Here is a 72,089-nt window from a genome sequence, read left to right as displayed (position 1 = left end):
TTATTCTATTTTAGGTGATAGCTTAAGAACCAACCTTGATAATGTATGACAATTGTTTTACTAAGTTAATGGTTTATCTCTGGGTCTTGGTCTTATAATTGAGGTTTAGCTGAGTCTGAAATGTTTGATTATGCAGCAATTATACCAGAAAGCACTTGCAATCAAATCTGCCATACCTCATCCACGGATCATGGGAATAATTCGTGAATGTGGTGGCAAGATGCATATGGCTGAGCGCCAATGGGCTGAGGCAGCAACAGATTTCTTTGAAGCTTTCAAGAACTATGATGAAGCTGGGAATCAGAGACGTATTCAATGTCTTAAGTATGATGTCTGTTCCTACTTTTTATTTTTTATGCATTTTTCTTATTTTCAATTTGAAGTGTACTCCTCTTCCCTCTCGTGTCATCAGTATTATAATAGTAACGCTTTGACATGAGAGCTGAAGCTCTTTATCCATTCCCTGATTCCTTGGGAGCACCTGATCTAACCCTACTATGGCACTACGGTGGTCCAAGCATATGAATAACATTTCTCTATACATGTCTGAAGTGGCCACTTCAAGGAAAAATGTTCACTTACAAAAACTAATGTAGAAAATAATTAATTGCCACAGTAGGCGTAGAAGGTTAAGGATGGATTTTGGAGAATGATCAACATGTAGAAGAGATATGTAGAGAATCACAGTCAGTGAGGACTAGGAGAGCAAAAATGAAAGAAAAAAGTAGGGTAGACAAAGCAAGAATCATATGAGCAAAATATCGGAAAGAGCACAAATGAAACTGATGGGCAAAGGTTGTGAACAGGAAGAGAGAAAATTAGGTCGTGGATGCCTTCTATAAATGCCTAGTTTCCATTCCTTTTGCCCAATTAGATAAATTTTCAAATTGATCTTTTTTAACTTGTGTCACTTATGGATACCTTTTTAATCTTTTATCTTGATCTTGTGTTGCTTCCAGATACCTTGTTCTGGCTAATATGCTTATGGAATCCGAAGTTAATCCTTTTGATGGTCAGGAAGCAAAGCCGTAAGTTCTTTTATATCCCTACCATCTCTCTTTGTCTCTCTCTATAATATATATTTGCACGGGCGTGTGTGCGTGCGTTGACTGATCGCTATTCCTACAGGTACAAAAATGATCCTGATATTTTGGCAATGACCAATCTTATAGCAGCCTATCAACGAAATGAAATAATAGAATTCGAAAAGATCCTTAAGGTTTGTGCAAGGTTGTTGTGATATATATTATCATTTGCATCTCTTTGCTTTCCTTATTGCTAAGCTTGGAACCTTTTTATCCCCTTTAGACTTTTTAACTCTTGATATCCACAGAGTAACCGAAGGACAATCATGGATGATCCATTCATCAGAAATTATATCGAAGATCTATTGAAGAATGTGAGAACTCAAGTGCTACTTAAGCTTATAAAACCATATACAAGAATCCGGATCCCTTTCATATCAAAGGTGAAAGCTAAAGTTCTCCTTCCTAGTCAGTCGCGTCAAATGTTTGTTCTTTTTAGTTACTGATACAATAATCGTTTTTAGCTTGACCTTTCTTTTATATGATAAACCAAGGGTTTAGTTATTTATAATATATCATTAACTCCTTGAGCTATCAATAATCAGGAACTCAATGTGCCAGAAAAAGATTTGAGCAATTGTTAGTTTCCTTGATCTTGGATAATCGTACTGAGGGGCATATTGATCAAGTGAACCGGCTGTTGGAGCGTGGTGACATGTCAGTTCTGTTCCTTATCACTTACTACATATATTAGTTGCGTTGAAATTGAACCAATGTCGGCGTGATTTGATTCATACCTTTATGTTGTGCCAGATCAAAGGGCATGAAGAAGTATACTGCTATAGATAAATGGAACACAGCTTAGATCCCTTTATCAAGCCATCAGCAACAGGGTTTCCTGAGATTTCAAGTATGGTTATATGATATCGGGTACTCTCGTGTTCTTTTCATCGTTTTTTGAGGCCACAGTAATATGCTTTCTCAGTTCTCATCTTAGGTGATCTAGAAAAGCAATTCTGGAAAATAGATTCGCTTACCTATGGTTTGTCAGCAAAGTTCTACTTTTGTTCAATGATAAAAAAAACATAAGAACGTATCAAAAAGGGGTTTCTTAAGATGGTTGAGGAAAAAAATTAAAAAATGAGTGCAGAGGTGGATGAACAGCTAAACAAAAGCTGAAAACAGTTTTTTTTCTCTTTATGGTTGGAATTATTGATTTCAATCCTAACATAAATTTTAGATCTAAAAATGTGTATGATTATATTGGATTTATGTCATACTTTATAAGATTGGATCGTTAGAAATGACCATCCAGCTCAGTTGGTAGAGCACAAAGTTCTTAACCTTGAGGTCGTGGAATCGAGTCCCACGGAGGGCATTTTATAATTCAGAGGTCTCTTACGGAAGCTGCTCTCAACCTGGTGTTGGGGGTAACCTACTATCTTACCTCTCCCTTACCCCATACATATGGGAAAAAGGGACAACCATTTTTATAAGATTGGATCATTGTTATGGGCTTTATTTTCTCTTACATCTTTACATTCTGCTAGACTGCAACTATTTTCTTTTGTGGGATGAAATTTGTTTGATAAAATAGTTGTTCAAAAATACTCTCTTATGGGTTAGGATCCACTCATAATGATTTATACAACTTTAGGAATGTTGGAAGAGTAAAATTAAAAAGATTTACATGGTGTAAACGGATTTGTCTCCTGCTGTATTTGGTGTTTTTTTAACTATTGGTATTTGACTTGTTGATTTACTATTCCGGATTGGATTTTGTAGAGGCCTACTATGAGGGCGACCCTTCTAACATAGTTTGCTTTATTTACAAGCGTTAAGATTCGAATTTCTGATCTTGTTTAAGGGATTTAGTGTCTCATTCCACTTGACATTGATTGTTGAGTGTTCTTCTTGAACCATCTTGGTCGTTCATCATTTATAAGCTTTGGTGGTCCACTCTTCCAATTTTCTTCTAAAAGTTAAGTTGTCATACAATGTTTCTTGCTTCATTTTCTTGGAAGTTCATATGGATTTGTTTTCCTACCATGATTGAGGATGGTTACATGAAAAAGATGAAGGTTGGGTAGCTGTTGTGGGGGACCTTGGGATATAATTGCAAAGCAAGAATGGGTATGTTCAAAGAGAGAGTAGACAGCCTGTATTGTTGGGATGGCCAACGTGTGGACAATAATAACTCCCCCGTCTTACCATCATTTATGTTCTTGTTGACCCACTCCCAAAATTTCCACTTTTTCATACTCTAGTAATTTTTTCATTAAATTAAAATATTATAAAATAATATTTGTTCTAAAATTTTTAAATCATTTAATAATGAATACGCTTAAATACCTCTGTCTGCAAACATTGATGCTTGAATCTAGAATTTCTAGGGACAATAATCATCTTTTTAACCACTCAAATAGTTAGATTCATACTCTGTTATATAAATATTATAAGGCGAATAATTTGAATTTTAACGTTATCAATGATGATGTTATCAATTTTTTAAATATTTAAATTATAGAATTCATCAAGTAGTTTGAGTGATTAAGAGGAATGTTATCTTTATAGAGAGTAGGTTTAAATAGCTGCGTCTATAGGATATATGCGTGTTGTTAATGACTGAGAAATATTTAAATAGATATTATTTTATAATTATTTTAAACTATTTTAAAAAATAAATTATAGAAATAGAACATTCAAAATAAAAATAAATATTAAGGAAATAATTGATTAATTTAGCTTTACTCGTTTGTTTACTTTTATATTAACATTTAATATCTTCTTTATTTGCCAATTAGGGTTGGGACAAGTTGATAGGATTTAGAAATTTGAGTTTGTAAGGTTAAATTTGAATTCTGTCACCGTTTCTCTTGGTGGGTAATCTATAAATTCTTATGTAAATCTTAATTGAGTCTTAGGTATGTCCTGGTCCTGGATTGAGGGAGTCACCCTAACCTAAACTTTTTTTAGCAAAAAATATATTCTTAATTTTATCACGAGATAAAATTTTGTTTGTTCTTTTTAATATAAAGTTATGATTTTTCACTCTTATTTCCCTGTTTTCATTTAATTTTCCTTATTTTTATCTAATTTGAGAGATTATTTTTGGAAAAAAAAATTGCTCAAGTAAATGTATGTATTTATCATTGAAGCATTTTTTTAATTGATATGACATCGTTGATTACTTTGATTTATTACAACAATTTATATAGTGAAACTTCAACTTTAAATTATACTCATATTTAAAATTTTAAGATTCATACGAATAACATAATTTTAATTTTATTAGATAATAAATTTATGGGATTAAATTATTTTAAATTATATATATTAAAAAATATTTATTTTGATTTTTTTAATATTCTTTTATAAAATTTTAAAGTTTTTGTTATATAAATAGCACATGATGATATCATCAATTACAAAAATGATATAATGTTGTGCTATTACATCATTAAAAGTTAATATCATTAATAAAATTTTCTATGATAAAAAATAAAATATAAAAAAACTGAAATACAAAATAAATTACAGACGGAACACATGATAATATTACAATATATATGTAACACCTTAAAATTTTTCTACGATAAAAAAATATTATGGGCGACAAAAATTGATTATTGGTGAGTCATAGACATTAGTTTACAACCCTTAAATTTCACGTTAGTATTATAATTCTATGAAGAATGCAATGAATCAGTGGTCCAATTGTACTAAATTGAAGAATGGTGGATTAAATTGTGAAGAGGAACAACTTCCAACGTAAAAGATTTAATTTAAGAGATAGTACCAAACCAAGCTATGAGTATCCATATTTAAAAAGAGGTATTGATACCTTTCAAATAGAAGGTATATCAACTATTGATTTTTATAAGAAAATGAGGTAAGGTTGATGTAACACCCCCAATCCGTACTCGATCCGGATACGAATCCGATGAGTCACATTGACATTTTAAAACATTTACTTGTACAAAATAGTGAATAATTTTAAAACTTTTACTAAATACAACTGAATAATTACATAAAATACAATCTTATGATTTTACAAAACCGATTAGAGCATATCAGATTCAAATCTTTATTTACATTCCAACCACAATCAGTATTACAAAATACATACTATTCAATTCTTTTCTGATATGATCTTTGGAAAAGAGAAACTTACCTGTCTTGTTTAACTTTTATCAATCTTCCTCTTCTCGGAACCTACGTGTGAAACAATCACACGCTAAATCGTTGACTTAGTGAGGCATATAAAACATATAATAAAACCATAGAACATTTCATATAACATAATGCATACATGCACATATATTATCATTATCAACATCATTATCATAATCTCTATCATTATCATTAACCCATTTATCATATGATCTTATACTTATCATTTATGTATATCATATAACACATATATCATTTCATAAAGAAACACACATAACATCATATAATTCCTATAACACATTTCATATCACAAAAAGCATATACATCACATATATTGTATTTTTCATTATCTCTTTATTAGCCCATGTACACATGTAATTCAGTGTAAACAATAATAACATGATATCATATAATAATGCAAACACTTTTGATATCTTTTATAAGCCCATGTACATTACTGAGAACTCAAGGTATGCGAGTACATTGAGGTTGTACACATATGCTGTCACCACAGCTCGTATAAATGCACCGAAGTGTCACGTAAAATTGCACCGAAGTGCCACGTAGAGTTGCACCGAAGTGCCACGTAGAGTTGCACCGTAGTGCCATATAAAATTGTCCATAAGGACCACATAGAAATTCCTTAAGAATCATACACATATACCAAGGATCAAGTAGGTGCCTCAAAAGACCTCATACATGTTCCAAAGAATACATATATGTCCCGAAGGACCATGTAGAATTATCTCGAAGGACCGCGTAGACCCTCTACTCTTGGCATGCCAACTATACCCCTAGCTCTCATATCACATAACATGGGCATTATTATTTATAACATTTCACATCACTTGTATCATATAAACATGTAATCTCATAACTCGTTCTCATGTAGCTTGTATATCATTCTTGTATGATCTCATAGATCCTTGTATAATATTCTTGTCATATAATCCATATCACATAGATTCATATCATATAACATATATCACATGTGCATGTAATCACATAGATTATATCATATAACTTATATCATTTCTCATGTGTTCATGTAAACACGCATGTCATATCTTGATCACATATGTTCATATATACATCATATAACATATAGAATAACATATAAACTTATACATGTATTCATGTACATACTTTTATATAGTTCGTGTATCAATGCCCTATAACTTATCTCACAGTTTTACATAATCACTTATCTCACATTATTTATATTTTAGTTTCATATATTTAGTTAATTCAATTTCACATATCTTGTTACCTATATATATATATATATATTCTCATAACTTATCATCAAATATCTCCCATAACATTTTCCTATAGCTTCATAGATCTTTACCGTATGACTTAAATATTTTATGTTCATTTAAGCCCATAACTCTTCCCCATATAGCTTATCTTACATGTTCGTATAATCGCTTCTGTCAATGTCTCCTAATTTCTATACTATTCTCATATTGTCCTATAGGTCAATGTTATTTAACTTATCTCATTTTTCATTTAATCTCATAAGTTGGTTATACCAGTTCCTATATATCTAACTCATATAATTTATATCATGTTATTATATCTTCAACTAGACCTATATCCACATGTTCATAATTATATAGCTTATATTCTTTCTCATATAATCACATATGTCCATGTTGTTTAACTTATCATTTATATCTATACCACCTAGTTTATATCACTTTCTATTGTTATCACATAAGTCCTTGCTATTTTACCTAGTTCATGATCCTATAATCACTTATGTCAATACCATATATCGCGTATACATGTAATCATGTAAATTATGTCACATATAACATATGACACATATACCCATTTTCATGTATTCATGCACACATAAGAATTCCATCAATCACAAATCAAAATAATATTTTATGAGTCGCTTCTTATCATAGTAACTTCGTCACTGGCTCATCGCAAGCCAATGTTGGTTCAATAACATAAGTACAAATTAAATTGCACTCACCTTAGCCTTGCTTACTTTGGTCGATCCTAATTCTTCGATGGTTCCAGAACATGATTACGTTCTATATCTACACAATAATACATGGGTCCATATCAGTATTTTAATTGATATACTCTAATTGTTCACTCCTTAGACTAAAAGAAAGGCTGATTACATCTTTTATTTAAGGTAGGCATCGATACACTCTGTAGTGCATTGGTACATTCCTTAACATGTGTATCGATGCACTAACTATGCATCGATACATAAACTACATTTGATGTTTTCATTTTAAGGGGTGCATCGATACACTTCCTATGGATCGATACACACCGAATAATTTCTGAAAATTTACCCTTGATGCATCGGTACATGTTGAATGTGTACCGATGCACACTAGCCCATAATTCCAATTTACGCACGAAAATTACTTTTTTCAGCTTATACACTTCATGTTTCTTCCCCTTTTATGTTCTTAACTCACATACATATGCTTAAACCAATGTATACTCATTTATTATATCTTAAACCCCAAAATCTTATTATCCACATAAAATTCAAGAATCATACTCAATTTCCAACATGTTATAAATCCAATTCTATCACTTCATATCTCTTAATTAAGTTGATGACAAGTCAAATTCCATCTCCAAATTCCTTTATCAACTCTTTTCCAGAAATTCATTTAAAAACTTCTTATATTTAATCTTTCATAACTTCTTCATCTTTTGATTTTAAGACAACTTAAGCTTTCCTTGAGCTTAAGTATCACCTAAGGATCAAAACCCAGACTTTAAAACAACAAATAATCAGACAACTCACCTTTGCTTGGCTTGAGCTTGAGCACACGGGGGAAGAAGAAAGCAAGAAGAAGAAAATAGTTTCCAGATAACTTTCCCCCCACGTGATTCATTCTTATCAAGGGGAAAAATATCTTTCTTGTCAAATGACCATTTTGCCCTTTAATTCCTTTGATAATTACTAACAACTTTCAGGAAATATTTCCAAATAAATCATCGAACTATTCAATTATTCTATTTAAATCACCAAATTCTGGAACTTTAGAATTTAGTCACTAACCCGATATTGAGGTTGTTACAGTTGATTTTGGACCATAGGATTTGAAAGATATATGGTTAAGAGTGTAGCACCCTTAACCCACATTCATTTCCAAATACAAGTTAAAGATGTCATATATTTCTGTTTAACAATTACTGATCGAAAAAGGGGAAAATTTTCTTTTAAAATCTTCTAATTTAACATTTATTAACATACTATTTAACCGCGTAAAATCATGATGTAATATTTTAATTTCCAATTTACACCTGATTTCGCTCAATATCTAGGTAATTTAATATTATTTCATATTATAATTTAAAACTGCCTAATTTAAAATTGAACCGATTTATCATTATAACATAAATTTACTAAACTCATACATAACCACTTGGTATTTTATCATATTTTCCACCTTTCCTTATTACATTTCTTATACTATATTATTTCCCATTTAAACACAATTTATGTACTTTCTTTTTTATAACACTATATATAAAATGTCTATAACACATATAATTAGACTTATTTTAAAACATATTTCTTTTGATTGTTGTCTACCACCACACGACCACACGTTGATAACAAATTTTATTATATTATTATCATTACATAGATATACATATAATTCATATGTCAATTCAAACCAATATAACTTCTTGTCTATAAACCATTCAATGTAATTTACACTGTGTTTATAAAATTTTACTGTAAAATATATTAATTAAACTTGTATCGGTTTTTTCGTATACTTACTCTTTTTCATGTACTAATCCTTTCACTGTACTATTCTTTTTATCGTTCATTTCACCGTATTGTTCCTTTTTCTGTGATGATTAATTTATTGTATAATTTCTTTTATTATACTATTTCTCTTATTGTACTGTATCTTTTATTGTTCTATATCTTTTACTTTTGTTTTATGTCCCAATGTATAATCATGAGAATACATGGTACGTGAGTCTATGCTTGAGTGTTCTCTGCTATATGCAATATAAACTGCATGTAACTGTGTGGCACATTTGTGCCCTGTGTGCAGTAGAGCTGCCTGTAATATGTGACTGTATGACACATTTAGTGTCTTGTGATTACACCGCATGTGCATTGTATTGTACTATATGCAACATAGTTGTATGTGGCATGTAGTTGTATGACACATTTAGTGCCCTATGATTGCACCATAGGTGCACTGTGATTGTACATGTATTGTAGAACACAACAACACTGTACCTATGATCCCAAATACATAAATGTTTCCGGTAACTATGTTGTACACAAATGTACTTCTGTATGTTCGATCAATAACACTCCACCTCGCGTACCACTGTCTCTCAAGTCTTATACAATGGGCTTTTATTTAAAATCTTATATCTTTTTTCCTATAAAAATATTTATAGAAAGATTATCAAATTCATTTACTGTTTTAATCATTTGTTCATACTTTAATTAATATAATAAATTCATAATAGTATAAATATTCTGAAAATACAATTAATGTATATTCAATACTAATTTCTTTTATCAAATCAAAAACTAACTTTAACTCTATCAAATTAACCTTCTTACTCCCTTAAATAATTTATTTCTCACAACAATTCACCTAACCTTCCAACATTTCACATTTAGCCACCAATAATTTTTTTTTCAATTATATCAATATTTCAAAATATCCAAATTGGCTACTCAATATTCAGTTTGAATCCATATCAATTATTTTCACATTATTTTCAATCTAATGTATTAACTTATATATAATTATCATTTTACCACCAACTTTTCTAAAACTTACGAACTGTACCTCTATATTATACAACTTTCCATATTGATCTAAATTCAATCTATCATCTCTTAATTATAATTTTCAACATACAAATTTTCTCAAGTAATGTAAAAATGCCGTTTACAACTTAACCATAATTCAATTTACCTTTCAAATCCCTATAATAAACATTTCTTATTACTATTCACTTAATCTTACACTAAATTTCTATTTTAATCCCATAATTTCTCTACCTTTTCAATTTAATCATTTGGCTTTTACATATTTTCAAATAAGTCTCAAATACTACTTTAATATCATAGTCACCATTCTATTATTTACTGCTGAAGTACTTTAATTATTCATATTTATTATGTAACCTTTAAGCTTACCATTTAAGCCTTTTATATTTTGGTTCCCAAACTTTAACAAACTTACAAACTAGTCCAAAATCAACATTTCAATATTAAATCAATGTTTTAATATTCTATTCCAATATATTTTTTAACAATTATACAATTGTCATTTAAATCTTCAATCTCTTTCCATTTTGCAATTTAACTCTTGTACCATCACAACTTTCACTTAAGTCTCTACTTTTACATAATATACAATTTAGTCCACAAACTTTTTCAAATTTCTAAATAAGTCTTATTTCACATTTTAACATGAATTCAACATTCTAACATCTAAATTCCAGCATAGTACTTCAACTATTAAACAAATAAATTTTAATCTTCATATTTCACAAAGTATGTGATTTAGTCGTATAAATTTTATAAAATCCCAATCAACATCCTAATGCCAAATTTATCATTTCAACATTTAAATTCAACATAATAAATCAATTATTAAACAATTTCACAATAATCTCCATATTTCTTATTTCATACAATTGAGTCCCTATACTTTCACAATTTTCTAAATTGGTCCATATCACATTCCAAAATATGTAGAATTATTCTAATATCATTTCTAACCCATAGGAATTTTTTTTATAAGTTCCCCTAATTTCTTTCATCATGGACGAATACTATAGGTTGTGGATTCATTAATTTCCAACTTGATTCAAGTATGATTTCAACTTATCAACATCATTTCCAAGCAATTAAAATTAATTCCATATCAATTCAATCCAAGATCGATCTTTCCATTAAACCCTAGGTTATGACTAAATCCTTCTCTATGCATTTTCAATATATTTTAATCATCATGCAAGCTTGAAAACAACTCTACAACAATAACAACACAAAAATCCATTATTAAAGCATTAAAATCTTACTTATTCATCATTCACTCTAACACTCAAACCATTTATTCAAGCATGGAAACCATATAATATTTATATCAATCGATAGAAAATTTCATATATTTTTCTATTTCATAACTTAATCCAAAAATCAAAGGAAAAATGACTAAAATGAAGAAAAAGAAAGAAAATAGACCTTACTTCCTCTTTTATCTACGGTGCACGAAATTTATAGGGAGAAGGAGTTTTCTTGATTTTTCTACAAAATTTCTATGTAATTTTCCACAATAATATCTTACATTTTAATAATCAAAAAGTCAAATATGAACAAATATAATTCACTTTCCACCTTTTTCCCTTTGTAATTTTTGAAAATTACAATTTAGTCACTAAAATTTATAATTTCAACTTATTATGGAAAATCCATCTAAATTCCAAGGATTCATGTCAAATTTCATCATTCTAAAATATAGAAATAATATTTCTAACCCTTTTCCATCATCCTTCAAAATTTTGTAAACTTACGATTCGATTTAATTATCCAAATACTTTACCAAACTTTATTGCTTCATAGCTTTTCATACAAATTTCGGATCAAAATATGAATTTCATAGAGAATATATTCTTAAGGACAAACTATTTATTTTTGGAATAAGAATTCTTTATGAGAAATTATCAATTTGATCCTTAAACGTTTCCTAATTTTCTACTTTAGCTACCAAACTTCCAAAAATTATATTTTAGTCACTAGTCAAATTGTTGGGGTATTACACAGAGCTTTATAAGGGTCAATAAACCCAATTTTATCTCATTTAAATTACGACTATTTGATTTTTAAATTTTTAAACATTGAAAATTCATTATCAAAATATGACCTTCATTTATATTGGTCACTAAACTTTTGAATGTTCTGATTTTACATCCAAACTTGATTTTGGGGGACACTATTGGAACATTAAAAATTTAAAGAGCATTTTAGAATGAGATTCATAGTTTGGGGATGAGTTTGGAATGTTAAAAAGTTTGAGGATCAATTTAGAATAAGAGTCATACTTTTTGGATGAAATTACAATGTTTGAAAATTTTATGAATCAATTTAAAATGAGGATCATAATTTACAAGGATATGTGATTCAATTAACTATAAAATTAAATTTAATTTTAATAATATAATGTTATCAAGCTTGTTGTTAAGACTTTTATGGCCTAAGGGTAAGGAATAGTCTACAGAGCACGTCACATACCGTAACGTACCAAAACGTATTACCACAAGTAAATTTGTTTTTATTACGTAAATATTAAAAAGTATAAGGATTTATTTAAAATTAACAATTAATTAAGATTTAATTTTACTATTAATAGAATTATAATTTAATAATATTTTTTATTAAAAATAATAATTAATTTTAGTGGTTTAATTTGTTTAGATTTAGGTTTTCTAAATTATTTAAGCGTTGAATGTGGGCTTCACCAACATCACTGACGTCGACCTGCTCGCCATCGTCCAGTTTGCCGTCGCAGAGGAGCAGCAGAGTCGGCAGTAAACCCGCAACTCGTTCTATTTGTTTTATTTGCGTTGGCCTTCGAAAAATCAACCCACGACCAGGGCCGGTCTTGATATTTTAAGGGCCCTAGGCAAAATAAAAGATATCGGCCCTTAAAAAAATAATTTAAAATTCAAGAATAAATTTCGATAAACGCCAAACAAATTTTTTCATTAAAAAATACGAGTAGATTTTATTACATTAACCAACATTATTTTACCAAATATATAAAGAGATATAACAATTTTTCACTCAATTTACTCCTATTATATCTTCAATCATCTCTTAGAATCATTTATCTCAATCGAAAATTGACGTCTCACCTACAAAACAACATACACAAATTCTCATAAGAAACGGGTTCTTCTAGCATTTTGAGATGCAAAGTCATTGATAATAACATCAACATCAATGTTTCCTATCATCTCCTTCTCAATAGCTAATGTTGCTAAACCATTCAACCTTTCTTGTGACATTGATGACCTCAAGTACGTTTTTATTAATTTAAGCTTTGAGAAACTTCTTTCGGCTGAAGCTACGGTCATAGGCACAATTAATAAAATCCTATAAGCAATTGAAGCATTCGGATAACAATCTGCAAATTTGACAAACTTAAGAATTTCAATGGCGGATAACAATTATGTCGGCAAAGTCATTTGTAAGACTTTCAATTCAGAGAAAAGATCATCTAAGTCAACATCCGATGAATTGCCATGAGAAAATGTAGAATGAAAATGAGCACAACATTCTTTCAACTCATTATTATCTAATGACTTTAACTTATTTGAATCATATAAAAATCCAAAAATACTTTCAAATGTCTTCAATTGCTCAAATCTATTCTTCAAAGAAATAATTGTCATATCTACCACAACCAAAAAATAATTGACTCTAAATGACTCTTCAGGCGATTCAACTTCGTTATCCTCATTATTCTCTCCAAAAAATTTATTCCTAATCACACAACGTTTTGTGGGAAAGATAGGCTCCACATCCATTTCAAGTGCAAGACTTTTAGCTACATTCATACTAGTTGTAAAGCCTTCATCTCTATATTTTTCAAAGTAGAACATCACACCTTCTAATTGCCTTATGGTAGTATCAATGCACATAGACTTAGATTGTAATTTCTTGCTTACCATATTAACAGAAAATAAAATGTCATACCAAATCACAACACCAAGCAAAAACTCAAAACTTGAGAGTGCATTCACCAAACTTCCAGCTTCACTTTTTGACTTTGCATCATTTTCACAAGATTCATATAACTCACACAAAGCCAATCTTATTTGGGGACATTTAAATCTAATAGCTTTGACACTTTTAATTCAACTCTTCCATCGAGTATTTGATAAATATTTCATAGTTAATCCAGGAACATTATCAAGTAAAATTTTCCATCTCTTTGTAGAACCCGAAAACAATGCATATATGCGTTGAACAACTCCAAAAAAAGAAATAGCTTTAACACAAGAATGTGCCATATCACCAAGAGTGAGATTTAGACTATGACAAGCACAAGACATGTATAATGCTTTTGGATTAATTTCAAGAAATCTTTTTTGAACACCTTGGTGCTTTCCTTTCATATTAGAACCGTTATCATAACCTTGTCCCCTCACATCATCAACATTATGATCAAGAGACTTCAAAACATTTTGTAGTTCATTAAAGAGTCCTAATACAGATGTATCATCCACTTTTAGAAACTCCAAAAAGATCTCCTCAATTTTAACTTTGTTATTTAATATATTAACACATCGAACTATGAGGGTCATTTGTTCTTGATGGCTCACATCAGGCGTACAATCAAGAATTATGGAAAAGTATTTAGCCTATTTAATGATCTTAATGATAGAATTTCTCACACTTTGAGACAAAAGGGAAATGAACTCATTTTGAATTTTATGTCCAAGATAATGATAATGAATTTCACGATCTTGAATGCGTCTAACATGATCTTGCATAATGACATCAAACTCTGTAATCATTTCAATCAATCCCAGAAAATTACTATTGTTATCTTGAAATAGTTTTTCATTAGATCCTCAAAATGCAAGATTATGTTTAGCAAGACATTTCACAACTGAGAATATTCTTTGTAACACTTGTCTCCAACATTCTTTCTCTTTCATAATTTCATAATTATATCAATGACATCTATATACACCGAAAGAAATTTTGAAGGTTAAAATTATTGAAAACTTATTTGAGAATTTAGATAGTCAATGTCACAATAAATAGTGAATAATTTAGTTATTTTATGTACTTCCAAAAATATGTTACAATATATTAATATAGACACTATTATTAATAATTTTATATTTAAAAATTATCGTATAAATTATTTTGTGTGAGTAATAGGATATTTCATATATATTTTTTTTATCAAAATAAGTATTTTTTTAATTTTTCATTCGAAATGTAATATGTTTATTAGATAGTTTGTTGAGCGTTATAAAAAAATAATTTGCAAATAAATTAATTTATTTTTTCATGCTCTTAAAATTTATTTTTTTAATACTTATAATTCTAATAGTTTAAATCTATTTTTTAAAGATATTATAATTAAATTTATAACCATAAAAAGCTAACTGACTCTAAATTATACATTTTAATTATGAGCATAGGTGTCTCTCCTGCTCATATTCAAACCCATATTATTATATAGAGTAAACTACATATTTAGTACATAAATTATTATTTTTGGTATATTTTACAGTTTTAATATTTTAATATTTTTTTTTTTAAAATCATACCTAACATTTAGTTTTTTTCCTTTTTTTCCATGTTAAAAATTGAACGTTTAGTACCTAAACTATCAATTTTTGTCTATTTTAATACCTAAATTTTTAATTTCTTTCAAAACTTAACGTTAAATTTTGAACATGAGTATTAAGATGAAACAAAAATTAAACTTTATGTATGATTTTAAAAAACTGAAAATTTAGGTACTAAAATTTATAGTTTAGGTACTAAACACGTAATTTACCATATTATTTAATTTGTTAATAATCAATAAAATTATAAACTTATAATTCATTCACAAATTAATGATATCGATAGTAAAAATTATGTTATTTCTCAAAATTCTAAATTCGAGTATCAAGAATGTAAAAAATACGATCATTTAATATCAACTTATTGAGAAAATTATCTTTAAAAACTACTATCTTATTTTTAACTTATATTAATTAAAAATATACTTCTAATTCAATAAATCTACAATTCGTGGGGGGGGGGGGGGTAAAACCCCGCATTTTTAGAGACTACTAACCCAATTTCCCATTTCTGCATAAAAGAAAAAAGAAGCTTTGTCTGGTTGCAGGCAGCAGCGCACATGACAATGACTACGATGATATGAACATCAAAGACTATTAATTCGACTTTTTCTTCAATTTCTTTCCATAATTCCTCTCTATTTATTTTCTCCTTCTTATCCAATCATCTAAGTCTAATAAGCACATTCCTTTCATTTTCTCTCTTAATTATATTTTCTTTATTTAATCTTTCTGATTAGTATAGTTAATGCAAATACAATAGTATTCTTACATTTAAAACGTTGAATTTTGACTGTTGGGTGATATTTCTCGACTCTTTGTGCCTCTACTCAGCTATAGTGAAGTCAAATCAGGCTCCAAACTTAATTTGTTATTCTGGGTCACTCTTGAGTTTCTGGAATCAGCAAAGTTTATGGACTGTGCTTTTCTTCCTTGATTTCGTCTCTAGTTTGGGTGATTAGTTTAAAATTTATCTTCTTTTGTAATAACAACGGAATTCTGTGGTAGTAATTCGTTTGTTTATTTCAGTTTACTAATTATTAGTATTATCATACATAAAATTGGTAGAGAAGAATTGTTTTTGTTTACCTGAGGCTTGATTCCTGCTGCTAGGGAATGGATCCTGCTGCTAGGGAATCGATCGTTTGAAGAAAAACAGAGAAGCCTCGGCAAATTTTCAGTAAGTTGGTAGTTTATAGCCTATTTGGTTGTTCTGTTTCACTCATTTGGGATGCAGCTTTTTTCTTGTTCTTCATATATGTTTGTTCTGATGTTTGAAGATGTTAAATCATATAATTTCAATTGCCATTATTTTTCATCTTCCCTCCATTCTTTTGGGTTAAAATCAGTTTTTTTTTTATGTTATTTTGCTGTATCAATAAGGAGGTTTTCAGATAGAATATTCACCTTGTCTTTCAACTTCACTTCCCTTTTTCCTTTTTGTTGTTTTAAAAGTTTTTCAACATTACTTCTGCTAAAGGTTTTGGTGTCTCTTATGATTCATGTTTGTGAAAATTGAATGACAAAGCTGTTGATAACTGTTTCGGTAGTAGAACAAGGTTCAAGCCATAGAGTTTAAAGAGGCATGAGTCAACAGAAAATCAAGCGTCATGTGGGTAAATATGAGGTGGGAAGGACTATTGGGGAGGGGACATTTGCTAAAGTGAAGTTTGCAAGAAATTCTGAGACGGGAGAGCCTGTGGCACTTAAGATCCTTGATAAAGACAAGGTTCTCAAGCACAAGATGGCTGAACAGGTTTCTTTTGATCCATTATTTTCCCCTCTTTCTTCATGGTTTGAGAAGAAATTTTGTTTGTTTTTAGTTTCTTTTCTTCCATTTAATATTGGTAAAAACCTCATCAATGCTTCTATATCCATAGTTTGTCAATGCTATTGTAATCACATTATAGGAAGTTCAGATATCATATCAGATTTCTTAGACTTTTTTTCTGCTTGTTTTTGCAGATCAAGCGTGAAATAGCAACAATGAAGTTGATAAGACACCCGAATGTTGTCCGTTTATATGAGGTTTCTATTTCTTTGTGCGTGTTCTTGGTTGATTATATACCACGTACTCGTATTCCCTTTTCTGCTTGTTGGGGATTTGTACTTTTTACCGTGATCTTCTATTTTGAAACAAAGTCTTCCTTCTTAATTTCGGTCTTTAACAGTAATATGTGTGGCATTTTCTTTCTCCAACCTTGAACATTATATGAAAATTTTTGGAATTGATCGTATATTTATTAATTTTTAGCAAAAAACCAGTGTAGGCATCTGAGAAAACTATTTTAGTTGTAGCCTGCATATGTACGTTTCTGAACTGTCTGCAGAAATATGTACCCAATCTAGATATATAATTAAGATGAAAGAAATTATTTTGATAACCAATCTCTTGCAATGCCTATGTGGAACTTTTATCTATCTCTTTACAAGGTTTATCCTGCCGTTTGATCTTTATAACTACTTAATGACACATCGTGCTCTTCTGTGTGCCAGTTACAGAAGAAAAGCAGACCGAGAAACAAGCTTTAAAATTTTTATCGAATCATTTTGTATAATTTTGTTCAGGTAATAGGAAGCAAGACAAAGATATTTATTGTTTTGGAATTTGTCACCGGGGGAGAGCTCTTTGACAAAATTGTGAGTTGGTGAATCTTGACATCCCAAATATTAATATATTTTTCTAGTATCAGCAATGCTAATATATTTGCAGCTTGCTATAACTCTAGCTAACCACTACCTGATGAAATTTCTTCCCATTCACATGGCTTTCCTTCCCATATGACTTTAACCATTTCTTAATTTTGAAGGTAAACCATGGAAGGATGAGAGAAGATGAGGCACGGAGTTTCTTCCAGCAACTCATTAATGCTGTTGATTATTGCCATAGCAGGGGTGTTTACCATAGGGACCTTAAGGTATTTAACTTAAAACCCTTTGGGATGAATTTGTTTATACTTGCTTATATTTGTCTACATGCATGCATGTTATGCTGTAAGGAAATTATATTGCTTTAAACTTTAATGTGATCTTTTTGCAGCCTGAAAATTTGCTGTTGGATGCTTATGATAACCTCAAAGTTTCTGACTTTGGATTGAGTGCACTATCCCAGCAAGTCAGGGTAATGTATTGCCTTTTCTTTTTCCTTCTAATGATTGGTGATTAGTAAACTTTGATACTTGAATGCCTCAGCATTCTTGAGTCCTCAACCTTTTTCCTTTGAACTATGAAGTCGTCCAAGTTTGTTCTATCTCAAGCTTATTGATGATGAAGGCCTTACTGAGTAAAAATGTTGCAGAGTGGAAAGGCAGATGAACATTGGTGATAATGATTGAGAGAGCAAACATTTTTATGAGTGTTTCTAAACAAAAAAACAATAATAGGATGAAGGATTATGGAATTGTAAACCAGTAATGTTGAATAGAAGTAATAAACTGAATAAGAAAATGTATGCTATAGATATTCTGTTGTCCATGCTCTTTATCTGCTTATTGGGCTAGTATTTTGAACTCCCGAACCAGATGTAACTGATTCGGTAAACGTGCAAGACTTGTTTCATCTCTTTTTATCTTTGGTATCTTTTAGAACAACACAACATTTCTAATCCGAAGAAGAATTTGTAGGAAGATGGCCTCCTTCACACGACCTGTGGGACGCCAAATTATGCTGCTCCTGAGGTGTGGTCAATTGTTAAACCACATTAGTTTTCTTCTAGCATTTGCACCTTGGAAACCCATTTATTAACAATTTTATGTCTTCCTATATAGGTCCTTAATGATAGAGGTTATGATGGGGCGACCGCAGACCTCTGGTCGTGTGGCGTGATACTCTTTGTGTTGCTTGCAGGTTACTTGCCTTTTGATGATTCTAATCTTATGAACTTGTATAAGAAGGTTAGCATTTCCTAGTTGCATGTTGCAGATATCCAGCTTTTTCATTGCCTGATTTTTACTCTCATTTCTTCAAATTTGCAGATTTCAGTGGCTGAATTTACTTGCCCCCCTTGGCTATCTTTTAGTGCGATGAAATTGATAACTCGAATCCTCGATCCTAACCCGATGACCGTAAGTTATTATACTTGACTCCAACATCAATGTAAACTAAATTCTATGTGGATTCAATAGGAATATGAAAAAACAATCCTATACTTCATGTCATGAAGGCCTCTATTTTGTCCTTTTTGTGGCAAGTAATAAAAGATTGTATATTATGCATGTTAGGCCTTCCATGCATGCAACCATGCATATTTATGAGTACATATCTCGTTTTTGCGTTGCAGCGCATCACCATTCCTGAAATTTTGCAAGATGAATGGTTTAAGAAAGACTACAAACCTCCCGTGTTCGAGGAGAAAGACGATACGAACTTAGATGATGTAGAAGCTGTATTTAAGGATTCTGAAGTAAGTGGATGAAACATAAGCATACAAATGCTGCTATATTTGATGCTTCTTAACATTTTTTTTCTTAATAACTCTATGTTGTTGGTTTGTAACAGGAGCACCATGTTACAGAAAAAAGAGAAGAACAACCGACAACTATGAATGCTTTCGAGTTAATTTCCATGTCGAAAGGGTTGAACCTTGGCAATCTGTTTGATGCAGAGCAGGTTTGCATTTTATAGCTCTTTTCCATGTTGAGTTTTGACTGTGGTTATGTTCAATTTTTTCCACGTATTTGGAGGGTCCTTGGAGGTTCATATTTCCATACATGCATTTCATTGATAAACAAAGAATTACGAGATTTGAGAGGAAATGAGAGAAAAAATTTATTCTCATATGTAAAACTCAAAGGATTACAACCTACAGAAACAAGTAGAATTACCAACTACCAGCTGATTTAGTGAGACGAGATATTGGGTCTTTAAGCAAGGTTGTGTCTTGTATTTCTGACATTGTGAAGGAAGTAAACAGGGTCAAAATTTAAAACATTATAATTACGAAAATCTAGTTTCATATTTTTTTTGATAGGAATAAAGGGCCTCAATAAAACCCCCTTGGTGATTAACGGAACTTAACAATAGTTCCTTAATCCACACAAGGAGGAAAGGAGTGCCCTAGGATTCATTAAACTCAAATATAACAAAGTAATACAAACCAATCTCCCTCAAGAGATACAAACCCAGAAAGAAACAGCCCTTAACAGAGCATAATTCAACCAATACCCGCCTTAGCTAGGACATCCGCCTCTATATTGGTTGTCCTACTAACCCAACTAATAAAACCTTCAAAAACACTAAGCTTTTGAATAATGTCTTTAACTATTTGAACATAAACAACAGGACAAGAGACCACATCCTTAATCCAGCCAACTGCCACCTGACTATCACTCTCAATAATCAATCTATCTTTAAACCTATGACGAATAGATTCAAAAAATCTAAACCCTTTAGGATAGCCTTCAATTCCATTAAAGTTGGGGGCCCCGGACCAGCAGGCTCTTTAAAGGAGCCAAGAATCGAACCAGACATGTCTTTCAAAATACCACCTAAGCCACTCCTCTTCCAATCACTCGAGGTAGCCGCATCCACATTAAGTTTAATAAAACCTTTTGGAGGAGGGGACCAAGGAAACACGGTTGAAACCCGATTAGAATGGGACGAGTAGGAATCCACTATGGACGGGTCAGCAATAATATCATCCTTGGAAATAGTAATATGAGTTTCCTTAGCTAGAAACCATGAAGCAAGCCTGCACCTAGCTAGAAAGAAAATCTCTGCTCGATCAAGCTTCCCTCCTTCAAACACTATAAAATTCCTGGTCTTCCAAATTGTCCATAGAACAACTCCAGGTATAAATGGCCAGATAAGAGAGTTGGTCTTCAAGTCATTCCAAGCCAATAGGAATCTTTTAGCATCTGCATGAAAAACCGACTGAAAATTCCAATAGCCCAAGAATTTCATCCAAATTGGCCAAACAATCGAACATGAAAAAAATAAATGCGATGAAGACTCTTCTTCAAGATTACAGAAAGAACACAAAGTATCATTTATGCCCTGAACACCTCTCTTAACCAGAGCTGTCTTGACCGCCAACTTCTTTAAGATAACTTGCCAAAGAAAAGTCTCTACTCTTGGAGGCAACAGACCCCTCCAAACATTAGACTTCCAAAATTTAGCTTACTCTGAATCGGGAGAACCCGAATAAGAAAGATTGACACATGATTTCACAGTGAAAACCCCTTCCCCATTCCCCTTCCAATACAGTCCATCAGCGGCATCAGCAGAAATAGAAAAATCAGAGATAACAACCATCAAATTTGCCCATTGCTCAAATTCCCAGTCATTCAACTCTCTCCTCAACTGAACGTTCCAAATCCAACCCCCTGAACTGAACTCCCCAAACTGAGATAATCTTCCTGCTTTATTCACTGCAATAGAAAATATTCTAGGGAACAATACCATCAAAGGATGATCCATTGTCCAATTGTCTTGCCAAAACCGAATGTTCCTCCCATTGCCAATTTTAAAGCTATATTTACCTCTGATACTACAGCCCAACGAATCAGCTTGATAATGATTTCTCACCATATCTCTCCACATCCAAGAAAGTTTAGGAGAGACTTTACTGTCAAACTGCATCAAGGAAGGATCCAATTTATATTTGATACAGAGCATTTCCCTCCAAACCGCCTCCCTCTCAATAGCAAACCTCCAAGCCCACTTTTCCAAAAGTGCCCTATTCACCACCTTTAAATTAGGAACCCCCAAGCCTCCTTCAATTTTTGGTTTACAAACATCGGACCAGCTTACCCAATGTATCTTCTTTTTCCCATCACCACCACCCCATAAAAAATTTGACATGATAGAATTTAGAGTCTTGTAAACTGAAGCTGGAACCTTGAACATTGACAAAAAGTATATAGGGAGTGAGCATAGAACTGATTTAATTAGAACTAGCCTGCCTGCCAGTGACAGAGAGGAGCCTTTCCAGCCCGCTAACCTCTTATTAAAGCTTTGAACCACTGGATCCCATAGAATGTTGGAGTTCCTATGTGGACCTAGAGGGAGTCCCAAATATTCTGAGGGAAAAGAGCCCACTGAACATCCAATCATAGCTGCCCAATCCTTAATTTCCTCTTCCTTTAAGTTCACCCCAAATAATTTACACTTCTTTAAATTCAGCTGGAGACCAGAGATAATCTCAAACACCCGAAGAACCCTCTTTACATTCAAGATCTGTTTTTTCGACGCCCCACAGAACATAATAAGGTCATCAGTAAATTGCAAATGAGTTAAATTAAAATTCCTCTCCTCTTTTCTAATGACCAATCCCGAAAAAAGCCCTCCTGAAACAGCCTTCACTATTAATAGATTCAAGAGTTCCCCAACTATATTGAACAACAATGGAGACAAGGAACAGCCCTGCCGAAGACCCCTCGCCATAGGAATTTCCTCAGTAGGAACTCCGTTCACCAAAACTGAAACAGTTGCTGAAGTGACACATTTCGAAATCCAACCTATCCATCTAGAACCAAAGCCCATTTCCTTCATTATTCTGAACAAAATAGGCCAGTCAAGAGTATCATATGCCTTCTTGAAATCAGCCACACCCTTTTAAACCATTCTTCCTCCAAAAGTCAATCCCTTCATTTGCTATAAGAGAACAGTCCAGGATTTGCCGACCGGGGATAAAAGCGAATTGACTTGGACTGATCAAATCTGAAATGCAACTCCTAAGTCTTCTTGACAGACATTTAGAGAGTATCTTATACAATCCACCAACAAGGCTTATAGGTCTAAAATCGTCCAGACCATCACTGTTTGAAATCTTAGGAATAAGAGTGATGAATGTGTGATTTACTCCATGTTCCCATTCCTTCCCCAAGTAAAAATTATGAAAGAATTTCATAATATCTACCTTAAGGGCCTGCCAAAACCTCTTGAAAAATCCCAGATTAAAGCCATCAGGACCCGGAGCTTTGTTGCTGCCACAAGAGTTCACCACATCCCACACTTCCTCCTCAGAAAACTCCTGTTCTAAGAACTGCTTCTGCTCCAAAAAATTTCTGGGAAAATCCAGATTCAAATCATCAATTTCTAAAGTAGTTCGTTCATTATAGATCTTAAAAAAAATACTCTTTAACTATGGCCTTAATTGCAGTTGGGTCTTCAACTGTTTCCCCTTTGAAGTTTAAAGCAAGTAGAGCATTCCTTTTATTCCTAATCGTAGCACAAGTGTGGAAGTATTTAGTATTGCGGTCCCCATCAGCAATCCAATTAGTTCTCGAGTACTGAAACCAGATCTGCTCCTGAATCTTGTGAAGCTTCCACAATTCTACTCTAAGATTTTTCAATTCAGTTAATACCTCACTGTCAACAACTCCTTGCTTCTGTTGAATATCATCCTCTATCAACGAAATTTTCTTCTCTAACTCAGAAATCAAAGCACCTGGATACTTATCTCTGTTCCCATACCACTTCTTAATTGCATGTTTGGTGTTCCTCAACAGACTAAAAACGCCTGCCTTCTTCTGACTATCCTTACCACTCTGAATAGAAGAAACAACCAGATCCTCAAAACCCTCCTCATCCATCAAATAATTGAATAATCTAAACGGTTTTCTACCCCAGTCCACTCCTTTATTCTCCAGAACTATAGCATTATGATCTGACAAAGATTTTGGTAGAAGGGACTGCAAAATGCCCGGAAACAGCTCTAGGAAGCGATAATCAACCAAAAAACGGTCCAATCTTACAAAAGTGGGATTCTCTTGGTTATTACACCAAGTGAACCTACCCCCATTCAAAGGGAGATCAATCAAGCCCGTATGAAGAATGAACTCATTAAAGATCTCCATTGAACTCCTACTTTGACCCCTTCCCAATTTCTCATCTTCTTGTAAATATACATTGAAATCCCCTCCCACACAAATGGGATAAGTCTGACCACTAAGGAAACTGCTTAATTCTTCAAAAAAACCCGATTTCTCCTCCACTGCTGGACCGTAGACATTGATGAAACCACACCTGGAATCAATACTCCGAAATTTACCGAAAGTAGCTATGAATCTTCTGCTAATAAACTGACTCTCCAGCTCAAAAACATTGTCATCCCAACAACACAACAGGTCCCCCGCTGATCCAACTGAAGGAGATTCCAAAATTCCTTTTAGCTTATTAATTCCACTTCTCCTAAAAAAAGACTTCCTAAATTTCTCAGTCTTAGTTTCTTGCAGCCAAAGAAAAGTAGGATTAAAGTTGGAGACTAAATTCTGAACAGCCCTCTTTTTTTCGTTTTTCCCCAAACCCCTAACATTCCATGAACATATTACTAATTTTGTCATCTTCAAAAAGGAAATAGGTACAGACACAACCCTCAATCAACCAAACCTTTATTAACCCCATTCACGCCTTTCTCTAAAGCTATGATTTTATCCAAAAAGGCTTCTTTCCCTTCCTTAAAAGACACACCCAAAAGCTTGCTAACCTCCCAAGTTTCTACCGCTTCTTTCAACAGAATCGAAAAAGCTGAGGAGGACGCTGTATCAATGCTCACCTGGTCGAGGGCTTCACGATACAGGATCCTTTTAGTTCTTCTCTTCCTTCTGATCAGCAAACCAGATTTGGACTTTAAGCATTCGCCTTCTGAAAAGTAACCTTCAATCTCCCTTCCTACACTCCCACCCCCAGATCCATTATCAGGATAAGGAAAAAGACTCCCATCAGCAATGTTCTCTGCTGATAAACAGAGCTGATTATTATTACTGGAATCAACATTTAGCTCCCTCTGCTTAACTACGGTACCCCCTGTTTCAGACGAGATGTTCAACAAATCCCCATACCAGTATCTTCTTTCCCTCGACCTGTTGTATACCCTTTTACAATTGCTCAGACTTCTAGTTTCCAGCACATTACTCTCTGTTGTAAACTCTCTTCTAGAGCGATGTAATTGCCTCCCCCTTGAGTTGTTATTTGAAACCAATTCCATCGGTCTTAAATTTTCTTCTTCGGGCTCTATCTCTACACTAAATGGCTTTTCTACAATTGGACTCGTTTCCAATACATTGGACACTCCCCTACTTTTACCTGATAAATGAAGGTTTTCAACCAATTCCCCAAACTTATTAATTGTAAATGTTGGCCCAGAAATAAAACCCGAAAAGTATTTTGACCCAGACTGCCCAGAGTCTTCAGAATGGGCCTGAGATCCATCAGCCGAATAATTTTGACTTCTAATCCTCAAACCTGCATACTCACCAACTTTAAACTTTCCAACAGTCTGACTTTCTGGCAGACCACATTTAATATCTTTCCTATCTAAGGAAAGTCTTGCTAGCTGTTTGTCCTCACTAGCTCCTCCAGAAACACGAAACACTCCCTGGTCAATCCAATTGTCCACTGACAAACGATTTTCCCCTGCTGCGCAAGTCTCACCTTCCCCATGAACTGACAACAATCTGTCTTCATCCTTCTCAGACATCCTCTCTTCAAAAAATATCTCACCGGAATCCTCCACCGGAAAATTACTGAAAAACGAACTAGAATACTCACTAGCTGATCCAATCTTGATACTTACTTTGAATGATCTTCCATACGATCCAAGAGTAATAACCTCTGGAACATCAAAAGGACTTTCCACCTTCAATAAAATTCTTGCCATTGTGAGGTCTTCTCTTTTCCTTGTACTATCATGGATATCTACCACACTGCCCCATCTACCAGCCAACTTCTCGAAGAAGGGTTCATTCCAGCATAACAAAGGAACACCTTTTAATTCCGCCATGCAAAAGGCCATTGGTACCCCGGTTTCATTCAGTAAAAGTTCCACTCGCTCGAACCACTGATTTAAAACTTCTTCCTTTTTACTCCATAACTCCAGCATCTCCTCCTGAGATTTAAGAACTATCACACAAGAATTCCAGACATAGCCCCATCTCGCAATTTGAACATCATGGCCTTCTTTTAATAATGCCGTCCGAATGAACTCCACTTGAAAAGAGTATTTGATAATCCCTGTTAACGACCTCTTCACCCAGTTGGCACTGTCTGTTGGGATATGCATCTCAAATATATTTCCCTTGACATTCCTCCTCTGGATATCCTCAGACATTAGATCATTGTTCCCCCTTCTATTCCCATTAGACAACAGAGCATCCCTATAAGATCTATCATCCCTTCTACTTCTATTAATATTATCTCTTCCTCTTGATTTTGAAGATTCTGCATTAATCTGACCAGCAACATTGTTTGAAGGAGAAAGCACTACCCTTGACCTTGAACGTTCATCCTTAAATCTGGCAGGACTAACTGAGATCTTCCTTCCATCAATCACAATCCCGTTAAACTCCTCAACAGCCCTCTTCAGATCCTCCTCCCTCTTAAAATGAACAAAAGCAAAAGTGGAAAATCTGTATTTTGGATTTCTAGTTTGGCTGGGAATAAAGACTCTCATAACAGGGCCATGGACTAAGAATAATTCCCTAAGCGTACGATGGGAGACCCTTTTACTAAGATTATCGATAAACGCCGACCAACACTCATCCGGAACTGACTTTCCTTTCAAATTCTCTCTCTCTACGTTTTTCTCTCTCTCACTCATCTTTTTTTAATCTAGTTTCATATTAAAATTAACTATTAGTTGCTTCACTTTCTACAGGGATTTAAGAGAGAAACAAGGTTTACATCAAAATGTCCTGCCAATGAGATTATTCACAAGATCGAGGAAGCAGCAAAGCCTCTGGGGTTTGATGTACACAAGAAAAACTACAAGGCGAGAAAATTTTACACATTGCTATAAAGGTAACTATCGAAATCTGTACATCCAGTTTGCTTATTCTTTCTTTTTCTTTTTTGTGTGTAGATGAGACTTGAGAATTTGAAGGCCGGGAGGAAAGGAAACCTGAACGTAGCCACAGAGGTAACTTACAACGATTTCGTAGCTGGAAAAATATTTGAGAAAATATAAGTGTTTGAAAATTAATTTTGGGTCTAGACCATTCGCTATAGTGTGGTTGGAAGTCTTCGTGTGGAAATGATGAGTTTCATACAATATAATAAATAATTAGAACTCGTCATGTGGACATGACAAGTTCCGTACAATATTCGTCCAATCCACATGACGAGTTCTAATTTTTTTAATATACTTTGTGAAACTCGTCGTGTAGCAATGACTAGTTTCATGTGTTTTGTAGCAAATGGCCTAGATCTCAAAATAATTTTTTCAACACCATTTTTCTATAAAAAAAAATCTCATCCACAATATTTCCAAATTTTATTGAGCTTACAGCAACATTTTATTTATTTTTCGGCTTACATTTTGTACTTATAAAACTCTTACTATGTCAATTAGATATTTCAAGTGGCACCTTCTTTACATATGGTGGAGGTGCGAAAAGCTAAGGGTGATACCTTGGAATTCCATAAGGTACCACTTCATTCTTTTATTATGTTTTCTAGATATATTATCTTCAGGGACGGAACTAGAATTAAACATTCGAAGGGGTTAATTTGTCTAACTTCAAAAGAACAGGTACTCAATAAGGATTTAAAACTAAAAGTTCGAGAGGGCAAGACCTAGTTCGATCAATATTTAAATCAATAAGGACAGCCCTCCCAAACATTACATGGTTCCGTCCGTGTATCTTTAGTATGCCACTGTGACTTGGATTATATGAATTAGATATGAGTGTCAGATATGAATATTTAGACAGAAATAAGAGTCGGAACAACATAGGTTAGAATAAATTTTGATGGCCATTAAAGGGTTGGTTTGTTTTTCGTCTGCAGTTCTATAAAAATCTTTCGAGCTCGTTGGATGATGTTGTTTGGAAGAGTGAGGAGGACATGAAAGAAGTGAAGTAAAACCAATGTTACCTCCATTGTTATCTAATCATTCCTTTTGTTTCCCTGATGGTTAAGTTTCTTATCTGTATGGCCTGTATGATTTAAGCAGACATGCTTCTTCCCATTGTTTTCCATGTTATTAGTGTTGGAAAACATGGATGATTCCCATGGGGCCTGCTTTACCCTTCTATGCTATGATATCAATATTTGGAAGAAAAAAAAAATACTTGTTGCCTTTTCATCTTGTAGTAGTTATTTATTAAAATTAAATTCCTAAATGTGATGTATTTAACATGGGACTTAGGTAGCACGAACAAAGCGTGGTCAGTTGTTAAGGGACTGTTTTTATTCCTTAAGATCTCTGATTCGAGCATCCCGTATATCGAGGTGTATAAGCGTTCATTATCAAATAGTTGAGTCTTCAACCATATATTATCTTGTATTTACTCAGACAAATAAAAAGAATATGAGACTCAATTAAAATATAGAGTAGGCATGAATAGGTTGAGGTGATTAGTAATGGATATAGAAATTCAAAAATAGAGGTCCAAATTTTTTTGTTCTTTTTAAAATAGGTATATAAATTTACTTTTTTTCCTCTTAACATACTAAGTTAAATTTAATAAATTTTCTAAAATAATTGATATGCATTTGCTCCAACATAATGGGATCATTTACCTCCTAAGAGGTTCAATATACTAAGTTAAATTTAATAAATTTTCTAAAATAATTGATATGCATTTGCTCCAACATAATGGGATCATATACCTCCTAAGAGGTTCAATGCACCGCCCCCAAGTGAAGCAGTAGTTAATTCAAAAAATTTAATTTTTTATATAATTTAAATAATTTTTATTAATACTTTAAAATTTTATAAATTCGTCACTTAAGGTTTACAACTTAAAGTAGATGCGGAGTTCAGAGAATAAGAAGCTTATTTATAGTGGAGTGAAAGTGTGTAAGGATTCAAATGTCATATTGGATAGTATGGGGACCATAAACAAGATTGCTGAGAAAAGAGAGATGGTGTAAACATTTTCATATTAAATATAATTTTGATATATCTTTATTATCATAAACTGTCATTAATTCAATCATTGAATTGACCCAAAAAGGAACACTCACTTATAATTCACTTATAATTCACTTATAATTCATGAATTTTACGTGAATATATATCGTCACGTCTCAAATTTAGAGGTATAACTTTTAGTTTAAATTAATTGAATCAATAAATTTTTAAAATCAAAAATCTTATGTGAATATATATTTTCATAGTCCAAATTTAGAACTAAAAATTGTTTCAGATATAGAGATGATCTTTTAGCTGAGGAAAAATTATATTAAACCATTGAATTATTACTAGAAGTGGTGCTTAACTAGTAGTATAATATAAAATGATATTGCAACATACATCTTTTACTATTTATCAATGTTAAATATAGACAATAATAAATAAATAAAAATTATTCACTCGATTAAAATCAGGTCAAGTTTGATTTGGATCGGATATGGGTAAATTAAATTCATATTATTTTTTATTCAAGTTACTTTCAATTCATGTTTTTTTGGTTCGGATTGCTTTCGGTTTGAGTTACTTTCAACTCGAGCTACTTTTAGCCCAACTAAAATTCAGGTCGATTGCGGTTAAATTCATATTATTATGAGTTTTAGATCAATTTTGGATCATCTTGTTTAGGTTTATATCAGGTTTTGGACTGAGTAAATTGATTCAAGTAATCTAGTACGAATTGAATTTGCCTTAGGTTCGATTTGGGTCGGATCATTTTGAATCCAGACTGAATTTGATTTAGGTTCGATTTGGGTCAAATTAGATCTGGTTCAGTTTAGTTCAAGTCTATGGAAATTTAGTTCGAGTATCGAGTCGGGTTAAAATTAGACCGGTTGATTTTCGGGTCGAGTTAATATAAGATTGATTAGTTTTGGTTCAAGTCAATATCGAATGATTCAGGTCAACCATTATATTTTACGGTCAAATTGGGTCGTTTCAATTCGGGTTAACCTTAAGATTTTTTGTCAACCTTTAAAATTTCAGGTCAACTGTTGTTATTCTTTGTCGTCATAACTTTCAATACTGCTCTTTATCACTTATAATTCAATAATTTTACGTGAATATATATTCTCACATCCCAAATTTAGAGGTAGAACTTTTAGTTTAAATCAATTGAATCAATAAATCTTTAAAATAAAGAATTTTATGTGAATATATATTTTCGGGAAGTTCTACCGTGTGACAGCCTTAATATACGGCTAAGGAAAGACGCAACTGGTTTTGTTATTATTTTTTAACATTTCTGGTAAAAAATTACCTAAAGATTATTATTTCTACCTAAAACATTAATGTTTTTTAACATTTCCGGTAAAGTGTCCAATAATAACAAAACGGTAGAAAAATAATATTTTAGGTAGCGCTTTACCGGATGTGTTAACAAAATCGGTAAAACGCCTAATAATAACAAAACCGGTAGAAATAATAATGTTTTAGGTAATTTTTTACCGAAAATGTTAAAAAAAATAATAACAAAACCGGTAACGTCTTTCCTTATTTGTATATTAAGGCTGCCGCACATGAGACTTCCCATATATTTTCACAGTCCAAATTCAGAGCTAGAAATTGTATTAAATATAGAGATGATCTTTTAACTGAGGAAAATTTATATTGAACCATTGAAATTATTACTAGAACTCGTGCTTAACTAGTAGTATAATATAAAATGAGATTACAACATACATCATTTACTATTTATCAATGTTAAAAATAGACAATAATAAATAAATAAATTATTCATTCACTTAAGTTCAAATATCGGATTAAAATGGGGTTGAAGTTTGATTCGGATTGGATATGGATAAACTAAATTCATATTATTTTCTATTCGAGTTACTTTCAATTCAGTTTTTTTAGTTTGTATTGCTTCGGTTTCAATTCAGATTTTTTTAGTTCGGATTGCTTCAGTTTGGGTTACTTTCAGCTCGAGCTACTTTTAGCCCAACTAAAATTCATGTCAATTTCGGTTCAATTCAGATTATTTTGAGTTTCAGATTAATTTTAGATCATCTTATTTGGGTCTACATCAGATTTTGGAGTAAGTAAATTGATTCGAGTAATCGGTTACCAATCAAATTTACCTTAGGTTAAGTCAGATTTTGGACTAAATTTTCATTGTCGATTCGGATTCGAGTTAGACCAAAAATTTACCCCAACCCATTGCCATCTAGTCTTGTCGATATGGAAGTCACCCAACCAACCCAATAGTAGCAGTAATTCCAATTTAATTTGGGCTGGATTTGACAATTTTGTTTTTTTCCCAATATAAACTAATTAAACACGATTCAAATTATAAAAATAAAATTTAATCATAAAATATATTAATATTAAAAAATACTATTTTCCAGACTCAATCATGCCCATGAATAAACCAAGTTGCTTGCTTTGTTGTTGGCAGTTAAGAAGGTTGGTCCATGCTTGACTCATGTCCAAAACAAAAAGAAATTAAACCTTCATATGCTGAAGCTCCGAAAGGTGTGACAGATTCACCCCCTTGCACGAAAACGAACCTATTAATTCTTATGAATGTGATGGCTATGATGCAAACGTTCAAGGAAGAAAATCGAAACTTGTTCGATATTCCAGTTAGCTTCGGATCTGTTAGCACAATTAATCCGATTACATTCATTCCGTCGGGTGCTTATTACGCTTGCACCAACACCAGTATTGGGGGATTGGTCCCTCTTTTTCTGTAACCCAGGAATGCTCTGCTACATCTTTTAAACTCATCCTTTCTTTTGGGTCTGAACAAAGAATATGGTTCGTTTTTCGGATCAAAACTCAACACAGTTTTAAGGACTAAGTAATGATGTTGTAAGAGTAGAGAGACCGGATTATGTCAACTTAAAATACAAGAACTAAATAATGATAATTGGACCGAAAACAGTTTGACTAACCTTTGCAAAGAAGTCCTTGTAATAAATTCTTTAATTCTGGGTTCATGTCATTAGGCAAAACCAAGGGGTTATTCACAATCTGCAGACGTTAAGATGAGCAATGTTGCTGGCGGCTGTCGGAAAATGTCTGAATGCCGGAATAGAAGCAGAAGCAACGGAGAAATTGAGAGCAAATTGCATACCTTTTCATACGTATCTTGTAGTGTTTCACCAAGAAATGGATAGTTTCCCAGTACCATACAATACAATGTAACTCCCACGGCCCATGTATCCGCAGCTTTTCCTCCGTACCTTGAGCCTGTTAATGGATTCCGTGTATGATCAAAACAAAAATGTACTTTGTTCTCGAACTATCACACTCCAATACTAATAAACCATAGTTGCAGCTAATTGAAGGAGCACCAACCTAGACAGCACTCAGGTGCAGTGAAAACAGGAGTCCCCGGAGAACGACGAAGCTCATCATTGTCATCCTATAAAAATAAACTGATTTTATCGGAAAAACAGTACATATAACAGCAAATATCTAAATGTGATTTAAAAGTTAAGTTGAACTTCCAAAAGCGATACAAACACAAAAAAAATGGGATAAATTTGATAACAAATAACAAGGATAAGGTTCTGTTACAAGGGTTCAAGTGAATTCTTTTCAGAATGTGCATCAGCCACACAAAGCATTGAACTAATCGAAACAAGTGCATGTAACCTATTAAATTCATGTAAATTACCCTTTTGGACTAGCTCGTGTCTAAGAAAATCCGTATAAACAAAACTGTAGTTCATATTATATTCTATTTGAAATAAAACAACATGTGACAGAAATGTATGTGGCTGTCAAGAAAAGGGACAGATCTATATTACTTAGACTCCAGATAAGGGTATGTGTTCGAATAGTTATGTTCAATTTATTATTATTTTTAGAAAGGATTTTTCATGTATTTGAAGATCTTTAGAAAACTCTATTTCTATACTCATCTTCAGATATGCATCGGACAAGGGTACTTCAATAAAAATGAAGGGTAGCTCTAATGCAGGGACAGATAAATATGCTTGTTATACATATTTCTTACATAATAAAAATTTATTACACTTTAACACTTCCATTTAACTCATAATATGAGGAATTTGAGGGTGAAGTAGTGTCACTACCTCAAACACCTGGCTGACACTAAAGTCTCCTATCTTCACCGCACCCGTGCTAGTAATCAATAAATTGTCAGGTTTTATATCTCCATGCACAATATTCTGCAGTTAAAAGATGAGACAGAAGTAAGAACAATAAAACAGAGAGACAAAAAGTAATAGATGATATGGCTATCATAGGAAACAAGACTCTCCACATAAAAAGTAAAATTCATGGAAGCATGTGCAAACGTTTCAATCATATAAGGAAGGCGGAGAAGTAATGGGTAAGGAAATCCAAGAACACAGACGATTAGATAAAAAACTTTCATCACTGAAACATTAAAACACAGGGTATCACACATGCTGCACATTTATGTATCTTATATATCGCAACAGGCAAACTCTGTTCTTCAGGGATATTGCTTGTGAACTGACAACCTTAAGTGTTGTGTGTGTTTAAGATCAAACAGGATGACTAGAAAGACCCAAAAAAAAACTGCACATACTCAGAGAAAAACCTTATCATATTTTTCTAACCAAGTATGTAGTTGGACAAAAAAAAATAGAACACACCCTCATAGAGAATTGAAACATTTTTTCAAAAAGAAAAATAATAAAAGAAGAAATTAAATCATGTACATAAGTTGATATGAAATCATACATGTGCATGGAGGTACATAAGCCCAGATACTATATCTCGCAAATACTTCCTAGCAGTATCTTCTCCCACGGCACCAGGAGGACCAGAACCTTCACAAACACATTTTCCTTCCACATATTCAAGAACTGCACAAAAAGAAAGCTAACAGAAGTCAATATAATAAAGCTAACCCAATAACTCTTTTATACACATCACTTAGTAGAGAAAGAAATAAAAAAGGGAATATCAATACCCATGTAAAATTGATCCGCGGTTGGGTCATCAATCACCTCAATGAGATTTACTATATTGGGATGCTCCAACATTTTCATGATTAGAACCTGTAAGGTAAATGGATAAGATAAATATGGCCAACCATTCAAAAATAGAAAGTACTTTACATGTCAAAAGTAGACAATCAAAGGCAGCTCTCTCCACACAAACCTAGACTCTTGAAATTCTTCCATAATCCCTCTTTTCAACAAGGAAATAATCAAATGGTGTTTCAAGTTGTCTCTTTTTCACACTATCTCTCTGCGGATGGAAGAATAACAGTGCCAACATATTAAACCAACCATCAGCTCGTCTTTTGCTCAAGTAGAGACCAAGTTTCAATTAAAACAAAAGAAAAAGTGTTGGAGATTTAGTTACTTCCGATTTACTTTAAATCAAAAGGAGTGCAAAAGGATAACAGTCATTCACTATAAGACAAAAAAAATAGAATTAAATAAGAAAAAATAAACCAATAACAGAGTTGATGAACTAGCCATCTTCAAAGACAAAGCCATTAAAATTCTATGTAGGTGGCAGACATCAAAGAATTCTCTATCAAGAAGAAAGAAAAAGAAAAGGAGAAAACGAAATTTCAAAGAGGAAGTCGATTACATTTTCTTGACGTAGAGAATGTGTGGAGAGTTCAATGTAAGTGCTTGAATACAGAGAACCTAAAAGAGTATTTCATAAGCTGATGGAGTATAAACCTAAGGACCGAATTATAATTTTAATCAAAATTTAAGAACGAAATTTGCAATTTATAGTGAACTTTACTTTGAACAAAAAAACAAAAGGAACCGTATATACCAGTCCACATTAATCAGCAGATACATGGCAAACAAGACGGTTTTTAAACCCTAAACATTGTTGAGTCTTATGCAATGTATATATGAACGGTTATATCAGTAGAACAAAAAATCAAGCCAATACCTCACAAAGAACATCATTCATTGCAGTCTCCGATGGAGCAACCCTCAGTTTTAACAAATGAGACTTATGAAAGGCCTGAAATTCAAATATAACATTAACTCATTAGTCATTACTGCATGGTGAACCATTAATTTGGTATAAAGTTGCAACATATAACCTATAAGAATATGATGAAAGATAAAATGTTTCTATAGTTTTACATGCCTCAGCTTTGCTTGAAAACATTTGTTTGTTATTTCCATTTTTATGTTTAAACCACAATCACTTATGTACCGAAACAAGCTACTAACCTTAATGGCATATTGTTTCCCGTCTACACTGTTTCGGTATAGAACCTGCCACACAAGCAAACAAAATAAGTAATTATTTATACTGTTATGCAAATCATGTAATACGGTGTCTTTCAACAATATCCTTACAACTTTTGCATAGCTACCAGAACCAATCTTGTATTGACGCACATATTCATTAACCATCTTATTCCCATTTTCATCCTGAAAGTGAAGTCAAGTTTCCAGAACTTGATAAGCATCACAGGCGAACACAATGAAATGAAGATTACTGGTATAAATACATAACGGTACACACGATATCTCGCATGCTGAAACATCTACAAGACAACAATATTAACATACACTGTGCAATTCAGTGGCAATGGAGGCCTAATAACATTTAAATGCCTACCTCTGAGCGAATAATCTTATTGGTTTCTTTAACAACAAATTGCCTGCAAATTAATCCATTGTTGACTCTGAACCTTAAAATGTCTTCAGAATGCTTGGCACGGCTTCGAGGCTCAACCTCATCAACATGAGAAGTGCTGGCTGCATTATCCTTATATGAACAACCATCATCATCTTCTATTTCTGAATCTAACAAAAAGTCCAGGTAGTTTGACCTACTTAAAACCTCTTCAGAATGCTTGGGATTTGTTGTGTAGCCGAAGCAACCACAACAGGCAGCAAATGAAAAGCTCTTACTTAACATTATAACACTCAGAGTCGAGACCTTGAAAGTAGTAAATAGTGGCGCTCAGCACAATGAACAACAAATATTAAACCTGCAAAGCGAGGTGAAGACACCACCTATCTGAAACTGCAAAAAAAAAAAAATTCATTGTAAGACTAAGACTAACACATAACCCATACTATATATAAACTCAAGCTCCATTACTTCGTTAATTTTTAACTTACATTGACTATTGCTAAAAAATTGGACGATAAATTTGATTTAAAATGACCAAATGAGTTAATTGGAATACAGATTCAAAGATTACTGATTCCTTTAAAAACCTAGAATCGTGCATTTTCTAATCAAACAGTTTACTTTTAAATTATTAAATCTTCAAAAGCGTCGCATTACATACATTTTCATCACGAATACTTCACTTAAAAAATAATGCATTGGAACTAAACAAATTTAGCAAAAAAAAAAAAGAGAAAGAAACTAAAATATTAATTAAAAGAGAAAACCAAATTGAGAATTACCTGGAATGCTCGAAACCTTAATCAGCTGGGTATTCGGAAGGAGAGAAATTCAACAAAACGAAGAAGCTTTCAACATAAAACCAACAATGATTCTCAAACAACTTGACAAACAAAGAGGCTAGTTTGAATTTGATTTATTTTTTTATTAAAAAAATAAATAATTTGAACCACTACGAAGACGACGATTACGAAGCCTCCGTAGCGGTTGCAAAGAACAGGAAATCAAACTAGAAAAGCTGTACGTAAAATTTGATGAATCCGAATTGTTAAATGTCAGAGATTATTTCTTATTTATATGTATACATTTTTTTTTTCAAATTGATTTTTTTGTTTGTTCATGCCACCTATAAAACAGTGTGTTGCTGTTAGATTACGAGTGTTGGGCGTTTGTTTAGGGTAAACTATCCCAAACTCACTAAACTATTGACTTCATTCTATTTTGACCACTAAACTAAAACTTATGTCGTTAAATAAACTGCTGACATGTTAAGTGAAGTTAATAAAAATTCGAAAAATCTGTAAAAAAAAAATTATTTTTCTTTTTGTTTTTATTAATTCAATATTTAATCATTTTATGAATTTTCTTGTCATTAATTCAAGGGATTAAATATATTAATTTTGTTAATTGTGAATTGAATGTAAGGACACATTTATATTTATTGTAAAAATTTTAGTTTATATCTTTTTAGGATCATTAGATAAAAAATCAAAAGTTAAAATTAATTATTTGTTTTTATTCAGTGAATAACTTCTCATTTATTACTGTTAATCTCAACCTTTTATTTCCCCTCATCTAACGATCCTAAAAATGATTGAGGAAAATCAAAGACTAAGATTAATTTCTTGTTTTTTTTTCAGTGAATGTCTTCTCATTTTATAATTTTAATCTTAGCGTTTAATTTCTCTCATCCAATGATCCTAAAAATTTATGGATACCAAAATAAATGATGGGTTTAACTTAAAATTTACGGATACGTAACAAGAATCAACTTGTTCTAAATATTCAATAATGACATTATAGGAAGATTTTCTCACTTGGAGAATTAAAAGATCGATGATACAATTATTTTTTTATTATATTTTTAAATATTATATAAATTAGTCACTAAAAATAGATTAATAAAGTTAATTTTTATCATATCAGATTGAAATGTTTGTGATTTTAATCTAAGTATTTTCATTTTTATTATAAAATAAAAATTTAAACAAACTATATAAAATTATACAATTTTTAATAACTAAACTAAAAATAATTAAATAATTTCATAAATATAAATTAATATTTTAAACTTTTCACGACTTCTTATACATTAAAATTCATGTTAAACATGTATAATTCATGTTAAAAGATAAATACATCCCATACACTGAAAACTAATTAAAATAAAATAGTTATTTTTAGAGTATAATAAATATATCGATAATATACAATTAAAACTATAAATATTTCAATAAATATATAACTAGTATATTAAACTTATATGTTTAAATAATTTTCATAAGTATCATATTTATTCATATAAAATATAATATAAAAAATAATATTATGCTCTTGAGTGGACAAAGATATTATTTTTAAATGTATAAGATCTATTTTTTAATAACTTAAAGTTATATATTATTTTAAATAATTACACTTTTACAATAATATTATTTTTCACCTTATAAAATTATAAAAAAATAATATGTTGAATATTAAAAATATAAATAATTTTAAATACTCAAATTTATTAGTATTTTATTAAATTAAACTATTTGTATATTATTATTATGTTTAAAATTTTGAGTGAAGTACAACAAAAAAAAGAATTAAGAAGGATCATTATAAAAAGAATTCATTAGTCTAGGGGTATTCTTGTCTAAAGTGGTGGAAATTATCTAATACCTAAAAATTTAGAAGGAATGACATTCCCACCAACAAAAAAAACCACTATTGGAAAAAGATTATTCCCTTATAATAATCTTTTTCATGAACCAAACATGAGAATGTAATTTCGGAAAAATTTATTCCCTTAGTAATGATCTTTTTCGCAAACCAAAATTATTCTTAAGGTGAAGATATTGAAGATTGATGGTGATTAGGCTATAAGCAACTTAAGTAGGGGAAAAGGGTTTCGGACGATGATTGAAAGTTATCGGAGATGGTAAATAATAAAATTTTAACGAGATTTTTTAGAGCACTTTTTCTTTGAATTTTTTTCTTTTGATACCTCTATTTCTTTTTTCTTTGTTTGGTAAGCAGTGGCTACAATGCCAGTCGGCGATGGTCAGAAAATGATTGACATGGAGATCAAAATTTGGGTTCATTTGAGGAAAGAAATGAAGAGAAACGAGAGAGAGAAAAAGAAGAACATGGAAAGAAAAGGAAGAAGATAAAGGATAATGACAATCTCTTAATAACTGAGATTGTTTGATTCGTACATCTAAACATTATTTTTAAATAATAAATATAAATCAACGCAATTATTTTAAAATAACTTAAAATGTATTTTTATCTTAAATGAATATTATATTTTAAAAAATATTTAATATTAAATTTATAAAAACAAATAATAAATTTTAATTATTTTATTTTATTTACAAACAAAAGGAAAAACAACTTTATTTTTATTTTTAACATTAACCACGTTAAATTTTACTTCAATTAAAATATAATAATTATATACTAACTAGCTGATTTAATAAGACGACATATTAGATTATTTAAACAAAGTTAGGGTTCAAATCTTAACAATGTAAATGGAAAAAATTGAATTAGGATGATTACCACGATAACGAGCTTCTTCGAAACTAGATGTAAATTGGTTAATTAATATATTAGATATTAATAGATTATTCAAAATATATACATATATAATGATTATATGACTTTTGATAATTGAATATTAAATATTTTAGTGGGTTTTAAATTCTTCTCTCCTCAATAGTATTTTAACATGATTTTAAAATATAATTTATTTTAAATTAAATATTAGTTTTAGCACAATATTAACAAGTTTTCACCCTAATTTTAAGTTAAATGTTTGACTCTTTTATTAAAAGGATTTGCATTTGGAGAGGGTTTCATGAAGACAAAGCAATGCCATTAACTATTGTTTTAGGGTTAGATTAGGAAAGCATGATTTTTAAGGTTTTAAATAGTTTATTTTTAAGGGCAAACATAAAGGGTATTTACATAATTTGAAGTATTTTATATATACTACCTAACAAAGTTGTCCCACAATAAATCATGAGACTTTAGTTGGATCAATTGAAAGCAACTTTTCCCTTACCCCATTACATATGGGAATAAGGGTAAGCTAATTTAATTGAAAGCAACTTTTGTGGACAAGCAAGTTTTGGTATTAGTATCTTTTTTATAATTTATTATTATGGTAAAATTTAATATACATCTTAAATTTTATGTGTTGTATCTCAAATTATTTTTTCTGTACAATTTATCATATTAGTTCAATTTTAAAAAAATAAATAGATAAAGTATTTAGTCAATTTAATTTTTATTTTATTCTTATAATAAATTTAAACTCCCAACTTTTTAAAAATAATTATTTAGCCAGAAAAATAAAAAAAAAATATTTATACTGACCATATTCAAATATATATATAAGGGTAAACTAATGATTTATATTAGGTTGGGTCAGCTCGGTGATTTCTTACCTTAAATTCGGCCTCGTCTCATTCTATCCCGATTTGAATATTTTAACATTTTAAAATAATTAAAATAATGTATTTATAATTATTTATTACAATTTAAATAATAATAATATATTTTATACCTTAAACCTAATATGATTCGAATATATATATATATATATATATATATATATATATATATAAGGATAAATTAATATTATATATATATATATATATATATATATATATATATATATATATTCAAATCTAGTGGGTATAGATATATTATTTTTGTTTTCATTTTTTTCTTGCCTATTATAGTATAAGATATATATTGAATGTTGTAAACATTATACCATAAACTAGTGTTGGTGCCATTGTTGAGGCTGCTACTTCTCCTCCATGTATACCCATGTTTAACTCCTCGCAAAACCTCTTTGATTCAATTTATTTTCCTCCAATCAGATGGGCGTCTTTGATTCAATTTATTTTCCTTTCATGTATCACGTGTCACCATCTTATTTGAGAAAAAATATTTAAATTAAAATAAGAAAACCCTCTGATGATATTGTGACACATGTCGTCATATTATTGGACGATTAACTATATTGATTAATTTAAAATTTTGACCAATTTGATAGACTGTGTAAAAAAACAAGGACTAAATGTGAAGTTATAAAAAATTTATTAACGGTCACGTCAGTACTTCCGTTAAATGCTAACGGTAAGTGGCTTGATTGAATGTCTTTAAATAGTTGGGTGACCTGATTGATAAAAATTAAAAAATGATGGTTAAAATGAAAAAAAACTATAGTTAGGTGGTCATTGTTATAGTTTACCCTAAAATTTAACATTTTTAGTATTTTTCATGAGTGATCGTTGATAGATTTTATAATTTAGCTGACTTGGTCCTATTCAACCCAACTTCAGTTTATCTGAACTTATCGATGCGTATATTTGAGAGATAGTTCATATGAATACAACTTTTCATCCACAGACGGATGGAAAATCCGAAAAGGTCACTCAGGTCTTCACCAAAACTATGGTGTGAAGGCTGTCCATAAACAACATTTTCAGGAACTATCTATGAACGTTGATGGCTAATAAACATACTTGTACAAAGAAAAAGATACCCGATCTCGGCACCGGCCGATTCCGAGTTCAGGCAACAAGGCTTATTATACCATTATCAATTGTTTCCACAATTCTCCATGCTTAGATAGGCCATCAAAACCAGAAACAAGCAAGAAGTCGAGCAAAGAAGCTGTCATTTATATTATAGTCTACAAGAAGACCTATAAAATTCGACAAATCCCTTTTCCTTCAAGCTTTCAACCGTTTCCTTGAGGCTCACATCCAAAGGAATGAATTCTACACCCAAAGTTTTTGCCTTTTCCTTCGAGACCTGATACGTTGGCGCACAAGGCTTGCCATTCGCGCATCTGTCATTTTTTTTATCGAACGGTCACTGTGTAAGTAATATCTCAGCATCGAGCGTGCAACATAACGCATAAGATATGTTCTTCCAAAATTGGAATGAAACACCTGAAGGTTAAAACCATACTGCAATAATGGTGCAGAGTATGTAATGGTTTAAGGTTTAGAAGTTGGAACTTACTTTTCAGGAAGTTGGAGAGAAGGATAGAGCTCGTGTAAGATCTTCACGATTTCCGAGTAATGCGCAACTCTCTCAACTAAACAGTACCGTCCGGTAGCTGATGGAATCTCAAATGCCTGGATATGTGCATTGGCAACATCTTTAACATTGATCCAACCCAAGCTTTCATTGGGGAAGGTCTGTGCTCCTGCAGAGACAACCGATTACCATTAAGCAAATAGCAAAGCATCAATCTCCAGCTTAAAAACAAGAAAGAAAATATTGGCCAAGAATACCTTTAATTAAGCTTAAAATTGCTGCAGCACTGGTATTAAGTGTTGGTTGTAAAAGAGGGCCAATTACCATAGCAGGGTTTATGGCAACCATGTCAATGCTCTTCTCCTTTGAAAATTTCCAGGCAGAATCCTCGGCCATTGTTTTTGAGGCTACATACCATCGCTGAATTGAAAAGATTTCAGCATTAATATATATAAACTTATCGTGCACTTATAAACGTTATGGCTGTTACAAGTGAAAAGGGCCAGAGTTTCCACTCACTATCTGCAGAAATTATGGGATTAGCACCTATTTTGCAATATGATAGAGCAAGCATACAGGCTTAAGGTTTATAACCGGCTAAAGTTCCCATTTTTTACAAGATGGACCAATCATCGAGCATTGAAAAAGATTCAGAAAACAACTGAACTAATGATATTTTAAGCCTAACCACAGCAAAATAATGACTATTAATTGAGCACACTCTCATGTAATCAAATCTCCATATACTATGGTTTTCTCGCTTACTTTCCCACAATTCTTTCGATATAACACGTTGAAGTTCCATGAAAAACACAACACTAGTCCAAATGCAATGTCAGATGAGATAGAACGCATACAGACCTTTAAGCGCTTACAGTATTCAGAATCGGTAAACCAATTTTCATCGACGACAACATCGGGTGTACGAGGTTTTCCGTTATATACAACAGCAGATATAGAAGATGTCAGTACCACTCGTTTGACAGAAGGGGTGTTAGCACATGAGTTCAAAACGTTCAATGTCCCTTTCACAGCAGGATCAATTAATTCTGCCTGCTACGAGAAACAAAGAGTAAAAAGTTATCAATCAAAAGAGAAATAAAGCTAAAATCAAGTCAAGAAAAAAGGTGGTTACACTCTTCAAATATTACAAAATGGTAATTTTGGAGGTCACCGCCATGGATCAACTAGCATGCATGCAGGGGTGGACCAAGGGTTACTGCCTGAAAATTTTAAATTCCGATATAATTTATATATTTTCCTTGTAATTTCTATTAATAATCGAATTTCGCAACCTTATAGTTATAATTAATATAAGTTGCTACGCTCCCAACATAAAATACTGCTCCCTTCTATGTATGCATGTAGTAAATCTCTAAGCACCACAATTTCAGTTTGCTAGTAAAACTCTATAGGATATCATAGACGAAATAACTTTATATTTAATAACTTACATCATAAATGAAAGGTACGAAAATATAAAATGAAGATCAAACCTGTGGATCAACAGCATCATTATAAACGGGAGACGCTGTGTGAAAAACACCATCACAACCATCAACGACAGAATCAAAGGAACCATCTTGCAATAGATTTGCTTTAAACAACTTCAGCCTGCTCTCAGCACCTTCAAGTGCGAGCAAGTGTTGTGTCTTTCTTGGATCATCTATTGAGAAATAACAAGTAATTACAAACACCAGAATTTAGATACAAACATAAATCAAATGGAAAAGGAACTCACTGGGATCGCGGACAGAGGCTCTGACAGTGTAACCACGGAGAAGAAGCAGCTTAACAATCCATGATGCAATGTAGCCAGAAGCTCCAGTAACGCACGCCGTTTTTCCTTCTCCACTGCTCATTTTCTTGGGTTCTTGCTTCTCTCCATTTATTTGGTTTCTTGCTCTGTTTTTTGGCTGGGGATTGCTTATCATTTTCTTATAGTTATTTCCTTCTCATTGACAGCCCCTTTCTTCCAATTTCTAGCTTTATGGTGTTCTGATTTGGTAAAGTTTTAGGATGATCAAATTCGACTACATCTAAGGGAGCAGAACCTCCAGAAAAGCAAATGTCTAAGGTGGGAAAATGAAGGGTTAATCGTATACATCATTAGTAGTAGAAGAATGAGAAATATCATATAGAACAATAGATGAGAGACTATGAAGAAGCCTTTTTCACTCCATGAGGTCCGTATATATATTAATAGATTCGAAAATATAATTTAAGGTATATATTAATAGTATAAAATTTTTAAACTAGATTGACATAAATAAAATTTTAACATGAATATCATCAATAAAATAAATAATATAAATATTTACACATTAATGGTTAAAATAAAAATTTACTCAAACTTTAGTGGTTCTTTATGTAATTTACCCTTTGAGGAAAGATAAAACTAAAGAAAACATGTTTATCATGTAGCAAGTTGTATTACATAAAATATTACTTAATTACTTAAATTTTTATCACGTCCAAATATCACAAATAATATAAGTTAAATTATACTGAATGTCTCTTATATTTTCGGTTTAATTAATTTTATAATCGGTTTAAAAATATATATTTTTGATATCTTACGTTATCGACAGAGGCGGACCCAAGATAAAAATTCAGGGGTTGCAAGAGTTATGGGGTGACACTTTTAAAGGGTGACACTTATATTAGAGGTGACACTTGTAGAGAGATTATCTGGGATACCCCGGATATCATGGAGGTCCGCCTCTGGATAAGGTGTTGTCTGGGATATCCCAGACACCATGGAGGTCGCCCCTAGTTATCGATCTATTTAATTTTAACCTTCTATGGTTAACTTTCTGTTAACTTCCGGTAAGATATATTGCTTTATGATTTCATGTTACTTTTAGAAGGTTTTGGTGAGTACATTGACGTGTTCATCTCATATTCATGCATCGCCTTTTGAGTTTTTGATAACGATCCCTTTTAGCTTAAAAACAACCCTGATTTAGGGTTTTGAGGGAAAATGTGCAATGTGGATTCGTGGGTGCTGTAAATCGCTGATACAAAAGGAGAAGAACCCCAAAAAAGGGAAAACAGCCATAGCTAATGTTGAGAAATGTGACGGTGTAGGAATGGTTAGGGAACCCCCAAGGGATCGTTGACGAGTGGAAGATCACCGCCTTCCAAGTGTTGCAAAAGTTCTGCATCTTTTCTGCTTTACTTGTAACAGAAATCAATGGCGTTTTGGGCTTATTTCGTTTTTTTCCGAATCACTACTTTAGTGCCCAGCTTTTTACATGAACTGGTTGTCAGGGATGGTCCAGTGTCCCTCAAATATTACCGATAAGAATAAAAGATTACTAGAGAAAATGATTACTGAGAATGTTGTATTTTATGTTTAGTTGATTTAACAGTAATGTAAGATTATCGTGTTTGGTTAAAGAAATAAAAGATTATTAGAATGTATATTTGACCAATTGTTCTTGTTATATATTTATTTTTTAACAAATTAAAAAATATTTATATATTCTCTTTAAAAAATTTAAATTCATAACTTTTTTTTACAAAATTGAAAATATAAAAAGGTTTAATGAAAGTGTAAAATTTTATTTTAACCCCTGAACTTCATATAAAATTTTAATTATAGTTTTTTTTTAAATCTAAAATAGTTTAAGGATAAATTTGTAATTTAATATTCGTAGAATTTTTATTATTCAATGACAGAATAAGAATATTTTTGAAGAAAAAAATTAAGGGCATTTTAGTCCAAAACACCGATAATCCATCAATACCTAAGGAAAGAGAGGTAATTATATTCCCGGTAATATATCCCAAAAAATCTACTATTGATAATGTAAGATTATCGGGAATGTCAAATATTTAAATTCAATAATTTAAATTACGATCCTTTATCGAGTCAAATATTTTAAAATTAGATTCACTCATTCTAAAAATATTTCATCAAAATAAAAAGGATCGTAATTTAAATTTTGAATTTAAATTTGTAAAAGTTCTGCCATTTTAGATAACATATAGTCAAGATAGTTAATATTGGGTGCTGTGAGAGTGTTTATCCTTTCTGATGCCTTATCGAATCCTGAACCCTTTAAAAATAAATCTTTAGTTCACGCAGACTAATTTTTTTTGTCTTTAAAATTATTTTTGTTAAAATTATTTTGAATGACATTTTTAGTTATTTGACATACCTAACTTAAAAGTATATAACGACTCTAATTAAAAATTTTCAAAAATCTCATATTTTCCTTAAAATAAAATAATAATTATTTTAATATTAATTATTAAAAATAGTTATATAACAATAATTTATTTACTACCAATATGACTCAGTTTATTTACTCTATTTTTTAAATGCGCTTTGGTTCTTCTTTGTTTTTATCATTTCGATCGTTTTTCATTTTCCGTTATTTTTCCAAAACTATATTTTTAAACCGATAATCTAAATTAGACACACCAAAAACATAAAGAATTCCTAGGCCTGTAAATGAACTGAACGTTCAGCGAACCGTTCATGAACCGTGCGGCGGGAAGTTCGTTTATGTGCGTTTATTTATTAAATGAACGAACATGAACAAGATTTTGTGTTCGTTTAATTAAATGAACGAACATGAACAAGATTTTGTGTTCATTTACGTTCGGTTATGTTCGGTTATGTTCGGTTATGTTCGTTTATGTTTGTTCGGTTATGTTCGTTTATGTTCATTCTTTTATGTTTAACCCAATCTTCTTAAATCAATTTTGGTGACCAATTTGTAAGTATCTTAAAAATATTAATTAATCTGATATTCTGATGATCAATTCCATAATTAACCCAATTTTATTTGGAGATTAAATCCAATATGTTAACCCGTGAGGCACCTCACACCTATATTCATTTTTCCCTTTTTTTCCCAAACCTTAATGTTCACTAGAGAGTGGAGACGATCACTGAAAGCTTCAAAACAAGTTATATTATAGTACAATCTGAAGTTTTACAGGTATGTTTTCATCTATTTCTCTGTTTTATTTGGCTTAATAGTTAATATGTAAAGTTATTGCGGATATCTTCACATCTAAAACTCAAGAAAATATCATACTTCTTTCTAGAAATAAATGGGAAGATAAAGGTAACAATCGAAAGTATATGAGCATCAATAAAGAGAAAAACAAAACAAAGGTTTCTATGCAATTTCTACAAAAGAGTGTAATAGCGGAAGTAATATGTTTTCTAGGAAGAACCCATTAATAATTAGAAAATACACTTTGACAATGAACTTTTGTTTTTATAGTTCTTGTGTGACATTTAGTTGTGGAGTAGACTTTAAGTACGTTAAAATTTTGAATGGTGGTTTAGCAATAATATCAGTTACGATATGTAACATCGAAGGGATTTCGGATCTATTTTATTGCCTTGTAATCTAATTTGTACCGTTCGAAATCTTCATGCTGTTAAATTTTCTACTCTGCCAACGGAAAGGACCATTATTAACAAAACTCACTAAAGTCTGACATTGATGTCACAAAAATTTTAGCCGATGAATTTATTATAATAACGTAATGGAAAATGATTGTTCATATGTAATCATGAACTACTAAGATAAATGTTATATCGTTAAATTAAAGTCGTGTGAATCATTTAATATCTTTAAAATATCGATCGAAATATTTGATATCTTCAAACATTTCATCACTGCTAATCAGCTCTTACGCTATTTATCATTGTAGATTTGGTTGATTTGCATTGTCGACTATTTTTCATGAAAGAATAATAGAAGGTAGGGTCTTCAATGTTTATATTCGTTTATGTTCGTGTTCATTTATGTTCGTGTTCATTTATATTCGTGTTCATTTATGTTCGTGTTTATTTATGTTCGTTTATTTATTAAATGAACGAACATGAACAAGTTATATTCCTTAATAAATGAACATGAACAAAAAAAATTTTGTTCGTTTATGTTCGTGTTCGTTTATTTATTAAATGAACAAACATGAACATATCTTCGTTCGTATACATTCGGTTCATTTACAGGCTAAAAATTCCTCTATAGTTAAAAAATAATACCAAAACTTACTTGTTCACAATTCTGCTTCCAATTTAAGTCGTTGTCTTTTCGTTGTCAATGACAAGGAAATAAGATAAGAAAATGATTCACAATTTCCGATCGGCCAAAGGGGAAAAAAACACAGCAAGAAACCCAAGAAATAGAGAGAAGCAAAACTCTCCCAGAAAGGAGAAGAAATGAGCAGTGGAGTAGGAAAAACGGTGTGCGTTACCGGAGCTTCTGGTTACGTTGCATCATGGCTTGTTAAGCTGCTTCTTCTCCGTGGTTACACTGTCAGAGCCTCTGTCCGCGATCCCAGTGAGTTTCTTTACCATTTTATGTTTTTGTTTGAATATGAATTCTGGTGTTTGTAAATTGTAATTACTTGTTATTTCTCAATAGATGACCCAAGAAAGACACAACACTTGCTTTCACTTGATGGCGCTGAGAACAGGCTGAAGTTGTTTAAAGCAAATCTATTGGAAGAGGGTTCCTTTGATTCTGTTGTTGATGGTTGTGATGGTGTTTTTCACACCGCATCTCCCTTTTATCACGATGTCGTAGATCCACAGGTTGATCTTCACTTCTTTATCTAGATAACCCTTTTTTTGTTTCTTATTCATGTATACTAGGGATGAGTGTTCGATCGGGTGAATAGAGTAAAAAAGTTTCGAGTTAGTGAGTCAGGAGTCATATTTTATAAAAGAAATTTTATTTGAATATGTTTTGAGTCAAGTCGAGTTCTGCTCACACCGAGTGTATACCATAGTCCATTTGGCATGGTGTTCATTATGCAAGCTCTAAGTCCGCTACCAAATTGAAATTGTTTGGTGCTTAGAGATTTACTACATGCATACTGGGTTGTAGCTTTATTTCTCTTTTGATTATTAACTTTTTGCTCTTTGTTTCTCATATCAGGCAGAATTAATTGATCCTGCTGTGAATGGTACATTGAACGTTTTGAACTCATGTGCTAAGACCCCCTCTGTCAAACGATTGGTACTGACATCTTCTATAGCTGCAGTTGCATATAACAGAAAACCTCGTACACCTGATGTCGTCGTGGATGAAAATTGGTTTACCGATGCTGATTACTGTAAGGGCTTAAAGGTCTGTATGCGTTCTATCTCATCTTACATTGTATTTGGATTAGTGTTGTGTTTTCTTGCGGAACTTCAACGTGTTATATCGAAAAAATTATGGAAAAGTAAGCGAAAAATGGATTATATGTGGAGATTTGATTGAATGAAAACGTGCTTAATTAATTTTCATTATAATGTTGTGGTTAGGCTTACAAATTTCAATAGTTTAGTTGTTTTCCGAGTATTTTTCAATGCTTGATGATTGGTTCACTTTGTATCAAATAGGAACTCTAGCCAGTTTATATAAACTCTTAAGCCTGTATGCTTACTCTATCATATTGCAAAATGGGTGCCAATCCCATAATTTCTGCAGATAGTGAGTGGAAACTGTTACCCTTCTGACTTGTAACAGGCTACTTCGTTGCAAGAAGTAGATTCTGTTTATCACTATTGTCATAACCATTTTTTTTTAAAACTATTTTTTATTATTTTTAAAAACGATTATGATTTTAACTTTGGAAAAATTGGTGATTTGGAATTAATTTGGATTAAATTGAATAGAGTCGCCATCGACCTTTGGATTAGGTAGGTCAAATACCTAAAAACGTCTTTTAAAAACAATTTTAAGAAAAATAATTTTATAAGACAAAATTTTGGTCTACGTTACCAAAGATTCATTTAAAACAGGTTCGGGAGTCGGTTACATGTGGGGAAGGGTAAGCACCCCACAACGCCCAAAATTGGTACTGTGTAGCTTACACATCGTCGTAAATGGTGGAAATTACAATTTGAATATGAAGTAAAAAATGATCTATTTATTGAATATTTGTTGAAATAATAGAAATACTTCACTTGGTAAGAAATCTCAAGATTTGCAATCCTCCAACGGGAAAGCTATCTCATCTATTTCTTATCTATAAAGTATATCCTATCTTTGAATTACCACTAAATAATATCGTCATGAGTAGAAAATAAAATATGCTTAATTTATGTATCGTTAATATCAACATAACAACCATTAATACAATAAAAATTATGAAAATAGAATAATAAATAAATTATGATCTATTTATTGAATATTAGTTAAAATAAAAAAAAAATCCTTTTATCGATAAGAAATCCCGAGATTTGCAATCCTCCGCCGGGAAAGCTACCTCGTCTATTTCTTATTTGTAAAGAATATCTTCTCTTTAAATTAAAAGACAATGACGAAAATTGACATAAAATACATCATATTATACTTTTCCAAATCATACATCCCTCATATTAAGATCCAACGAAGAAATAATAATAAAGATTAGAATTTAAATATTAAACTATGTGACCATCAAATAAATTAATCAAAAAAATAAAAACAATAAAAATAATTTCTATAAGCTTGTAAAAGGAAGAATTTGCATTTTTTATTTATTCAGTTTGAACGTCGTATCAGATTGTACCACTTCGATCAAGTGATACTTTCCACGCCCGTTCTATAAATATGTGTTCTTGAAAATAAAATCAAATATAATGAAAATAAATGCAATTGGATATATAAACATTTACGTTAAATTATATTAAATACATTACTTACATAATACAAATAACCATAGAATATGTAAAATACATTCATACATAAATAACTAAAATAAAACTAAGTTAACATTACAAACCAAAATACAAACCAAATAAGCACATATGATAATTTCAGGGACCAAAATACAAATACAGAAATTTAAAGGGCTACAATCGAAGAAACATAAGTTAAATAACTAAACTGAAATTACACAAAAACATGAAGGATAAAACAAATATTTAAACCAAATGCCAAAACAGTGACTAAAACAGAAAATGCATAAATCTGAGGGCTAAATTCGAACATCAGCTAAAATTACACAACACATGCAAATAAGGACTAAAACGATCATTATATGAAACAAGCAACTAAAAATCTAAACACTTAGAAAATATAATACTAATCATATAGGATTAAAACGGAACAAGATGTAAATAAAGAGCTCAAAATAGAAAGATGAAATTTCATTTAGGATCATATTACAACCATTACAAAGCTAAAGGGATTTAAAATGTAGTTCACCCATAAATGCTAAGGACACGCGTACAAGATTACAGAGATAAGAGGACCAAATGGGCTATTAGCCCTTAATCCCATCACTCGGCCTCAAAACGACGCCGCTCGACGTCTGAAATATAACCCTTTTAAGGGTTATTCTGAAACCCTAAAAATCATATACTCTCCCCCTCATTTCCTCAGCCGATCTCCCTCTCTCCTTCTCATTACAGAGAGCCGAAAAGGCTCTCAAGCTTCTCCTTCTCAACCCCTTTTTCCAGCAAACAGAGGACCCAAAACTCCCCGGCCACCGTGGATCGGTGGCCATGGGGAGTAAACTCATCTCTCTCTCCCCTAAAAACCTAAGCGACTCAAAACCCTAAAAATCACCTCACTCCAACCCTAACCAACCTAGAAGAGGAGAAGGCTTTACCTTCAGATACGGGGCTAGCCGAGATCGGAGAAGGTCACAACGAGGTTCACGGTGGTGGTTCGAGGAAGAGGTAAAACTTTCTTTTTTCTCTCTTTTTTTTCTGTTTCGATTTTTTTCTCTCCTTTTCTGGTTTCTTTTTTTGTTCTTTTATCTTTGCTTCCCTCTGGATTCCTGGTGAGATGATGATGATATCTAGGTAGCTAGGATTTGATTTCTCTGATTGGGTGAATAAAATCCAGATTTTTCGGGATTTTAGGGTGCTATTCTAATGGGTTTTTTTTAGATTTGGGTAAGTTTAGGCCACTGTTATTTGATTGGGTTACTGTTTTTACAGGAACCGGTCACTGTTCACGCAGGAGAGCAGTCGGCGGCGACGGGACACCTCGGCTTGGTGGCTCGGTGAAGATCAACGTGCGGCTGGGGATTGGAATCTGGCTTGAGCGGCGGCTGTGTAGTTAGGGGATTAGGGTTGAAACCCTAAATTGATTTAGGGTTTGAAACCCTAAACTGATTTAGGGTTTGAAACCCTAAACTGATTTAGGGTTTGAAACCCTAAACTGATTTAGGGTTTGAAACCCTAATCTGATGGGTTGTTGGGGACTGGGATTGGGCCAATTGGGCTTCGGGTTGTTGGGCTCCGGGATTGGGCCAATGTAATCTGAATTGGGCTTCTAAGCCTGCAAAAAAAATGTAATATGTAAAATTAATAATAATAATAATTAATAATAATAAAATAAAAAATAAATAAATATAAAAGACCCGGACAAAAACGGGTGTCAACAGCTGCCCCTCTTTGCACATACTTGTGTTAACAAGAACAGTGCAAAGACGACAAGCCAACACGTTTTTGTCTGGTTCTCCCTTTCAAACTTAGAAATTGAATAATGTTGATTGTTGGGGACGACACTGCTCATACGTGATGAAGAGTTCGGGTCGTCTAAGGGAAACACGATTACGATTCCTACATGATGAAGAAATCTGGTCAAAGGATGACACGACTCATACGCGATGAAGAGTTCTGGTCATCTTTAAGAAGGGTGATAACTCGGTTCCTACGTGATGAGGACGGCTGATTATCTAAGGTTGACACGGCTCCTACGTGATGAGGAAGTCTGGTCGTCTAAGGATAGATGACATGGTTCATACGTGATGAAGAACTCTGGCCATCGTTAGGAAGGGTGATAACTCGGTTCCTACGTGATGAGGACGGCTGGTTATCCTAATGTTGACACTCTCCTACGTGATGAGGAGATCTGGTCAGTTGATGTTGACTGATTCATTGCTTCAATAATGAAATAAGTCTCGAAGATCCTGTAAAAATGGTCATATGCCATGATTTCATGTTAGCAATATGCCCTAAGGATGATCTAAATGCATATTTAAAGAGTTATGCTCAGTTCGATCCTGGCATTGGGAATCTCTCATACTCCTTGACCGGAATATGCGATATTTATGCGTTTGTCCATGCCTGGTTACTTCCTTGACCTCTCATTAAATATTCTTTGACTTGGACCTTCTGATCTACCCCGAGAGAGTTTATCTTGCCTCTTTGATTCTTTGGTCATTGATTGATTTTTCAGAGAAAATTCATTCAGAATGGCCTTTCCTTGTTGCATGCCTTTAAATTGGGACTTCTTTGCTTGGGAAAAGTATGATTATGTTGGAACTGATTTCTTTAATTTAAACCCTCTTTTTCCTCAATGATTTGTTTAATGATTGATGGGAGCGTGCCTTTGTATGTGTTCTCTGGCGAACACCTGTTTCAAAATCCCCATAATCTGACACTTTTCAGAGTAAAGCATAGTAACCGATGTTGTTATTGATTAGTAATTTGGTGAATATATGCGAGGACATTGAATCAAATTCAAAAATTTCACAGAAGATAGATAATGAGAAAGTACAATCTTTTGGGACAAGAAAGCAAGTATATACAAAGAAAAACAATGGACAAATATAGTGAATATCAAATGCTGAGTCCTTCTATTTCTTCACCCCAAATCTTTCTCGAAAGTTGACATGTGTTTCGAAGATTCAGATCGTACAAAAGATGTGTGAGCATGAGAGTCTTTCCCTAAACTGTTAGGCTTCCGAGGGAATCCACCATTTCAATTTCTGATTATTCGAGCCGTCCATTACGGATTTTCAACTCGAATCCTCCTTTGGTTTCAAGATGCCCATTTTGGGTTTTCATTTTGAACCCTCCTTTATTTATTTTTCTTCTTTTTTCATTTTTTCATTTCATTTTTTTTTTCATCTTTTTTTTTTTTTTTTTTTTTTTAAGTGTAATATCGCTTGACCGAATCTGAATTCACAGGATTAGGCAAATCTTCTCCATCCATTTCTGTTAACACCAAAGCTCCTCCTGAGAATGCCTTTTTACAACATAGGGACCTTCCCAGTTCGGCATCCACTTCCCTCGAAGTCTTTTTGCAAAGGTAGGATCTTTTTAGTACCAATCACCTTCACGAAATTCTCGAGGTCTGACTTTCTTGTCATATGCTCGTATCATCCTTTTCTGGTACATTTGGCCATGGCAGATGGCTCTCAGCCTTTTCTCCTCAATCAAATTTAATTGATCAAGCCTACTTTGTACCCAATCAGCCTCGTCCAGTTTCAACTCCATCAATACTCTCAAAGAAGGTATTTCCACCTCAACAGGTAAAACTGCTTCCATCCCATATACCAAAGAGAATGGTGTTGCCCCAGTAGATGTACGAACGGACGTGCGATAAGCAAGCAATGCAAAAGGTAATTTTTCATGCCAGTCCCTATATGTTTCAGTTGCTTTTGTGATGATCTTCTTGATGTTTTTATTCGCTGCCTCTACTGCCCCATTCATTTTTGGGCGATAAGGAGCCGAATTGTGATGTTTGATCTTTAACTTTGTGCAAACTTCCTTCATTAAATCGTTGTTCAAATTCAATGCATTATCTGTGATGATCCTTTCAGGTGTTCCATATCTACAAATGATTTCTCTTTTTAGAAATCTGCACACTGCTCCTTTTGTGACATTAGCATAAGAGGCGGCTTCAACCCATTTGGTGAAGTAATCTATAGCCACTAAGATAAAACGATGTCCATTTGAGGCCTTCGGTGAAATTGCCCCAATGACATCGATGCCCCACATTGAAAACGGCCAAGGTGCGTTCATTACATGGAGTGGTGAAGGAGGAACATGTATTTGGTTATCATGAATCTGGCATTTATGACATCTTCGAGCAAATCTGATACAATCTCCTTCATAGTGGACCAATATACCCAAACTCATGATTTTTCTAACCATTGTGAATCCATTAGCATGTGTTCCACAAACTCCTTCATGGACTTCCTCAAGTATTTTCTTGGCCTCGATTCTATCCACACATCTCAAAAGCACCTGATCCTTGCTTTTTTATAATATATCTCCATCAAGGACATACCCCATTGCTAATCTTCTTAAGGTCCGTTTATCATTCTCAATTGCCTCCGCTGGGTAAGCCCGATACTTCACATATTGGAGAATATCATAATACCATGGGAGATTATCATCCTCTTCTTCCTCTATGTTGCAACAATGAGCTGGAATTTCTCTTATACTCATCCGAATAGGCATCATTCGAGATTGATCATCGGCCTTAAACATAGCTGCCAACGTAGCCAAGGCATCTGCCATTTGATTTTCTTCACGAGGAAGATAAGCAAAGAAATTTCTTCAAACTCTTTGATCAACTCCATCACTAAGTTCTTGTATTCTATCAACTTGGAGTCTCGAGTCATCCATTCCACGCGAAGCTGATAAATAACCAGAGCAAATCGCCGAATACTTCTAGGCTTTTAACTTGCGCTCAATTGCAGCTTGAATACCCAAGATACATGCTTCATATTCTGCCATATTGTTAGTGCATTCAAAGGCGAGCTACTAGTACAAGGATAATGATCTCCCTCAGGTGAAACCAGTATTGCCCAATTCCATGTCCCACAGCATTAGAAGCGCCATCGAAGTTCATTTCCATGCTTCATTTTCGGAGTATCTCTTCAGTAACAAATATACTCATCAAGTCCGTTCGGAAAATCAAATTTTACTGGCTCATAGTCTTCTAATGCTCTGCTTGCCAGGAAATCTGCAATAGCACTCCCTTTAACTGATTTCTGGTTCATGTAGACAGTCTTGATATCAACCAGGTAGTATGATACAAAATATTGTCTCAGCCTGGCATCAAGACAGGAGCATTAATTAAGTAACTCTTAATTCTATCGAAGCATTCTTGGCAACTATCATCCCATTCTCCTGGGTTTTGCTTTCTCAATAATCGGAATATTGGATCACATTTCTGTCAACTGAGAGATGAATCTGGCAATATAATTTAACCTTCCCAGAAAACCTCGTACTTCCTTTTGGTTCTAGGGGAGGTAATTCCAAATTGCTTTGACTTTATCAGGGTCTATTTCTATCCCATTCTCACTGACTACAAATCCCAATAACTTCCCTGAAGTAGCTCCAAATGTGCACTTGGCCGGGTTAAGCTTGAGCTGGTATTTCTTTAATCTTAGAAATAGTTTTTAAGACTTTTACCTGTTCTTCTCCAGTTTGTGATTTGGCAATCATATCATCCACGTACACTTCTATATCCCTGTGCTCATATCATGGAACAACGTAACCATGGCTCTTTGATATGTTGCCCCGGCGTTCTTAAGTCCAAAGGGCATCACCTTGTAGCAAAACGTACCCCACATTGTCACAAAAGTTGTCTTTTCCATGTCTTCTGGGTCCATCTTAATTTGATTGTAACCTGAGAAACCATCCATGAAAGAGAAAAGAGCATGACCCCGCCGTATTGTCAACCAAGGTATCGATTGTGGGAGTGGAAAATTATCTTTGGGGCTCGCTCGATGAGATCCGGTAGTCAACACACATCCGAACTTTGCCATCTTTCTTTGGAACTGGCACTATGTTTGCTACCCATTCAGGGTACTTGGCCACTTGTAAAAATCCAGCATCGAATGTTTTTTCACTTCTTCCTTGATTTTTAATAGCATATCTGGTCTCATTCTTCGAAGTTTTTGCTGAAACAGGCTTGCATTCCGGTTTTATTGGTAGCTTGTGCATCACAATGTCAGTCTCACCCCGGCATATCTTGATAAGACCAAGCAAACACATCCCTATATTCCCGAAGAAGGCTTATAAGACCATCTCTTACTTTTGGTGAGAGTGAAGTGCCAATTTTAACTTCCTTTATATCTCTTCTGTTCCAAATTTATTGTTTCAGTTGTCTCTTTGTGGGGCAATATTTGTCTATCTTCCTGCTCCATCATTCTAACAAGCTCAGAGTTTAACTCACATTCCTCTTCATCTTTATAACCCTCAGATTCTTCGAGACACATGTCATTTTCAAAATCAATTTGTGTTCAAAAATATCATTACTCGAACAGTTGATATCTGAAGACCTGCGAATCAAAAGGAGTATATTTGGCTGTGGACAAAAATTTTATATAATATTTACAAGAGAATAATTATCAATAAAGAATAAAGAATACTCAAGAGATGAATAAATACTTGCTAAGATTAGAATGAAAGAAGAACACTGTTTCATTAAAGCAATGACAAATAACAATTGTCCTTTTACAAAAGCCCTATTATATTTGGTCAAAAGGACAGATTTGTTATTATGCATTACTTTGAAAAGTGCTTATAGAACACAGGGAGTCTTCAACAGTGTAATTGTTCAAAACATAGCAGGAGGACACGGACGGATTGATGCCAAGGAACACTCTCCAGTAGACTCTTCTGTGAACGTTGATGCTCAGGCTACCCAATAAATCTTCAACAATTTCTGTATCTTCAATATCCCCTGACTGTTTCAGCGTGTCAATCATAAATCCTCCAGACACAAAAGATTTGGAGAGTGGTGGAATGACCATGAGTCCCCAAAAAAGTCTTCTCCCTTTACTCTGGCCTTCCTCCTTTCTTAAGCTTTTGTGCATCCTTGACTTTATCATGGTACGTTGGTTTGTATCCGAGACCAAAATAATTTCTTAGGAACTGGAGCCGACCCTTCAGTGATTCCTTGCATTTCTTTCCCAAGCCTTTCCCTACCTTTGCTCCTCTAGCTAAGGTCTCCTTAATTGCATTTGTATTTTTGAAAGATGAGGATGGAATTCTTTGCCCTCAGAGATAAAAGTAGCATTAACAAATTCCAAGGACTGGAAGGAGGACTCTAGTGCATTTTCATCTACCCCTACATATGGTGCATCTGTAGTGATAGAGGCAATGATGTCTTCTTCCGCTTTGATGGTCACTAGAGTCCCATCAACAATGAATCGGAGCTTTTGGTGAAGGGAGGAAGGAACTGCCCCAGCCATGTGAATCCAGGGTCTCCCTAGCAAGCAACTATAACTCGGATGAATATCCATGACAACAAAATCTACTTCAAATGTTGTAGGGCCAATTCTGAGAGGGATAATCATCTTCCCCATTATCTTGCGTTCTGTCCCATCAAATGCCCTTACAGCATTGCCACAAACCCTCATTTGTGATACATCCACAGGAAGTCTATTTAGAGTGGCGAATGGCATAACATTCAAGGCCGATCCGTTGTCAATTAACACCCCGAGACGATGACTCCTTTGCAATGAGCCGTAATGTGTAAAGCCTTGCCCCTGCCTTTTCCTTCTTCAGGTATTTCGTATCATAAAAATAAATAAAATTATCTGCATTAATATGTTTACCATCCTGTCCACACGTTCCTGGTATATCCTTCCCTACAAAAGTTTCATTCAGCACTTTGATCAGAGTATTTCGATGTACTTCCGAATGCAATAGTAGAGATAACATTGAAATCCGTGCTGGGGTCTTATGAAGCTGTTCCACAATATTATACTCGCTGGTTTCAGAAACTTTAAAAATTCCTGAGCCTCCTCAATCTTAACAGGCTCATTCAATTTATCCTCAGGATCTTAATAACCACATCTCTTGCTTTATCAGCCTTTCCAGGAGCATAGCATCTTCCACTTCTGGTGAAAAATCCAACTTCAGCAACCTCTTCCTCCTTACTCTCAGGAGTATTAATTGGCATGTATAGTCCCAGGGAACACTCTTGTACTCTTGTAGGCAAAAGGCGTAGGGGTTTTGATCACCACCCTAGATGTTATACTTCCACTGCTGGCCCCGTAATTTGGTTTCGATATGACCAGGACAGGCTTTTTCAAATTCTTTTCAGCTTCCCTTGAATTTTCTTCAGAAGCGCAGATATATCTTTCATTCTCACTCATTTCTTCATAAAACTGCAACTCCTGCTTGTTCATTAATTCTTGGACTATTTGCCTGAATTCTTGACAGTCCTGAATATGATGACCATTTTCACCATGGTATTCACAAAAGATCTCTGTCTTTTCCGTTGAGCATTCATTTCTAGGGCTCAACAACCCTCTCTTTATTCGAGCATATACCCATTTCAGTGGTGTTCTTATTTCTTCAATTCTCTTCTTAATTTCTGATTTTTCTCAATAGCGTTCACTCCCTGATTCTGATGATTTGGAAGCGGGTTTGCAGCAACACAGGGTGATTCAGAATCATTAAAGGACACCACCTTTCTCTTGATCAGATCTTCAACCACTCTTTTAAAAGCGAGACACTTTTCAATGTTATGTCCTCTGAGATTTGCATGATACTCGCATGTCTCATTTTCGTTGAACCATTTTGGATAAGGTGGTTTAATTGGATCAATGAATTTTGGTGACACTACGTGAGCTTGGACTAATCCATGGAAGAGCTCACTGTAAGTCATTGGTATGGGAGTGAACGTCATCCTTTCATTGTTATGCTCGCGCTTAGTCTCTCCTTGGGATGAAGAAGAATTTCCCATTTTCGGCTTACTCACAGAGAAATTTACATTATTCACCTCTCCTCTTTCCTTTTCACATAGGGTTTCTTTACAGGAGTTTGGCTACGACAATCTGCCCTTCTTTAATGCTCTCTCGATCATCTCTCCACACATCACGATATCAGAGAAGCTTAGTGGCCACTCCTAAATATGATCAATATAAGGAGATTTTAACGTATCTATAAACATGGTTATAAACTCCCTCTCAATAAGCGGTGGATGCACCTGAGCGGCAATATCCCTCCAGCGCTGAGCGTACTGTCGGAAGGTCTCATTATGCTTCATCTCCATATTTTGGAGAGTAACACGATCAGGCATCATATCGGTAACGTGTTGATATTGTTCTTTAAAACGCATTGGCCAAATCCTTCCAAGACCCTATTTTAGCTCGGGTTAATTGGTTATACCATCTGACAGCTGACCCGTCAAGCTGGCCTGAATTAATAGCCCATCATCCTTCACAAACATCTTCGACAAAACATGGTCAAGTGAGCAACAGGACAAGTTTTTCCATCATACTTTTCAAATTCCGGCATTTTGAACTTTGGTGGTAATACTAGGTCGGGCACAAGACTCAATTCCTCTGCATTCATTCCGTCTTGAGAACCCTGCTTTCCCATTTCTTTAAAAAACCCTTTGCACCAATCCTTTAAATGCTCTGGTACTTCGTTTTAGGTTTCTCCATTTCCTCAGGATCTACATCAATACTCATGAGGACTGTTTTGAGGGTTAGTCGTGGCCATTTGAACCTTACAGCTGAAGACCCTGCAGGATGCTCAACTAGCTTTTCAGGTGAGATAACTAGTCTCGGGGTAGACTCCTGCCTAAACTTCAACAGGGGCAGCGCTTGGTTCTTTAACTGTTTCAGTACGTAACCCAGACATCTTGGTCATCATCTCATTCATCATATTAGCCTGGCTTTGCAGGATTTGATCTATAATTGACTTTTGTGACTGATCCATCTTTGCCTGCCATTCTTGTTGTATTCTTAGTAAATCTTCTTGCATATCTTTCTTTAATTGATCAAGCTTGGCCTCCATGGCTCTACTTCGCGTGTGATAAGGATTGGAGTTTTTACTTGCCAGAATCGTCTGTCACATAACCCTTCGGAAATTAATTTTATTGTTCTTTTCAATTCGAATGCATATTATTGGTATGTGCTATAAATGATGCATTTTATGGTGATGCATTAAATGATGAATTTACTTATGCATAATGAACGATGCAAGTATGAAATGCAAATAAAAGGCGTTGACCCCAGCAGTAACCATTCGGAAATACTTTCATTGGATAAAAAGCTTCACTCATTACAAAGGAGTTCTATTACATATAAGGCCTAGCCCTCAGACTCAGCTCTACAATTTCATTCATAATGGTGATGATCTCCCTTGTATATTCAGAAACCGGATTTGTGCGCAGTTGGATGATCTCCGCTCTATTGGCTAATTCGTTCATGTACCGAGCCACTTCACCCATTTGAGCAATAGCTTCCCCCATCATGCGCTCGCGTTCATCTACCAAGGATCGATAGTGCTCATATGTATTTTCCCATCCCTTATTGATGCGTTTGATTTCTTTTTCTAGACTGGTAATATGAATTCGGCATTTCTGGAGTTCACCTTTCAATTCTCTGATTTCTTTATGGAAGGATTTGTTTTCTTCGAGAGCAACTCTTAAGTCCACTGAAGCGGGAGGAACTTGCACTTGCAGAAGGGATTGCTCAAGGCTCGATACATGACTTTTGAGCTCATCATTCATAGCTCGAGATTGGTTCATCTCATGTTCGAATCTCATCTGTAATTCTCCCATTTCTCCCGTGAGCTCATCTACTTGCTGACTTTTTGTTGAGAATCTCTGCATCCACGATCCAATCTCTGCCTGCTTTCTATCGAGGAATCGATTCCATCCCTGTCTCTCAGACCACATCTCTTCTTTCTTTTGCTTTCTTTCTTCTTCGAGCTCTAAAATTCTTCGATCTTTGTCCTCAAAGTCCTCAATTATACTGTTCATCTCAGTTTTAACCCCTGGACTTGATTCTTTTTTCTTCTAATTCTTTCAGGCTGACTTCTTTCTTCATGGAGTTTTGAGCTCTACGAGCCTCAGCTTTATACTGCTGATCAATTCCTTTTTATCGGCCTCTAGCTCGCATACTTTGCTTTTCCAGCTTCTATCTTCTTGATCTGACACTTGTTCTCAATTTCCAGACTTTGATTCGCCGTCTTGCAGCCGCTAATTCTCTGGATCCAAGTTTCTTTTCACTCGCTGCACCCTTTGATAATCTTTTTTTAAGTCTTCTAAATCGGCTTCCACCTCCTCTTTCCGTTCTCTCATCATTATAAACTGTCTGGCATGAAATTCAGCCTCGATAGTCAACATGAAGTTTTCTCTCTCTATCTCTTCTATTTTCTTGGAATCTTTAGCCTTTTCCGTTTCAAACTCAATTCTTTGGATTTCCAAATTCGAAGGGATATTTCTGATTTGTTCTTCTATTGACCTTGATCCCTCTCCAGATGTTAAAGGTATCTTATCATTTACCCTCCTGATTCTCCAGGCTTCATAATCAGGCGTCAAGATAACATCCGCTCCAACCACTTTAGTCCTAAAAGTCATCCTCCAAGAATCAGCCACATCTTTGATTTTCTTTCTATAATTGCCTTCTTTAAAATCAAATTCAGCACCAGTCAACCCATGAGTCACGGGAACAAACTGTCGGGCACCGTACTGTCTCAATATCAACAAAGGAGCGTATCCCACTCCTCCCCACAATCCCAGTAATATAATCCAATCCACATCTCCACATTTGAACAAGATTTGTGTATGCATCAGCCACGGTGTTCGCCATGCTATGTTTTGACTTTGTAGATTCCGGAAGAAATCAATCCATTGATCTTTCTGAGATACTTCAGGCCACTCCTTCGTAAGATACTCAGCGACAGGAGAATAATCTTTCAAAAAACGATTATAGTTGACTTTTTCTTCCTTCCAGAAATGGCTTCTGATCCACACGGTAAGCAATTGAGCACAACCCATAAAACGACCTCCCCCCAACCTTCTACATATATTCAAAGATCGGAAAGTTTCAGCAAGAATTGCATGGACTGGATTCACCTCTCTTCCTAACTTCTCAACCAAATCGACTACTGCTAGCTCGATCAGCCCCAAACATTTTGGAAAGATTACCAAACCATATATACCCAAAGCAAATACATCTCTACGCACGTTTTCATCTACATGTGCTTCAGCTATCTTTTGTAAGTGAGACCACGGCACTCCTCACTTTCTTTCCCTTGCGTTGCAAGCGATCATTTACCCATTTGTCGCTTGTGCCCGAAATCTTTGCAAGCTTTGACTTCAAAGAAGGCCCTTTTATCGACCGGGAGTAAACTTTGTCCACTTTAACGCTTGTCAAATTCAACAGAAATTGGTATTCCTCGAGGGTTGGAGTCATGTCCTCTCGGTTGAATGTGAAACAACTATAGGCCGGATTCCAAAACTGTATTATGCTTCGTATGAGAATCGGGTCTACCTTCACGTATATCAGATGAAATATATCCCCATAAGTCTGTTGAAAAGCTTGCCTCTCAATAAGATTCCAGCTTTCCCAAATTGTTTTCAATCCCTGAAGTTCATTCTGTTTTAAAGAAGCTGGTGTATAATCAGACAGATCCGACACGTAGTCCCCTGATAGACTATCTCCCTGCTCTTTCTGCTTGGCTTCGGACCAGTTCCTTACATCTGCTGGACTCACTTCTTTGTTTAGAAAACTCCTTTCCATCGTGAAAGTCTTTCCACTTTATCGATACTCACAGATCAATCGCCTTTTCTAATGATATGTCTATGCAGTATGAAAAAATAAACAAAACAAACAAAACAGTTAGTCAAAACAATTGCATAAATTTAACATAAAAATATAAGTAAAACGGGAAATAAATCTATTCTATTTATGTATTATCTACCCGAATAATATTCCTCAAAAAGGGTCCTATCCGAACATGCTCTCTACCCTTCTAAATTAATTAAATTCTAACTGCACCTAAATTCTATTTCATATGCTTTAACAGAATAAATCTATTCTACACACTCAAAAATAAATAAACAAAATAAAATAAAGAGGTTAGAGAGTTTCTCCATTGTGTACGCCTATTTTGGGTACCTATTGACGGACAGAGGTTCAGTATGACTCTACCTAGTGTGACCGTGCTATGGTTCACTATATGCATGGTTTCAGCTCTAACAGGAAAAAAGGAACTCAAATTGTCCTTGATGTCGGTGCCCCCTTGGGCTACCAAACCCTCAATCCTCACCCATTACAGGTTTCAAACGGACCGAGTTCAATTCGAGGGGATTCACTGCCTTATACCCATACGAGGAATAAATTCCTACGAAGGTATAAGGTATGTATCCCATGGGTTATTTGCTAAAACTCATACGAAGAATAAATTCTTACGAGAGTAAAGCAATCACCCTAATTAATTTGGATCGAAACTCATGTCTAGAGCTCATGTTATGCTAATGAAAGTGATGTGTGTGAGGAGAAACAAACAAACCTTTGACTCAAAAACAGGGAAAATAAAAATAAATAAAAAACACCCAACGAGAACTAAGAAATATCTGAAAAAATGAAAACAATTAAAATGTTAGTATATAAAAATAAAGAAATAAAAATAATACATAAAAATTCAATAAATAGATCATAGCTTTACTAAAGATTCGAACTTATAATTTCCACCATAACGACCATATATAAGCGACCGACAGCCTGACTCTCTAGAGTCCCCAGCAGAGTCGCCAAGCTGTCATAACCATTTTTTTTAAAACTATTTTTTATTATTTTTAAAAACGATTATGATTTTAACTTTGGAAAAATTGGTGATTTGGAATTAATTTGGATTAAATTGAATAGAGTCGCCATCGACCTTTGGATTAGGTAGGTCAAATACCTAAAAACGTCTTTTAAAAACAATTTTAAGAAAAATAATTTTATAAGACAAAATTTTGGTCTACGTTACCAAAGATTCATTTAAAACAGGTTCGGGAGTCGGTTACATGTGGGGAAGGGTAAGCACCCCACAACGCCCAAAATTGGTACTGTGTAGCTTACACATCGTCGTAAATGGTGGAAATTACAATTTGAATATGAAGTAAAAAATGATCTATTTATTGAATATTTGTTGAAATAATAGAAATACTTCACTTGGTAAGAAATCTCAAGATTTGCAATCCTCCAACGGGAAAGCTATCTCATCTATTTCTTATCTATAAAGTATATCCTATCTTTGAATTACCACTAAATAATATCGTCATGAGTAGAAAATAAAATATGCTTAATTTATGTATCGTTAATATCAACATAACAACCATTAATACAATAAAAATTATGAAAATAGAATAATAAATAAATTATGATCTATTTATTGAATATTAGTTAAAATAAAAAAAAAATCCTTTTATCGATAAGAAATCCCGAGATTTGCAATCCTCCGCCGGGAAAGCTACCTCGTCTATTTCTTATTTGTAAAGAATATCTTCTCTTTAAATTAAAAGACAATGACGAAAATTGACATAAAATACATCATATTATACTTTCCAAAATCATCCCTCATATTAAGATCCAACGAAGAAATAATAATAAAGATTAGAATTTAAATATTAAACTATGTGACCATCAAATAAATTAATCAAAAAAATAAAAACAATAAAAATAATTTCTATAAGCTTGTAAAAGGAAGAATTTGCATTTTTTATTTATTCAGTTTGAACGTCGTATCAGATTGTACCACTTCGATCAAGTGATACTTTCCACGCCCGTTCTATAAATATGTGTTCTTGAAAATAAAATCAAATATAATGAAAATAAATGCAATTGGATATAAACATTTACGTTAAATTATATTAAATACATTACTTACATAATACAAATAACCATAGAATATGTAAAATACATTCATACATAAATAACTAAAATAAAACTAAGTTAACATTACAAACCAAAATACAAACCAAATAAGCACATATGATAATTTCAGGGACCAAAATACAAATACAGAAATTTAAAGGGCTACAATCGAAGAAACATAAGTTAAATAACTAAACTGAAATTACACAAAAACATGAAGGATAAAACAAATATTTAAACCAAATGCCAAAACAGTGACTAAAACAGAAAATGCATAAATCTGAGGGCTAAATTCGAACATCAGCTAAAATTACACAACACATGCAAATAAGGACTAAAACGATCATTATATGAAACAAGCAACTAAAAATCTAAACACTTAGAAAATATAATACTAATCATATAGGATTAAAACGGAACAAGATGTAAATAAAGAGCTCAAAATAGAAAGATGAAATTTCATTTAGGATCATATTACAACCATTACAAAGCTAAAGGGATTTAAAATGTAGTTCACCCATAAATGCTAAGGACACGCGTACAAGATTACAGAGATAAGAGGACCAAATGGGCTATTAGCCCTTAATCCCATCACTCGGCCTCAAAACGACGCCGCTCGACGTCTGAAATATAACCCTTTTAAGGGTTATTCTGAAACCCTAAAAATCATATACTCTCCCCCTCATTTCCTCAGCCGATCTCCCTCTCTCCTTCTCATTACAGAGAGCCGAAAAGGCTCTCAAGCTTCTCCTTCTCAACCCCTTTTTCCAGCAAACAGAGGACCCAAAACTCCCCGGCCACCGTGGATCGGTGGCCATGGGGAGTAAACTCATCTCTCTCTCCCCTAAAAACCTAAGCGACTCAAAACCCTAAAAATCACCTCACTCCAACCCTAACCAACCTAGAAGAGGAGAAGGCTTTACCTTCAGATACGGGGCTAGCCGAGATCGGAGAAGGTCACAACGAGGTTCACGGTGGTGGTTCGAGGAAGAGGTAAAACTTTCTTTTTTCTCTTTTTTTTCTGTTTCGATTTTTTTCTCTCCTTTTCTGGTTTCTTTTTTTGTTCTTTTATCTTTGCTTCCCTCTGGATTCCTGGTGAGATGATGATGATATCTAGGTAGCTAGGATTTGATTTCTCTGATTGGGTGAATAAAATCCAGATTTTTCGGGATTTTAGGGTGCTATTCTAATGGGTTTTTTTTAGATTTGGGTAAGTTTAGGCCACTGTTATTTGATTGGGTTACTGTTTTTACAGGAACCGGTCACTGTTCACGCAGGAGAGCAGTCGGCGGCGACGGGACACCTCGGCTTGGTGGCTCGGTGAAGATCAACGTGCGGCTGGGGATTGGAATCTGGCTTGAGCGGCGGCTGTGTAGTTAGGGGATTAGGGTTGAAACCCTAAATTGATTTAGGGTTTGAAACCCTAAACTGATTTAGGGTTTGAAACCCTAAACTGATTTAGGGTTTGAAACCCTAAACTGATTTAGGGTTTGAAACCCTAATCTGATGGGTTGTTGGGGACTGGGATTGGGCCAATTGGGCTTCGGGTTGTTGGGCTCCGGGATTGGGCCAATGTAATCTGAATTGGGCTTCTAAGCCTGCAAAAAAAATGTAATATGTAAAATTAATAATAATAATAATTAATAATAATAAAATAAAAAATAAATAAATATAAAAGACCCGGACAAAAACGGGTGTCAACAACTATCTTTCACATTTAGGATTTGGCATTCAAATAGTGCTCTAAAAAGTTATAAAAATTCTTCGAACAGCTCCTATGTATCATCTTGCAAGATAATTTAAGATTTCATCGGATTCTATCGGCCAATCTTGTGACTATCTGTTTGTTGCCCTTTTAGCATGAAGGATATTGATTACACATTATGGAACAGCTCCTAGTTGTTGGCTTATTGCTTTTATAATTTGCATTTCAGTCTTATGTTTGTGCACTATTCTATTTGTGCATGCTATAGCCTTAACCTTTGCAAGTGTATGGTAAGTTTATATATATATATATAGATAGATAGATTCAGTTAATTAATTAATGTTTTTGCTATAATTATTTTTAATTCAGCAATGGTATGTAGTCTCAAAAACAATGGCCGAGGAATCTGCCTGGAAATTTTCGAAGGAGAAGAACGTTGACATGGTTACCATAAACCCTGCTATGGTAGTTGGCCCTCTTTTACAGCCAACACTTAATACGAGTGCTGCAGCAATTTTAAGCTTAATTAAAGGTATTCTTTGCCACTATTTTCTTTCTCAATTTTAAACTGGAGATTGATGCTTTGCTATTTGCTTAATTACTTGGAAAAGTATTAGTTTTGGATAAAAAATATGCATTTAATTTATGGTATCTCGTTCATTATCATCGGTTGTTTCTGCAGGAGCACAGACCTTCCCCAATGCAAGATTGGGTTGGATCAATGTTAAAGATGTTGCCAATGCACATATCCAGGCATTTGAGATTCCATCAGCAACCGGACGGTATTGTTTAGTCGAGAGAGTTGCACATTACTCGGAAATCGTGAAGATCTTACACGAGCTCTATCCTTCTCTCCAACTTCCTGAAAAGTAAGTTATAGCTTCTAAACCTTAAAACATTACAAACTCTGCACCGTTATTGCAGTATGGTTTTAGCCTTTAGGTGTTTCATTCTGATTTTGGAAGAAAACATCTTATGTGTTATGTTGCATGCTCGATGTTGAGATATGTACTTAAACAGTTACTGTTCGATTAAAAAAATTGACAGATGCGCGAACGACAAGCCGTATGTGCCAACGTATCGGGTGTCGAAGGAAAAGGCAAAAACATTGGGTGTAGAATTCATTCCTTTGGATGTGAGCCTCAAGGAAACGGTTGAAAGCTTGAAGGAAAAGGGATTTGTCGAATTTTATAGGTCTTCTTGTAGACTATAATATAGATGACAGTTTATTTGCTTGAGTTGCTTGTTCCTGGGTTTGATTGCTTATCTTAGTGTTAGTAAAGATAGGCAAAGTAATTGATGTAAAGGTTACTACCAATGTTAATAAAACTTGTGTGGCTTGTCATATGGGTAAAAGTCATAAACTGTCCTTTCCTAATTCAACTACGGTATACGATGCTCTATTATAGCTTGTATATACGGACTTGTGACTTGTAAGACCTCTAAACATTTTTCAACTGGTTTTCACTGTTATGTTTCTTTTATTGATGTCTTCACTCATTATATTTGGATTTATCTGTTAAAAGACAAGTCCCAAGCAACTTCAGTTTTCCAACTATTTCAGCAGATAGTAGCAACTCAGTTTGGATTGAACATAAAGGTTGTTCAGAGCGATTGGGGTGGTAAATTTAGAAGCTTATTTTCAGTGCGTATTAGTTAAAACTGGTATTATTCACAGAATCACATGTCCACATACATAAAAAAATGGTGTGGTGGAACGAAAACATAACGTGGTGGAATTGGCAAAATAAACTCAAGGATAACTCTATGCAAACGGATTTTGAGGTTTTCCATGCTGTTTCATCTTTATTTATCTGCAACAAAGATATAGTATACATATATGTTATGGTGTATGTTGATGACATTGTCATCGCTAGGCAATCAACTGATGTAATTGAGGAGATGGTGCGCATACTAAATGAAAAGTTCTCTTAAAGACTGAGGTGAGCAAGTTATTTCTTAAGCATAGAAGTCAAATGTTATCTTAAAGACTGAGGTGAGCTAAGTTATTTCTTGAGCATAGAAGTTAAATGTTGTGATAAGTCAGTTTATTTTGGAGTTGCTGGAGAAAAGTATGAAGTCAGCTGCTGCATTGCTTACTCCCATGGTTATGGCATCGAAATTGTCTCAAAACAAGGTGAGTTGTTGCAGGATGCCACTGAGTACCGTAGTATTATAGGATCATTGCTGTATTCAGTGTGGGAAGAATTGCATAGTTTATGTATGCTCTTTTCGAGTCTCATTTTGTTGTAGTGAAACAAATCCTTCAATATCTAGCTGGTATGGTTAACTATGGGCTTGCTTTCACACCAGATGTAGCTAATCTGAATATTATAGCCTTTGCTGATACTGATTGGGGTGCAAGTTTAGATGATTGTAGGTCAATTTCAAAATACAGTGAGATTATTAGAAAATGTCTAGTGGCATGGTATTCTAAGAAGCAAAAATTGATACGAAGGTTGTTGAACCATGCTTTGAGATTTTGATATATTAAAAGTAAATATTTTTTAAAGAAATTTTAAGATCATTTTTTAATATGATTTTCAGGTTTATATTTGATTCAATCATTCGGATATAATTTTTTTTTAAAGTGAAAAACTTTATATTTACTCCTTAATCTTTTGAAAAACTCAATTCGTATACTGGAAATAATTTTCAAACATTTTACAAAGAGTTTCAGATTTTAATCTAGTCAAAAATCAAATTTTAACCCTAGAGTATCGATACTGCAAGAATAGTATTGATATTGTTCAAGTGGTAGCAATACAGGTATCGATATCAATGTGTAAAAATACATTGCAGTACCGATATTGGTACCAATACTAGTGTGTAAAAAAACACTAAAGTACTGATACTGATACCGATACTTCTATTAATTTTTTTGACAAACACGATTCCAGTAGGCTATTTTTGTACTGATACTCTGTGAGTATCGATACGGGTATCGATACTCTAGATAGAGTACCGATACTCCTCTTTCACCAACGGCTAGATTTTTGTATTTAATGCAAGAACTACCGATACTCCAAGCCCGAGTACCGACTCAAGGCTTATGGCAACATTTATTGTTGGAAAATTCTTTCCAGTGGCTCTATTAACTTCTACAACAACCCAAAGGCTAGAATTGAATGAAGAGGTATAAAAACAAAATTCCAAGTCATATGTGAAGACAAAAGATCATAGAGAAAGCTAAAGTAATCAATTTGAGCCAAAATCAAGTCAACATTCTTCAATATTCTTTTTGCTTTCAAAGAACACTTTTGTACTCATTTGTTTCATTTTGTTGAGTGTTCTTATTTGTTCTTGAATTGTACAAACACATTACTAGTGTGGTTTCCTAGTTTGCTATTTGTAATTTCTTCTTAGGAAGCGTTGAACACTTAAGACTTTAGGGTATTAGTCTTTGTGTTGTGTAAGGTTACACCTTGTCCTAAAATGTTAGAACAAATTAATGAATTTGTTAAAATCCTTAGTTGTGAAGCTAAGGTAGTGGATGTAAACTTCATTAAGAAAGTTGAACACTCTAAAATCCTTGTGCCAATTTCTTACTTCTTTCAAAAACTTCTACCAACATTTTAATTTGCCAATTCACCCATTCTTGGTCATTTTCCCTTGATTAATTAACTCAACAATTGGTATCAGAGCTAAACTCATTAGAAGGTTTTACCACCTCTTGATAAGATCCGAGAAGAATCAAGTCATCAAAAAAGTCATCCATGGCCACTACATCAAGCTTCGATGTCACCAATGATTCTCAACCTATCAACAAACCTTCTTACTTCAATAGAGCCAACTATGCCTTTTGGAAGAATAGGATTATGTTTTTCATCCGAGAAATGATTTGGGAGCTTGGGGCATCATATTGAGTGGACATTCTACTCCAATTAGAGTTATGACGAAATGAAGTAAAGAAGAAAGAAAATCGTTCCAACTCAAAGCAAAGACAATGCAGATTCTATTTTGTGCACTTGGCCCTGATGAATATGTGAGAGTTTCATCTTGTACTAATGCCAAGGAGATTTGGGACAAACTTGAATTTACTCATGAAGGAACAAATGAAGTAAGAGAAACTAAGATTACTCTTCTCAATCGTAATTATGAAAACATCAAGATGAGACCGGATGAGGATATTAAAAACATGATCGATCGATTTTCGATTATTATCAATGGTATTAAAGGCTTTAGAGAAGTCATTCCTAATGAGAAACTTGTTAGGAAGATGATCTATAATCTTTCCAAGTCATGGAAATCCAAGAAGACCGTCATTGTTGAAGCAAATAATCTAAAGACCCTCAATTTAGATGATCTCATTGGGTCTTTGCTTACTCATGAGATGATGGTGAGAGAAGAAGAAGAATAAGAAAAGAAAGATGAGGCAAAAAAGAAAATTAAAAAGAAGAAGAAGGTTGATGTTGCTCTCAAGTCTACTAAAGAAGAGAGTGACTCAAATAAAGATGATGAAGATGAAGAAATGACAATGTTTGCTAAAAGATTCATGAGGTTCATGAGGTCTAACAAAGGAAGGAGATTCCAAAAAAAAAGAGGGCTTCAAAAATGAATCAAAGAAGAATGATCCTATTATTTGCTATGAGTGCAAAAAGCTCAGGCATGTCAAGTTTGAATGCCCATAATTGAAAAAGGGATCCTCTAAGAAGAAACACAAGGAACATGTAGCTACATGGAGTGATGATGAGTCCTCCAATGATGAAGAGGATGAAGTAACCAACTTGTGTCTCATGGCCATAAAAGATGATTCCAATGTAACCTCTAATTCATCTAATTCAATTGATTATTCTTTTGATGAATTACAAGAGGCTAATGATGAATTAGCCTTAGAATATAAGAGCACGATTTCTAACCACAAGAAAAATATTTCAAAATTGAAAGATGAAAATGTTCTACTTTCTAAGACTAATTTGAACTTACAAGTCAAGTCAAAGATATGCAAGTCAAACTTGAAGAGTTTGAAAAGAAAAATCAAGACTTGCATAATTTACTTTCAAGACTTCATGATGATCATCAAAAGAAACTTGATGAT

General features: G+C 33.3%; 4 protein-coding genes and 1 pseudogene across 6 annotated transcripts; 3 read left to right on the top strand and 2 right to left on the bottom strand.

Moving 5' to 3' along the window:
- The window catches only part of LOC120145266, a 4,573-nt pseudogene extending 2,506 nt beyond the window's left edge, over positions 1 to 2,067 (top strand).
- Positions 2,068 to 16,386: 14,319 nt separating this feature from the next.
- On the top strand, positions 16,387 to 28,561 carry LOC120145761 (CBL-interacting serine/threonine-protein kinase 3-like). The gene is made up of 16 exons (XM_039159510.1): positions 16,387 to 16,508; positions 16,668 to 16,734; positions 17,105 to 17,310; positions 17,520 to 17,582; positions 18,123 to 18,194; positions 18,365 to 18,472; positions 18,595 to 18,675; positions 19,178 to 19,231; positions 19,322 to 19,447; positions 19,529 to 19,618; positions 19,834 to 19,956; positions 20,052 to 20,162; positions 27,151 to 27,264; positions 27,355 to 27,411; positions 27,844 to 27,918; positions 28,281 to 28,561. Exons 3-16 carry the CDS (start codon positions 17,140 to 17,142, stop codon positions 28,353 to 28,355), a joined length of 1,320 nt encoding a protein of 439 aa, XP_039015441.1. The 5' UTR covers positions 16,387 to 16,508; positions 16,668 to 16,734; positions 17,105 to 17,139; the 3' UTR covers positions 28,356 to 28,561.
- A 3,430-nt stretch (positions 28,562 to 31,991) lies between these two features.
- On the bottom strand, positions 31,992 to 36,258 carry LOC120145644 (serine/threonine-protein kinase GRIK2-like). Its single transcript, XM_039159437.1, has 11 exons — positions 35,956 to 36,258; positions 35,691 to 35,765; positions 35,562 to 35,606; positions 35,272 to 35,346; positions 34,322 to 34,409; positions 34,090 to 34,214; positions 33,453 to 33,548; positions 32,710 to 32,776; positions 32,486 to 32,601; positions 32,304 to 32,382; positions 31,992 to 32,150 (listed from the first exon to the last, which is right to left on the bottom strand). The coding sequence occupies exons 1-11, from the start codon at positions 36,256 to 36,258 to the stop codon at positions 32,032 to 32,034; spliced, it is 1,188 nt and encodes a 395-aa protein (XP_039015368.1). The 3' UTR covers positions 31,992 to 32,031.
- Positions 36,259 to 41,651: 5,393 nt separating this feature from the next.
- On the bottom strand, positions 41,652 to 43,889 carry LOC120145139 (phenylacetaldehyde reductase-like). Its single transcript, XM_039159030.1, has 6 exons — positions 43,769 to 43,889; positions 43,524 to 43,693; positions 42,889 to 43,080; positions 42,285 to 42,447; positions 42,010 to 42,196; positions 41,652 to 41,833 (listed from the first exon to the last, which is right to left on the bottom strand). Exons 1-6 carry the CDS (start codon positions 43,887 to 43,889, stop codon positions 41,668 to 41,670), a joined length of 999 nt encoding a protein of 332 aa, XP_039014961.1. The 3' UTR covers positions 41,652 to 41,667.
- On the top strand, positions 43,153 to 68,396 carry LOC120145138 (phenylacetaldehyde reductase-like). 3 transcript variants are annotated; one of them, XM_039159028.1, is made up of 7 exons: positions 43,153 to 43,157; positions 48,216 to 48,344; positions 48,429 to 48,598; positions 48,945 to 49,136; positions 67,421 to 67,583; positions 67,734 to 67,920; positions 68,099 to 68,396. In XM_039159028.1, the coding sequence occupies exons 2-7, from the start codon at positions 48,224 to 48,226 to the stop codon at positions 68,262 to 68,264; spliced, it is 999 nt and encodes a 332-aa protein (XP_039014959.1). In that variant the 5' UTR covers positions 43,153 to 43,157; positions 48,216 to 48,223; the 3' UTR covers positions 68,265 to 68,396. The 3 variants fall into 3 exon arrangements, with proteins under 3 accessions (XP_039014959.1, XP_039014958.1, XP_039014957.1); XM_039159027.1 differs by lacking the exon at positions 43,153 to 43,157 and adding an exon at positions 45,066 to 45,077 and having other exon boundaries at positions 48,214 to 48,344; XM_039159026.1 differs by lacking the exon at positions 43,153 to 43,157 and having other exon boundaries at positions 48,144 to 48,344.
- The last annotated feature ends 3,693 nt before the right edge of the window (positions 68,397 to 72,089 follow it).

This window comes from Hibiscus syriacus, unplaced genomic scaffold (assembly GCF_006381635.1).
Source record: "Hibiscus syriacus cultivar Baekdansim isolate YM2019G1 unplaced genomic scaffold, ASM638163v2 tig00110893_pilon, whole genome shotgun sequence".
Lineage (NCBI taxonomy): Eukaryota > Viridiplantae > Streptophyta > Magnoliopsida > Malvales > Malvaceae > Hibiscus > Hibiscus syriacus.
The sequence above is the reverse complement of the archived record's forward strand: the minus strand, read 5'-3'. Positions and strand labels throughout refer to the sequence as shown.

Bases quoted from the DNA above. Each gene is read 5' to 3' on its own strand.
- LOC120145644 (XM_039159437.1), bottom strand. From the start codon at position 36,258: ATGTTAAGTAAGAGCTTTTCATTTGCTGCCTGTTGTGGTTGCTTCGGC. The intron at 35,607-35,690 runs GTAAGGATATTG...CTTGTGTGGCAG, and splicing joins CTGGTAGCTATGCAAAAGTT to GTTCTATACCGAAACAGTGT. The intron at 32,602-32,709 runs GTTGGTGCTCCT...ATCCATTAACAG, and splicing joins TGCACCTGAGTGCTGTCTAG to GCTCAAGGTACGGAGGAAAA.
- LOC120145138 (XM_039159028.1), top strand. From the start codon at position 48,224: ATGAGCAGTGGAGTAGGAAAAACGGTGTGCGTTACCGGAGCTTCTGGT. The intron at 67,584-67,733 runs GTATTCTTTGCC...TTGTTTCTGCAG, and splicing joins AATTTTAAGCTTAATTAAAG to GAGCACAGACCTTCCCCAAT. The intron at 67,921-68,098 runs GTAAGTTATAGC...AAAAATTGACAG, and splicing joins TCTCTCCAACTTCCTGAAAA to ATGCGCGAACGACAAGCCGT.
- LOC120145139 (XM_039159030.1), bottom strand. From the start codon at position 43,889: ATGAGCAGTGGAGAAGGAAAAACGGCGTGCGTTACTGGAGCTTCTGGC. The intron at 43,081-43,523 runs GTTTGATCTTCA...TTCTCGTAGCAG, and splicing joins ATGATGCTGTTGATCCACAG to GCAGAATTAATTGATCCTGC. The intron at 41,834-42,009 runs GTAAGTTCCAAC...AAAAAATGACAG, and splicing joins TCTCTCCAACTTCCTGAAAA to ATGCGCGAATGGCAAGCCTT.
- LOC120145761 (XM_039159510.1), top strand. From the start codon at position 17,140: ATGAGTCAACAGAAAATCAAGCGTCATGTGGGTAAATATGAGGTGGGA. The intron at 18,473-18,594 runs GTATTTAACTTA...ATCTTTTTGCAG, and splicing joins TTTACCATAGGGACCTTAAG to CCTGAAAATTTGCTGTTGGA. The intron at 19,448-19,528 runs GTTAGCATTTCC...TCAAATTTGCAG, and splicing joins TTATGAACTTGTATAAGAAG to ATTTCAGTGGCTGAATTTAC.